Raw genomic sequence first — 64,320 nt, forward strand, 5'->3', positions numbered from 1 at the left:
TAGAGGTGGATCCTGTGTGGATTTGAGAGCCTCCTGATCTATAGTGAGTTCCAAAAAACCACGTTACAGCAATGAAACCTTGTCTCAAAAAAAAAAAAAAAAATAAGCTAAGATATAACTTTAATCTTAAGTGTCTCTTCCTTGCCCCTATTAGGGATGAGTGTATATGTGTTAAATATGTGAGAAATTGCTGAAAACTACTGCAAAAGTCAAGAAATCTTGTACAGTACATACCTGCATAAATGCTAGAAACAGCACGTGGGTATATCTTGATAAACAACACATATATTACATTTGCTGTCTGCGCCAGTAGAGGGTCAGTTAGAGTCAGTGACAATCCCTTGTAAAAACTCCGTGGAGATTTCCTAGTCTTCATAGCTTCCCCATGATACCTTCCATACCATTTCATAAACATAAGAACTGTCCTTTCCCAGGGTCACAGAGAGAAAACAGATAGTCATACTTCAACAGGCATAGACAGACTACGGCAGACAGATTACAGACAAGAAGCCAAGAAACTGCCAAGTTTCAGATGAGAAAGACACGGGGTGAAAAGTGCTAAACTTGGGCTCCCTGTTGGGCAAACTTCTCAGGAGGGAATCCTTTTGGGTTTTTTTTCTTAATGTGATACTGACAGATTTTGGTGCCTCTGGGGTAATCTCTGATGTATTTAATCTATAAAATGTAGGCATCTTTTAATGCTTAGGCAGGAGAGCTGACAAGTTAGATACAAAAACAAAACAAAAACAAAACAAAAACAAAACAAAAAAAAAACCTAGATACTAGTTTGCTTTGGTGTTTTTAGTTTAATACTTTACTTCAGTTAATACTCTTGAATATCAAAAGGAGTCTCAGAGGAACAGAACTCATACGGTGATTTATGAGATGGAAGGGATTTATTATGAAAAACATCTCACACAATTATTAAACTTAGGCAAGTCTAGAGTCTGCAGAGGTATGGTGTGCTAGAGACACAGGGGAGTCAGGGCTGGGCTTCCACTTCCAGCTAATGGGCTGGAGTCAGAACAACTGAAGATCTTCAGTGGGGAAGAGAAGCCATTACTGCTGGCTATTTTATGAGAGGGGAAGTTTCTCTTGCTCTGCTGAATCCAGGCTGTTTTTATTTGGGCCTCGGTTGATTGGTGAAGTCACGGCTAAACACATTCTCATACTCCCAAAACACCTACAACTATGGCTGGCTACAGCAGACCCATGCAAAGCTAACATGGTGAAGTAAAACTGTGATCATGCATGCCCTAATGGATGCTGCCTAATTTTACATGTGGGGAGAAGTCAGGCTAGGAGTAGCTGACTGAAATTCAGCCTTGTCTCTCCAGTTCCAGAAAACTGAGAATGTGGTAAAATGGCCGACTGTCACCTTGAAGAGGCCCAGGTCTCCATGCCTACCTATAAGCTCTCAAACATGTATCCAGTCAACTAGCCGCTGTAGAGGCCTACTGCTCATTCCATTGTTTGGAAATTAAAATACCATTTCCGAGGCAAAAGAATTGAAAGTTGTAAAAAATGTGTGCCAGGTTTTTCTGTGAGTACGGACCTTGGGGCCAGGCTCAGACAGCCCTCCTGGGCCACACCAGCAGCAGGATCCCAGGACCAGGAGCAGGAAGCGGGCTCGGGCTCAGGGCTCTCTCTCTCTCCTCCTCCTCCTCCCTCCCTCCCCTCCCTCCCTCCTCCTCCCTCCTCTCCTTTGAGACTTTCAGTGACCATGGGTGACTCAGGAGGGTGTTCCAAAGTCCCTTCTTGCTGCAAGCAGGAAGGAGGTGAAGCGCTCTTAGGATAACCCAGCAAGACTGAAAGCCATACTGCAAATGTCTCAGAGCTACACCATGCTTTCCCTCGCGTACTCCACGCAGAGAACTTGCTGGGTGTCCCTAACATCCTGGGTCAGGTTCCAACCCTCAGGGTGACTCCTTCAGGGTTCCCCCTACCCACCCAGGGCACCTGCCTCCCATCCCTGGACTCAGGCCTGGTGACACCCTGGTGGCCACCTGCCTGATCAAGAAAGTCAGGTCTGAAAAAAGCTTCCTCTCATGCAGGCAGGTAACCTGACCTGTTTCTTAGGCCTAGAAAGTCCCCAAGGAGTCTGTGGGTCCCCCCTGGAGAGAATTCCGAGGCAAAGAGGGAAGGGATGGATTAGGGTTCATGATACCCTAGCCTAAGCTGTGACTATAGAAAGGAATCAGGCCTCGCATTGACAAAGCTTTAAACCCAGGGCACCCTGGTTTCCGTCCCTTCTCTTGAGGCAGCCCTGTGGGAAAAGGGCAGAGTGAAGACCTCAGGTGGGACCCCGTCTGAGGCTCCTTGAAGTCTAACCCCTCTGAGCCTCACAGTAGGCTTCTCTGCCCACTGTTCAGTGCCCTCTGACGTCAGACAGGACTATTAAAAGTAATTATAATTAGCTTCTAGCTTTGAATAGAGTCACATTCCTGTAATCTGATTACTTGGTAGCAAAGGCGGGGATCAAGAATCCGAGGCCAGGGCTGTAGAGATGGCTTAGCGGTTAGGAGCACTGTCTTCTCTTCCATATGTTCTGAGTTCAAATCCCGGCAAACACATGGTGGCTCACAACCATCTGTAATGGGATCTGATGCCCAACAAATAAATAAATCTAAAAAACAAACAAAACAAACAAACAAACAAAAACAGAATCTGAGGCCAGTCTGGAACATAATGAATTCCAGACCAGCCAGGGACACACAGTGAGGCCACAAAGCAACAGCCCCCTCTTCAGTGGCACCAGCCCCATTTCAAGGGCTCAGACGGATGACAGAACCCCCCAAAGTCACAGAGAGTCCCAGAGGACCGTGCAAGCTTAGGACACTGGGTGCCTGGGTATCACAGCGCTTTTATTCCATTGGCTTTCTTTATGGCTTGAAGAAAGGGTAGGAACTTAGGTGGCCCTGTCATCTTGTCACACTTCAGCAGCAGGGAAGCACAAAGGGACGAGGGGAGAGATTGACACAAGTTTGCTAGAACTTCTCCAGATGCCACTCCTGGGGCCTTTCTCCCCAAACACAGCCACGTGGACGTAACACGAGGCACCCCTCCCTTCTCCCTCTCTCCTCAAACTTCAGACAAGGAAGAAATGTTTGGTGGGAGTGAGGAACCTGATTTTAGCTGAGGGGGAGCACCTTTGGGGAGACAAACTGGGTTTTGAGCCACTGGGTTGGCTATCAAATCTAATTATCCCATGGGGACACCACCACTTTGTTGGGTGCTCCAGCACCATTCGATTGCCGAGGACTTGGCGCGGCTGTGAGCTGAGCAGAACTCTCCTCTCTTCCCCTGCTCCCATGGGTGGTCCTGACCCTCAGAGGACCTAACAGTGGCTTCAGGCCAGCCCTGCCTTCCATCCTGTTCTACCTTGATGGGCATAGTACTCCTCAACAGGTTTCCCATGCTCTCCAGCCTGACCAGGCTGTTGCTGTGTGTGAGGACTCACAGAAAGCGGGTGGCCACGCATTCAGAATCCCTTCTGTGAGTGAGCCAGCGTGCCTGAAACCTCCTGTCATTTCAGATGCTGGAGGCAGGCAGAGTGTTTCAGTGTCGCTCCGAGTCTGGAAACTTAGGACCTCAGCCCCCCAGTCTCCTCATGTCCAGTGATAAAGCAGGGCACATCCATGGTAGGGAAAGAAAACTTCTGTGCAGGAAGCTCACAGAAACCTTTCTAGGGGATCAGGCTGATAATCCTGGGGAAAGTCACAGGGGAGAGAGAGGCTTCTGGGGAGCGACCTGGGAGCAGTGGGGCTGTTACCTGACTCAGCTTAGGTTGTCTGGATGCTGCCCAATCTCCTCTTGCTAATGTCCTCCACCTGCTCTTCCAGGTCCCGTGGGTCTCAGAGCACAGTGGTTCAGCTCACCAGAGCCAGCCACTGCCACTGGGCGCCCTTTTCATCCCAAGACCCCCTCCTTTTCCACATGCTCCCCAGCTCCCTGCGAAAGCGACAAGCGTCTGTGGGTCCAGGCACCACCGGAGGGTGTGCTGGCTGGCAGTAAGCTGTGTTCCAGACCATGGCCAGTCGTGCTAACCTGAGTCTGTGTTTCAGGGTAGCAACTGTGGGTGGACCTGTCCTCTTGTCAGGCTTCCCCAGCAGAGAAGCACAAGGGACAAATGAGATGTTGGCACAGGTAGAGAGTCCTCCATTGCCTCCTGGAGGACTCTGACACCTCCACGCCAAAAGGAAACAAAGTAGAAAGTCTCATGGTCTGTCTCCTTGGGTAAGTCTGGGATCACTGCCAGATATACGCAACCTGAACAGAGCAGTTTTCCCTTCAGTCCGACACTGACCAAGAAGACTTTAAACAATGTTCACTAGGTCCTTTTTTAGAAGGATTAAAGATAGCTGCTAAAAGGTTTTCTATTGTTAGCCAGTCAACTCCAGATATTTTTTTTAATTATAAAAGCTAAATGATGGTGAAGATGATGATGACGACGACGACGATGATGCCAGTGTTTAACAAGAGAACTGATTGGTGCCCTTTACACAAAACGAAAGCCACCATCATCCCCTGAGCTCTGTCCCAGAGGACATCTTACCTTCCCTGCCCCTGCACACATCCATCAAGTCTGTCTGCATGTCGCTTTCCTATCTCAGGAGGCTTTGCTCAGCAAGGCCTTCCCGCCACCGTGTGTCTTACTCTGTGAACTCACTATTAAGTAGGGCCAGTGACCACATGTCAGCCCTGCATGCTTCTGGGAACACACCCGGGCTGTCATAGCATAGACAGGATGTGGGTGACAGGATAAGCTCACCCCTAACACCCTGAACTTCCAGAACACAGGGACTGTATGCCAAACAAGCTCCCAACACCCACCAGCTCCTACTTGCTCCCAAATCCTCTCCATTCACTGTGTCTTTCCACAGCAGAATGTGGATGAATACACACCCAGCAGGACCCAAGAGGATGGGAACCAGCATGGACCCTCCAATGGGAACCATGAAAATGATAGAAGAACCTGCGTGTGCATGTTATCTGTGATGGTGAGTGCGCTGGGGAGTGTGTGTGTGTGTGTGTGTGTGTGTGTGTGAGAGAGAGAGAGAGAGAGAGAGAGAGAGAGAGAGAGAGAGAGGGAAACAGAGAAAGAACAGAGAAAGAGAGACAGAGACAGACAGACAGATGTTTCAGTAAAACCAAAAAAAAAGCAGAACGGTTCCTGTCGTGCCCTAGCTCCGAGGGATGGTTGGAACGAGCGCTAATTTATCTCCATTAGTATCTCCTGCAGCTCTGCTAGCCGAGCTCTCTGGTTCCAGCTACCCTGTAAAACTGTGGTTCTAGAAGTCCAGCAGCGGCTGACCTATCGAGGCCACCCGCCATGGACTCTCCCCACACTCCCGGCAACCGCCCCCTGGTAGTTAAAGTGTAAACTCCCAACAACCCAGAAAAATCAAGACTCAACAAACTGTAACCAACCATCAGATTTATATGTTAAATGCTCAGTCCACAATACATCCACACAATAAACTCACAACCAATTGATAAGGATATAAACCGCCCACCTAGATAAGATAAATTTGCCTTCAGAAACCCATCCCAGCTACCTTGGCGATTCAAGACCACCGTGATCTGGGTCATCCTTCTCCTTCTCCATCTTGATTCTCCTTCCTTCTTCTCTCCCAACTTACAAGTTTGTCCCCGCCTTATCTTTCTACTGTCCAATCATGGCCTTGACCTCACTGGTGCCAGTCCTCACCTGTATATAGACATCCACCTACAGACAGACAGAGAGACAGAGAGCGAGCACATGTGCTTTGGGGGTACAGCTGTTTTTTCCAGATCAATTCTGATGCAGAGTTTACAAGTGGAGCAGTGTGGAGGGGAATCCTGTATTCTTAGCTGATGTGAGAAGCATCCCTGGAATGCACCCCGGAATGGATCAAAAAGCCACCCCTCCCCACATTTACCCAGATCAAATGTGACTTATTCGAAATAGGTGTTTGGGGCCAGGTGCCTTCTACAGGCATGGAGAGACCGGCTACCTGCATCTTGCTTGGTTGAGCGGGTGGCCTGGTCAGTGTACACTTCAGTCCTGTCTGTATGGTCATGCTTTTCCCTGCCCTCTTATACCTAAATCTCCTTCTTTTTTGCCATAAAATGATGTCAGCCATGGTATTTAGGGTCCACCTGAATCCAGTGTGACTTTGTCTCAACACCTTCAAAACTGTACTTTTTTTTTTTTTTTTTTTTTTTTTTTGAAACAGGATTTCTCCCTGTAGCTCTGGCTGTCTTGGAACTCACTACGGAGACTAGGCACGCCTTGAACTCACAGAGATCCTCCTGCCTCTGACTCCTGAGGGCTGGAATTAAAGATCTACTATACTCAGTTCAGAAGATTCTCTTAGGGGGACAAAGTCAGAGAGCTCAAAACATGCCAGGAAGAAGGCAAGGACAGACCAGGCACAGAACCCACAGCGTGTGAGCCGTGCGGGCAGGCGCACTGGGTGTCTCGAGCAAGGGCAAAAGTGAGGCCTGGTTCCCAGCACGGCAGAATAACAAGAGTGGGCAAGCAGGGCTCAGCCTTAGCTGGGACTGGGTTGAAATGGGACTGTTGGTCCCAGAGCGGGGTGGGTGAGACTCTCCTAGGAGCTGCAGCCGCGGCTCCACAGTCAAGAGCACATGCTGATCTTACAAAGGACAGGCCGCCATTCCCCGCACCCACGGCAGCTTACAACCCCCACAACTCCAGCCTCTGGGAATTTGACACCCTCTTCTGGCCCCCAAAGGTACTAGGCACACATTCGAACAAAACACTCACACGTATAAAATAAATCAATCTTATAAAACAAACAAACAAACCTCTCAATAAACCAGGTGACACACACATGTAATCTCAGCTTTGGAAGGTTAGGGCAGGAAGAGCAGAAATCGCAGGACATCCTGGAATTTATATTAAATAATATTGAAGTTAATACCAAAGAGAGCTACATGAGCATGAGACCGGGTCAAATAGGTAAATCAATAAATGCATGGATGCATGACAGACAGATGGATGAACAGACAGACAAAAAACTTCCTATATTAAGTCAGTTTTACATGCAGGAAAAGTATTTGCTTTATTACATTGAGCAGATTTTCAAAATTCTAGGAAAAGCCAACACCCTAGGCCATAAAAATGAGTTACTGTGGGAAGAGAAGATGGAAATGAAGGCAGAGAGATGGTTGAAAATATCTGAGGATATATACACATGGCCTGCAAAAGCTTTGTAAATTTTGTAAGACATTTGAGACCTTGAGTTTGGAGACAAACGTGTACCTCTGACTGCAATACCACATAGAGCCACACGGTGGCGCGACGACTCCATTAGTTTTTCTTTACCCGGCTGGCTCAGTGGTTATTTTTGCTAGCTTTGTTCTCGTACTAGCTAGCAAATACCATAAACGCCTTATTTGTTTGTTTGTTTGTTTGTTTGTTCTTTGTTCGTTCGTTTTAAATTTCTATTTTGTGCCTCTAGCCCTATCTTTAGTCACTTTCACACATACATTGGGTGTCGCTGACCAGAGATGGTCAGAGACAACAATGCCACTTGAGGCAACAGAGGAAGAACCCTGAAAAGTGGGGAAGGCCTGGTACAGGCAGCCCCAGCTCCTCCAAAGGCTAAGGTAGGCACATCTCTCAAAGCTGTTCTAGCCCAGCCAGGGCAATATACCTGTCTCCTTGCCACTCTCTCTCGCAAAAAAGGGAGGGTTGGGGGGCAGGAGAACAGGAAGGAAAACCAACCCTATCCAGAGTGGTGGATGAAGTGCAGATACTGTATTTGAAACTATAGAAAAATTCAACGGTATGAAACTAAAATATACAACAACATTTGAAACAGAATATTTGTCAAATCCCAAACCACAGCCCATGTTAAGGGCCGTCCAAAAGAAAATTAAGTTCCTCCTTTGTTCAAAATACCCTGGCCTGCCCCTCCCCAGCCTTATTTAGTCCTTGAAAGTCTTTGAATGTAATATATAGTCCTTTTTTTTTTTTTAACCAGGTGGTGATGGTGGTGCACACTTATTTTTTTTTTAAAGATTTATTTATTTTATGTATGTGAGTACACTGTAGCTGTCTTCAGAAGAGGGCATCAGATCTCATTACAGATGGTTGTGAGCCACCATGTGGTTGCTGGGATTTGAACTCAGGACCTCTGGCTCTTAACCACTGAGCCATCTCTCCAGCCCTATACAGTCCTTCTTAATGGCATCTAATAACAGTACATATTTATAGAGCACACCATGATAATGCATGTATGCACCATGTAACGACAGAAACACGTCTAGCTCTCCCATCCCAGGGACCAGCTAATATTCTTTGTTCTGGGGGCCTGAGAATTCCTCTCTCCTAGTTGTTTCTGAAATGTGTGTTACATTGTTGTAAATTACCCTGGCCATGCTGAGCCATGGACACCAGAAATATCTCTAGCGTGCTGCCTACCTCCGCTACCCCCCCAACCTCTGTGTCACGCTCCATAGCTGTGACAAATCATTGACAAACAAATGGAAGACAGATTACTGGGGCCCAGGTTTCAGCTGGTGACCCACCGGCTCTCACTTTGGGCATCGGCTGATAGAAGCACCTGAAGTACATAGCGTAAGAGAATATTATTCAGCCCCATGAAAGAAAGGAATCTAGCCATGCGTGACAGTTGATTGGCTGGAGGGGCATTAAAGTGAAATAAAGACTAAAAACTAATATTGCACATTCCTGTATATTGAAGCTAAAAACAAAAACAAACAAACCACAAAAAACCTAGGTCAGGTCTCAAAGACCCGGAAACGGCCGTCAGTGCGGCCCACAGCTGTTACGGTTTGATCCGAAAGCTCCTGTGTGGAAGACTTGGCCGCAGACCGATGGGGAGTGATTGGCTCCTGAGGCTCTGACCCCATCAATGAACAAGCACATGGATAGGTTCATAGTTTGGTGGCCCTTTGGGGAGGCGGTGCAAACTGGAAGGTGGGGTCCAGCGGGAGGAAGTAGTCACTGATCGTGCACCCTGGGAGAATGTGTTGTCCGTGGCCCTTTCCTCCTGGTCCCTTTCCTGCCCACCCCGAGTGGGCAGCCTCCTCTGCACGATGGTTGATTCTGCATCCTGGCAATTGTGAGGAGTTCTGCAATGGAATGGAACTGGGAGCGCAGAGGCTGCTAACAGACTGACTTGACTTTGTTTGAAATGTTTGGTCTTGTGTTAGAGCCCTTCTTTTAAATTACATTTCATTTGTGTGTGTGTGTGTTGTGTGTGTGTGTGTGTGTGTGTGTGTGTGTGTGTGTGTGTGTGTGTGTGTGTACATGAGAAGGTTAGAAGGTTAGAGTCTTTCTTTTACCACATGGATCCTGGGAATTGAACTCTGGTCAGCAGGCTTGACAGCAAGTGTCTTTACCCACTGAGCCATCCCACCAACCCTCATATTGGCACCTTAATGTAATGAATACCTTTGAGTTTCATCCTTTCTTTTCTTCCTCATCCTCCTTGTTCTTCCTCCTCCTTTCCTCCTCCTTCTTTTTCTCTCGATTTTCTTTCTTTTTTCTTTCTTCCAAACAAGATCTCACTCTCCGTCCTGGAACTAGCAGGGATATCCGGGTTTGCTCTGCACGGTCTCCTGAACACAGAGCCCTCACCTTCCCAGGTTCTCTCCACTACCCAGCATCAAAGAGACCAGGGATCCTATTTTCAGGATCAGATAGTTTGAAACCAGATCCTTGCTTGCCTTGCACAGAGGGTTCTTTTTAAGGTGGGGGGTGTGGCTCCTAAGGGACATCATCCCCCAAAGGAATGATAGGGACAATGCCTAGAGAAGATCCAGCCTCATCAGACATCAAAAGGCTCCAAGTGCCTCTTCCTATTAACCAGAAAAGTCTAAAGGGCCTGATATAATGACTGATAATGTTGGTCACCATATTTAACCTTAAATTGAGATGACTGTCACAGAAAGTTAATGACAGTAAGTAGGCAGGCAGGCGTTGCCGCCAAAATCACTGACAGGTTGGTTTTTTTTTTTGAGAGAGTGTTGTTTCTGGTTTTGTTTTGTTTGTTTTGTTTTAAAATCACAGCCCAGTTTGCTACAACCTTCAAAGAACAGAACAGACTCAAGCAGTCGGGGTACACACACCAAAGGGGCTGAATTAGAACTAGAAATTAGACCTAGGAATTGATTAGAGTGATCCTACACATCGTGTACAGACTACGGTTTTGGGCTGGTGGGTGAGTCCTCAAGTCTTGAGTCAAACTGCCGCCAGAGGTCACATAGGCAGTGACAGCCATGAACCCTGCAGAAAAGTCCTAATTGCTAGAATCTTCCCACACACTTAGCTCTCAGGGCAAACATGTTTTTGAAAGAATGATTTTGTTTGTTTGTTTGTTTTGTTTTGCTTGCTTGCTTGATTTTGTTTATTCACTTTTACATCCCACTCTCAGTTCCCACTCTCCTCATGCAGAACCTGCCTGCCCGCCTGCCTGGGGATCCCGTTCCCCCTAAACAGGCTGCCTGTCTGGCCTCAGTGGGAAGGGCCGTGTCCTACAGCCATCTGATGTGCTGGGGAGGGGAGGAGGAGGGTGTAGTGGCTCAGGGTGTTGCATGAAAGGTAGCTCTCCCTTTCTCAAAGGAGAAGGGAGAATGGCAGGGGTTGGTCTGCATGAGGAGGTGCAGCAGCTTTGAAATGTCACAAGATGTTGCCTCAGTGACAATGGAGGCAGTACCAGTAAGCAGTCATCAGTGTGAATGGCATTTCACCGAATCCCCTAATCAAAGCGCACCGCTATCTGCTATATTGCTGGAACATTTTGATGTATCGTTTCACCTCGATAGAACTTCTTTGCATGCGTGGTCATAAATGCCCAAACCTCTCACACACAGCCCCAGACAAATATACTGTGCCCGGCAACCCCGGGCTACACTGGGTGTGGGAGCCAAGTCTTTCCAGGCCAAGCGTAAGCATTGAGATCCTGCCTCCGAAGGGAGAGGAAGGACGAGACAGGAAAGAGAAAAAGCAGATTTTTCTACTACAGTTATTTCTGAAAGAGATTAACTTGAAAGACGAGACATAGTGGCTCGCTTTAGCTATCTATTGTTGGTGAAACACCATTACCAGGCAATTGTTAAAAAGCATGAGCTGGGCCACGAATGGGCGCAAAGCCACGGTGGTGGGAACAGCTGCGATCCATCTTTACCCACAGAAGCAGGAGGTGGGGGAGTGCACTGGGGAAAAGGCGTGCGTCTTTGAAACCTTCACGCTGTCTGATGACACGCCTCCTCATCTTTCCAAACGCCTTCCACCAACTTCAGGGACCAGTAGTTTCGGACATAGGAGCCTATGGGGCCTCCCATTCAAACCACGCCATTTAATCCCAGCACTTGAGAGGCGGGGATGAGAAGTTCAGGATTCGTCCTCATTCTCTTTCTGTCTCTGTCTCTCTGTACTCTCTCTCTGTCTCTCTGGCTCCCTCTCTCTGTCTCTCTGTCTCTCTCTCCTCTGTCTCTCTCTCTCTGTCTCTGTCTCTCTCTCTCTCTCTCTCTCTCTCTCTCTCTCTCTCTCTGTCTCTCTCTCTGTCTCTCTCTCTACCTCTCTCTGTCTCTCTCTCTGTCTCCTCTCTCTCTCTCACGTGCGCTCAGTGTGTGTGTGTGTGTGTGTGTGTGTGTGTGTGTGTGTGTGTGTGTGTGTTCAAGGCCAGACTTGGCTTCGTCAGATTCGGGTAGAATAAACAAACAAATGGAACAACTGGATGGCTCAGTTCCACCCAAGCCGACAACCAGTTCAACTCCTGGAACCCATAAAGGGGAAAGAGCCCAGTCTCCACAGTATGCAGGCTGCCATTCACACATATGTCCTTTGTCTACATACACATATGATACAACAATAATAAATGTTTAAAGAAGAAATCACTTCTGAAAATAGATACAAATTTTTCACAGAAAAGTATATTAATGGCTTTAATATTGAAGTTATGGTTATCAGGTTCTAAAAAAAAGCATAAAGTTCAAAATCTGTAAATCCCCCAAGCAATGACTAATGTTTTACCTCAGCCAGGGTACATTTTTTACCTGTACATACTTTTACTCTACATAAAGTATAAAATGGCATATATCTGAAATACTCTATTTGCTTGGTTTGATTATTGTAATTTATAAATGGTTTTAAATCTGACTTGTGTAGGAAAGACACCGCCATGTTTTTTAAGTCTGTGGGAGAATAATGTCCTATAAAATCTGTGAGAATCCCAATCTGGTCAAAGATGTGTCATTGGCCAGTGGGACCGGCACAACACCAAGTTGAAGCCTGGCTGGGAAGAATCAGGATTCGGCTGGAGGGAAAGGAGCTGGGGAGGCCCTAGTTAGGTGTCCCCAGAGACCGTTGGTGGTCAGATCTGAAGGAAGAAGAGAGGCAGGTTGGAAGGTTTCAAATCCCAGTGGATCTCAGGAGGCAGTTAGGAGAGAGGATTAGTGAGGAAGTTTCAGACACCTGAGAAGTCCAAACCAATAGCGGGTAGCAGTATTTCTACTGGGCACGTTTGATCCTCCACAATGCTGTTGACCCGTGACTGGTTTAAGCACTTTTCAACTGAATGACACCCATTTCCCCCGTGGATCACATTACAAATAAACAGACAAAAAGAACACCTCTGAAGAGCTGGCTTTGGCATCACAGGGCACTAAAGAGAGAAAATTCCTCTCCTGAAAATCAACAATGGATCAAAACAGTGAACTCTGACAGACATGACCACTTGGTAACCTTCATGGCTTCCTCTGTCCTGAGGCCCAGGCAGATTCAGGAACAGAGGCAAAGCCTGGCCCATGCTGGGAACAGTGGCATGACATCCTCCTGGTCATCTCGGGGAAGGGAGCAGATTCTGGGTGCACATCAGTTAGCCTGCTCTTCTTCACCACTCTCAACACAATAGGATCCATGAGTCAGGCTTTAACAGTGAAAATCTGCACTCAGAATAAATGTGAACGTTACATCAAACCAAAAATCAGTTCATGTCTTAAAGCCTCTCAAGTCGGACCATGGGAAAGGCAGCTTCAGTGGTGAGCTCAAGCGCCCACCGTCAACATAGGAGAAAGTTAGCTCTCCATGGCAGCTGGCATGCATATTCCACTCAGGGTAGCGACCCTAAATGAAATCTCATTATAACTGTGGGAGAGCAGAAAGAGAGGAAGGAAACCCCCCAAAGCCAAGATGGGTGACAGAGGCTCTAAGGCAAGAGGTGTGAGTAACTTTTCCACCGCTCTTCTGTAGTGTCCCATGGGTGATCGGGTAAAAGCTTTAATAAAAAGTCAATGCTCAAAGCCCAGCTCAAAGTTAGATTCATATGTATCTACTCCTTGATTAGTCAGGCCCATGCTAGCAGGGAATTTCTGTTTTAAAGTGGGTGTGGTACCTTGCTAAATTACCCATGAGGGTCTCACCATCAGTTTGAGGCTAGCCGGACTATATAGTGAATAATATGGCAACCTGAGACATGAAAAGATCAAAGCTTTGTCTCCAGCCAGGCTTGCCCCCAAACACCAAGCCAGCTATGGTGGCTCACACACCTGGGAAGGGCCCCACTGAGTGAGGTCAGGTTCTCATCTCCTTTCACCCAATCGCATTCAAACACACCCATCAATATCACCCATCCTATACCTATACCTAGAAGTGTTAGCAGAGGCCCTGGGGAAATAAGTCCTTTTTCTTGATAAAAAAGTGGTTCTTCCTGACTCTGGCAACACCCCCACTATCATGGAAGGGCCTCAGGACAAACTAAACCTTGCATCTAAAAACCCTTTCCCACCGCTGGCTTATTAACACTCATTACTTTACATATCGAATGAGCTTGCCTGCCTGTATGCATGGGTGTACCACATGCATGCTCTGTGTGCTCTTAGGTCAGAAGGGGCACTCACTGGATCCCCTGGGACTGGAGCTACAGGTTGTCAGCTTTATAAGATGCTGGGAATCAAACCTGGGTCCTGTGTTCTTAACTTGGCTGAACCAGCTCTCAGCCCCAGGCGGCCCCTTCAAGAACAAAAGGCAGCTCAGTGTCATCCTCGGGGGCGTGTATATGGTGTAGAATATATAGAGCAGCCCCTGTTAACCAGAGATGAGTCACAGAAAAAATTCTAGACTCAAAAACCAAGGACTCAGCAGCAATTCTGGTCCATGAACCCCTAGGTTGCCACAAACATTTAACTCAAAATCATTTTAAATATATTTTAAGCTCGATAAAATAACATATATAGTCATTCAAAGCCAAGTATCTCTGCCTTATAGATCACCAATCAAATAAATGACTGTGGGCTTGCTACCTGGGAGATTTAGTAAATGCTATAAACTTAATAAAAGACGACTTCTTTCACACATTCGGATTCTACAGATATTTGTGATTACAGACAAGAAAGAGCCCAGCAAGCTACTTCTAAAACTTCAAAGCCCCAGAAGCAGAATGAAGCCTATGCATTTAAAAACTCCTAGTCCAGTTTCCACTTTGGACCCTGTGAAGCTTCTAAACGGAGTAAGAGTTCCTGGAACGGCCAGAACCAGCCAGCTCCTTCAAACTCAGGACGCCACTCAGAACAGTGTTGCAACTGCAATCCCCGAGCGCTGTCCCACCCCAACAATGGAATGTCAGAAAGCAGAAGGTGCCTGAGTTACGAACATCCCTGAGATATACCCAATTCCACCTCATACCCTGAAGATAGCCCAGTGAGGACAGCATGGTGCAGGTGAGAGACATTCCGGTCAGAGTCTGCCCCTTCCTACCTGTGACCCCCCCAGCCAGCCAATCAGAGTGTCGTGACTGGCCAGCATCAAGAAGAGCAAAGTGCTCTGAGAAACCAGTTAGCACCGGTATTATAAAAATAAAGGCTGGAGGTCCACATCCCAGGGAAGTAGCATCCCTCAGGAAGCACACATCCCCTGAAAACAGCAGAGAAATGGGGTCAGAGTCTTGGAGGTAACAACACACTGTAAGCGTCCAATAAGAAAAGCTTTTCCAAAAGCTTCACAGGAGCTCTACAATCAAAACCCTCAGAGCTGCCTCAGTGAGTGCAATGAGTCCTTGCTCTCACAGAGGTCAAATGGCAGGCCAGTAGGGGAGCTATGTGGAATTGTCACCCAGAAGGAGCCTCTGTGGGTCTGAGGCTGCTGCACTCTGGAAGAGCAGACATAATGTCAGTGTTTAATGTGTGCTTAAAGTGGACTGTAGCTCTTGGCGTAGAGGGTGTTACTGGCTTTGCCCTCTGAAGCCAAGGCTCCGTCTCTCAGCAGAGGTAGTGGAAGGATCCACAGGCACGTGGAGAAAGCTAAGAGGTGCAAGTGACAAGCCACCGGCCTTAGTCAAGCAGCCCCCCATGTGTGTTTTTGTTTTGTTTTGTTTTGTTTTTGTTTTTGCCTACTCGATTTTTGTTGAAGGACAGTTTCTCCAGCAAAATGAAAAGTTCTGGAACCTTCTATCACAGAATCAGGGGGCTGACTCCTGTGTAATGAGAGAGCCTGGAAATGGTGGGGGCTGTGGCAAGCCACCTTTTCCAGCAAGAAGCTTTGGGCTGCTCTGGGTCTCCCAAATAACTACTCTGTCGATGTCATCATGGATATAACACAGCAAGCCCATGTGCCCGTAAAGGTCGCTGAGGACGACCCACTCATGTCCCTGAGCCCTCCATTACCCACCCTGGGGACATCAGGCACAGCGGTCCAGTTAGATCACAAAAGAACAGAATTTTAAACACCCACACTACATCAGTTCTTCAAACCCCTTGGCCATCTTTGCTAGCAAACAAAGCCCGGAGCACACTCGAATAGAAGTAAGCAGAAAAGCCGGTCACTGCCTTGCCGTCACGTGATCTTGACTGGTGACTTCTTGTGGGCACACAGGAGGGACACATAGGGGACACCGATAAAAGCCCATTTCTCGCTGGGCCAGAATCTGATGACTGGACCTTGTTCGGGTATCTCTGAGGCAGCGTCGAAGTAAGCGAAGCACACGCAGCCCAGGTACGCAGCAAGGCAGATGAGGATGTGCCTGCAAGGGAGGGGAGGGGTGAGCGGGGTGCTGCAGTGCTTCTCTGGGGCCGCCCTCCTCCCCACTGTCCAGTGCAACGGGGAAGAATGAGACGGCCAGCGATGCCAGAAGGACTGTGATAAACCTTGAGCACTTGACACTGTCCTAGTAATCAAAACATTCCCATCTGAAATGGCACGGTAGCTCAGATCTATAACCCTAGCTCTCTAGGAGCCCAACTCAAGAGGAGTGTCACAAGTACAAGACTACACCGTGATTTCAAAGCCAGCCAGAGCCACAATTCAAAATAATAATAATAATAATAATAATAATAATAATAATAATAATAATCTGACTAGATAATTGGGCCAAATACCTTTGGGCCTTCTCAGTAAGTCTGAGGGCCAGGGATGAAAGTGAAAATGCCAATGTGAAGATGGTGAACCTAGGATTTGCTCCCACCTTCTCAAGAACCTTATACAGCTTACACTCTGCATTGGAAATTAGCCTGTATCAAAGTATGCTCAAGGGGCTGGAGATGGCTCAGTGGTTAAGAGCACTGACTGTTCTTCCAGAGGTCCTGAGTTCAAATCCCAGCAACCACATGGGGGCTCCAAACCATCTGTAAATGATCTTGATGCCTATTCTGGTGTCTGAGGACAGCTACAGTGTACTTATATACATAAAATAAATAAATCTTTTTTTAAGTATGCTGGAAGCTTTATGGGAAAATCCTTTCATTTTTTTAAAATCCTTTTATTTTTAAATTATCTTTACTTGTCTAAAGTTTCAGTTTTGACCTTTATCAGGAAATAAATTCTGGGGCTGGAGAGATGGCTCAGAGGTTAAGAGCACTGACTGCTCTTCCAGAGGTCCTGAGTTCAAATCCCAGCAACCACATGGTGGCTCACAACCATCTGTAATCAGATCTGGTGCGGTCTTCTGGCCTGCAGGCATACATGCAGGCAGAAAGCTATATGGTGTATACATAATAAATAAATATCTTCTTTAAAAAAGGAAATAAATCCTGGCAATGGTGCTGCATGCCTTTAATCCCAGCACTCAGGGAACAGGGGCAGGCAGCTCTCTGAGTTTGAGGTCAGATAATTCCAGGACAACTAAGGTTACACAGAAAACCTCTATCTTGAAAAACAAAACAAAACAAAATAAAAACCAACCGATCAATCAAACAAGAAGTCTTTTAAAGGGAGACAGATGCTTCCTTACACAATACTGAAACCTATTTCAAATGAATTAAAGATTTAAAATATGGACCTGTGAGATGTCACAGTAAAATGAAGTGATGGCCACCGCGTCTGATGGCCTGAGTTCAATCCCCAGAGCCCACATGGCATAAGGAAAGAACTAACTGATTGCCAAAATCTTCCTCTGACCTCCAGATAGGTACTGTGGCATGCACATGTCCATATATATATACATATATATGGGTAAAAATTAATAAATAAATATAAAGCTTGAATTACTTTAAAAATATTTAAAATATAATTTTAAAATGGTTTCCTTTATACGAATGTGTGTGTCCTGTGTGAGTCTCTGTGCAGTAATTGCAGAGGCCACCAGAGGGTGCAGGATCCCATGGAATGAATGTTAAGTGGTTGCGATCCACTCAGTCTGGGTGCTGGAACTGAACTACAGTCCTCTACAAGAACAGCACGTTGCTAGTAACTGCTGAGCCATCCCTCCAGCACCTACGCTTTGTAATATATATTCCAAAAACTATTTTTATAAACTTAGAGGGAAGAGGTTTGTCTAAGAATGGCACAGAAACCAGTCAAGAAAAACCAGACACGTGATAATTCAAAATGAATACAGCACAAAAAATATTCACCTGATTAAAAAAAAAAATAGGAAACTATTTGCCCAATGTGATAAAGACCTGAAACTTATAACACCCAGAATGTTGATCGTTATAAATGTTGTGTGAGCTTTGCTTTAAAACGGGGTTGGGTGAGGAACAGCAGGGAGTGTAGTAAAGACGAGGCCTGGCCTCCAAGGATAACCTCAGCTGCAGCTGACACACGTAGTGGCTGTATGCGTTGTTCTTTATGACCTAGAAACCTCTTCTCCTGGGTACAGTGGCACACCTTTAATTCCAGCACTAGGGAGGCAAAGGCAGTTGGATCTCTGTGAGTTTGAAACCAGCCTGGTCTACAATCAGGTACCAGGCTAACCAGAGCTACATCGCGAGACCCTGCCTCAAAATTACACCTATTAACTAATGAGCGGTTTACTCAAATTTGCATTACAAACAGCACACAGTCACTGTAGTCAGAAACATTAGAACGTCAGAAAGGACACTTTGAAAGGGGAAGCATGGCAAATTGCAAAGACTGCAATTAAATTAAACCTTAAAGCCACCATTCGGAATATGTTTTAAAAGATATCCGGTGGCACTGTCTTTAGAGACATAAAAACACAAACACATTTATCCCCATCAGGTTAGCAAAGCTTTAATTCCTGCTGCGTGTGTGAGCCCTCGGGCTGAGGCATCCTAACAGACGTCAGTCAAGGGCTGGAAGAGCTGGGCGAGAAGCAGCGGAACACTTGCTAGCGTTCAGGGTGACCAGCACTGCCAACACAAACAAAACAAAGTCTGCATGGTGGCACTTGCTGTAACTCCAGACTTGGGACTGCACAGTGAATGTGAGGCCAACCTGGGATACGTCAAACTCTCTCACACAGGAAATAAACTGGCTGGAAATAAAAGGCTGGGCATGGGTGTGCCTTTCATCTTAGCACTTGGAAGGCAAAGGCAGGCAGTTCTCTGTGGATCTGAGCCAACCTGGTGTGCACAGAGGGTTCTAGGCCAACTGGTACTACAGAGGGAGATTGTATTTTAAAACAAAACACAAACACACACACACACACACACACACACACACACACACACACACACACACACATTATAGTAAAGATAGATGGAAACAAGGTCTTTTAATCAGGCTGCCCTTGCTGTGATTGATCCCCTGCCTCGTACGCTCAGTTTCTGTAGTGCTTGGGATCAATTCCCTATGCTAGGCAGGCACTCTGCCAGCTAAATCACACCCCCAGTCCAAGGCCTTAGAGTCTTAGAAAAAACTGAAATGTGTTGCTATCTTGCAATTTATATTACAATTTAACCTATGAAGGTTAGAGTCAATGTGTGTGTTTTTACAGATTATTTACGAAAGTGAAACGTTAGAAATGACATAATATGAAGGTCAGGAGACAGTTAAGTAAAAACAAAAAAAAAAGCTCTCATTCTGCAAACATGAGGTCCTGAGTGCAAACGCCCAGTGGGAAGCCCAGTGTGCCTGTGACCCTCATACTATAGGACAGCAAGGCGGATCCTAAGAGCTTGCTAGAGAGTCAGCCTTGCTGAGAAGGAAGGTTCCCAGAGTTAATAAGAGACCCTATCTATCAGCTTAATATCTGTTACATCCTCTGTTGGGCTGGAGAGATGGCTCAGTGGTTAAGAGCTCTGACTGCTCTTCCAGAGGTCCTGAGCTCTATTCCCAGCAACCACATGGTGGCTCACAACCATCTGTAATGGGAGCCAATGCCCTCTTCTGGTGTGTCTGAGGACAGCTACAATGTACTCATATACAATTAATGAGTACATCTTTTAAGAGAGAGAGAGACCCTATCTCCAAGGCAAGAAAGCAGAGAGCAATAGAAGAAAATAAGGATGCCTGCAGTGACTTTCACATGCACGGCATGTTCATGCATAGCAGCACATTCACATGTATGCAACATACATCCACATTTATACACACAAAGCACCTGGTACTTATTAACAGACAGGCTGCCTAAGTGAGTTATAAAGCATCCATGCAACGAAGCATATATATAATAATATATATTATTAAAGAGCGATTAAAGGAGTGGGAGGGTTAGCAATGCAGCTGAGTTGGTACAGTGCTTACCTAGCATGCGTGAAGTCCTAGTGGGGCATTCAATCCCCAGTGGGCGTAAACCCAGAGTGACACAGTATACCTAGAATCTCCGTACTTAACAGATGGAGGTAGGAAGATCAAGAGTTCAAGGTCATTCTATGTATGCAATGAGGTCAAAGCTAGCCTGGGCTACATGAGATACTGCTGTCTTAAAGAGCACTGACTGCTCTTCCAGAGGTCCTGAGCTCTATTCCCAGCAACCACATGGTGGCTCACAACCATCTGTAATGGGACCTGATGCCCTCTTCTGTTGTGTCTGAGGACAGCTACAGTGTACTGATATGCATAAATGGGCATAAATGGGCATGATCTAACACAGAGTTAGTTAACAACATTTTAATACTGCAATAGAACATCGTCATCTACAAACATGTTGGGTCATATTCATAATTATCCTGTGTGGCATGTTGGCCACTCACTGGCAGGACATGCCTGACAGAAGTTTGGCTTAAGATAAGAACGAGTCTGTAGTGCACATAGAAAGGTGCCGTTGTAGTTTCCTAGTTTGTGGGTTCATGGCTGTAGATAGATGGAGAGGTAACGTTTTTTACTGTTGTTAGGGTTGTTTTGGTTTGGTTTCTTTTGGTTGAATCTTATGCTAAGCTTCTCACCTCAGCCTCTCAGGTGCTGGGGTGTCAGATGTGAGCCACCATACCTAGTTCACACTGGCACCTGCGGGTCTCCCTTGGATGCTGCTTCTACCAGAACATGAGACAACCATTTACCTTGCTCCTGCCACCTTTTGTACTTAGCGATCAGGAGAACAGACAGACACTGCTCTGTCCCAGCTTTAAGCTGCATGCAGTTCCTAGGAAGAAAAGCTACTCCCCAACCCCTGTCTCCAGTTCTGCTAGAGTTTGAGGCCAAGGGCTGCAGGCTGAGCAGACCCCTGAGCCACAGCTCCCCACCCCCCTCCCTTGCTTCCTCCCCTTCCTGGGCCTGGATTCTGTCTGTGATTTTGTAACCTCCACTTTCTTTCCTTTGAACTTTAGAGCCATTCCCAGGCTTCCCAAAACAGAGATGCTCTATTCCCTCACGATCAAGCAGTGTGAGTGGTGCCCAACAGCAGACTTCAGTCCCCTAGGCTTTATCTGTAGCTGTAAAAGGAACAGGTATGACTGTCCCTAGGTGACCTGGAGAGTCCAAGCTTTCACCTGGCCTCGAGCGCTCTAAGGCGTGGTTCCGCTGAGAACCAGCCTGTCCTCACATCACATAGGCTCCCCTTCCCCCACTACCCTTCCCTTCCCCACCACCCTTCCAGACCCGGGAGCTCAGGTTGCCGATTTGGTTTTCAGGCTCCTTGTACAATCAAGGAGCTGCCAACCCGCTGTGCAGCATAACAATTAGGTCTTCTGGCTAAACCAGCTCCCAGGAGCCATTCTCATACTCCACCTTACTTCTTGTTTCTAAAATGTGTGACTTAGGGGAGGGAGGGAAAGAAGGATCAGCTCTGGGCCCCTCCCCTGCACCTGCCTTCACTCCTGGCAGGAGCACTTGGCCAGCAGCGAGCACCCCAGGGCGGGAGCTTACCACACGCAGTGCAGGTAGGGAAAGTGAAAGGAGGACAGCAGCTCACAGAAGGCTCGGTCGCTGATCCAGCAGAAGAGAGCCAGAGTCCACCAGAGGCCAGAGAAGAGGCCCAGCTTAAACACACGCACATTGTCACACCTGCGGAGGAGAGCGAGAGAAAAAGTTAGGCCTGGTCTCCACGGGGTTTGCTGGCCACCTCCCCGGGTCTCCAAAACGTCCCAGCTGACGGCTTTGGCCTCATACTGAAGACAGCCTCATAGGTGTAAATATGACATGTATGCACGTGACTCCAAAACCCTTTCCACACAGCCCTGGCTCCAGATGCATAGAACCACCTACCCTACCATCCGAGCTACCCTGATGTTCAATGCAGATGCCAAAACGTGGACGTTCAACTAGTTTTTCCTCCTGCCTACAGACGCCATATCCAATTTCTTAGCTTTTCTTTCAGAATCCATCCCAAACCTGCCCTCTGGTCATGTGGGCCCAGGTCCCCTTCACCTCCTCCTCCCTCATACACTCTCCCCTTTGACCTTGTAGTCAACTGGCAACGCTCTACGCCAAGGCTTGTGTGTGTGTGTGTGTGTGTGTGTGTGTGTGTGTGTGAGAGAGAGAGAGAGAGAGAGAGAGAGAGAGAGAGAGAGAGAGAGAGGAAGGAGGAGGAGGAAGGAGGAGAGGGGACAGGGAGAAACACAGCATTCAGAGTGACCACAAGACCCCATGTGTGGGCTAACCCCCCCCCCTTTTTTTTTCCATTTTCTCTATATACTTTGGTCCCCACTACCTTTGCTCAAACTATGGTAGATCTATTCTGTACCTCAAACACCCCAGGCCTTAGCATGAATAGGCCCTACAGCCTTCCTACTTGCTTTGCCTCTGACTGGAGTGTTCTGCCCTCACATAGCCGTGTGGTTCATCGGTCTTCAAGTGTCTGCCAAGCATCACTCAGGAAGCCTGTGTTGGTTAGAATGAGACCGGCTCACTGAATGAACACTTAGTCCCCAGTTGGTGGTGCTGTTTGGGGAGTTTAGAAGGTATGGCCCTGTTAGAGGAAGTATGTCACTGGAGAGTTTAAAGATTAATGTCATTTTAAGTTTGCTCTCCCTGCCTCCTGTGATCTCTGACCTTGCCAACAAGCTTCCTACCATAATGATGATGGACTCTTATGCTTTAGAACTGTAAGCCTCAGGGCTGGAGAGATGGCTCAGCGGTTAAGAGCACTGACTGCTCTTCCAGAGGTCCTGAGTTCAATTCCCAGCAACCACATGGTGGCTCACAACCATTTGTAATGAGGTCTGATGCCCTCTTCTGGCCTGTAAGTGCACATGCAGGCAGAAAGCTGCATGATGTCTACATAATAAATAGATATTTAAAAAAAAAAAAAAAAAAAAAGCTGTAAGCCTCAACATACCCTTCCTTCCGTAAGTTGCCTTGGCTTTCCACACACTGACAGTATGACCCTATTGCTAAGGACAACACATACATGACTCACATACAGACAAGTCAAGCTGGTGCCTACCTAGAGCCTCACTCCCATGACTAATATTCATGGTACCGAATGCTAGAGAGATAAACACCAACCCAATTATAAACCCTTCAATTGCTGAGTCTGCCTTGGCCTTGGTAGGGACAGAATGACCTGGTAGGAACCGGGCCAGCAGACATGAGCCTCCCGAAGTGTCAGATGACTGCTGTGGGCATAAGGTTTGTTTGTATAATAATGCAAATATTTTCACGTCCCTTCAAGGAATGTCCTCTCTGTTAATAGTAATGACTCTGTGATAATCAGAGACATGAGTCAGGGAGGCGAGGTGTGGCTAATGTCTCAGCAAAAATGGTAAATGCTGGGACCTTCAGGACAGCCCAGGACAGGCTGTGGAAAGAACTCTAAAAACCATGGGCTCAAAAATATATAATTTATCAACTGCGCAAAACTGTAAGAAAAGGCTGCAATATGAACTGTCTGAGGGGCTTCACAGATGTAAAGGAACAGAGGCAGCTGCCCTGTGAGCCAGCTTGTCAGAAAGATAAAAGGACGGAGGTAAAGAGATTCAGGGAGTGGTGACCAGAAGGGCTGCCCAATTGGAGTCCAGAACAGCCCAGATAGAACACAGTAAATAGTAATACCGCGGGGTTATCCATCGGAAGGTAGAGTCTAACAGCATGGCGGGCAGGCAGCTGCACAGCTATCGGGCTGTTAAGGGTTTATTGTGAATATAAAGGCTGTGAGTGAGTCCTTCGTCTGGGAACTCAATAACCAAAGGCAGGCTACAAACTCCAGCCGGGGTTCTGACAGTTTCTACAACATAACGCAGAGCAGAACACAGCAGTCTAGAAAGCCACCTCAGGTGAACATAGGCTGCCAGCTCAGACCCACGATTTGACTTCAAGTGTTTCTTTACACCGCTCCCAGACAGCCCTTCCTCAGAACTCCTCTCCAACTCGAGGCTGGCTAGCCCTCGGCAGGAATCTACATGAATGAGCTGTCTGTAAGATATGCTGGTGTAATTGTTAGCAATCAGGTACATCCAGGTGAAGGACCTTAGGGGCTTGCACCAGCCTTACACCGACCTGCCTTAGGTCAAGGATAGGCCAGGTTCCAGCTTCCCGCCTTGGGTATAGGCTAGGTCAAGTTCCATTCTCCACCCACAGGAACATTCTTGAGTAGAAAATTCTCAGGATATATTGACTGATGCTTGCTAGCCAACAGATTTAAAAGTCAATATACTTAACCAATAAGTTTGAACTGCAACCTTGCTGATGTAACCTGTGCCCCTAAAATGTATAAAAATTGCTTGTAATAGCCATTCTGGGTCGCCTTCTAGTCACTTGCCTTGAGGGACTGATTGAGGATTGACCCTAATACACCAGAAAATAAACCTCTTGCTTTTGCATCGATCTGCGTCTCAGTGTCTCGATCGTGGGTATCTTGAAGTAAGTACCACTGACAGAGGGGTTGGGATCTTACACAGGGACAACCAAAAGGGACTCCAAGACAATAGTTTTTTTTTTTTTTTTTTTTTTGTTTTTTTGTTTTTTTTTTTTCTTTTTTTCGGAGCTGGGGACCAAACCCAGGGCCTTGTGCTTCCTAGGTAAGCGCTCTACCACTGAGCTAAATCCCCAGCCCCCAAGACAATGTTAACAATCAGGTATCTTCACAGCCAACTCCTAGAGACCCGGTGACAATAGGACACCTCACCACTAGCTGCCCAGAGGTAACACATTATTGCCCGTCACATGTCCTCTTGCACAAGTACATGTGCCAAGGCCCTGATTAAAAGTCATGTTTTCCCTTCCCCCATCCCTCCTTCCTTCCTCCCTCTCCCTTCTCCTGCCTCCCCTGGCAGCCTCTGTACCTCTTCCTCTTAATAAACCTCCTACATGAGATCTGATGCTCAGTGTGACTTTGTCTAACTCACCACCCAGTTCCATCAGTAATAGTGGCATGAGGAATGTGGAGTAACCACCCAGTATCTGACCCACCCCATGAGATGGAGCCCACAGCCAACACTGCTTAGATAGCCAAGAACCTGAGACTACATTGCCCAAGGACCTAGGGGAAAACCAAATACTACTTTTCTGCTAAAGGAACGAAGCAATAAAATGACTCCTAGCTGCTATACTCATAGACTCCATGCCCTGCTTAGCCATCATCAGAGAAGCTCCCTCATGAAGCAAGGCAAAGACTCCCAGGTACAAAGACCCACAGGCAGATGACAGGCAGAGATTGGGAGACCCTGGAACACTCAGCCCTAAGAAGGATGTCTCTATCCAATCTCTCCCCTCAGGGTGCAGGGAACTAACCCTGGAAGAGCAGACAGAAAGTATGAGAGCCAGAACACGACCAGAGCACATCTGAGCTCACAGAGGCTGTGGCAGCAGCACGTACAGGGCCCACCCCAGAGGCTGTGGCAGCAGCACGTACAGGGCCCACCCCAGACGGGGTCCTAGAGCTGAAGTAAACACACACCCCCATCCCTAACCCAAAAGCTATCTCCAATTGATAGCCACTTCCATTGAGTTGTATTGAGGTTTTGGCTTGTAGCTTTGTTTGTTGTTGTTGTTGTTGTTATTGTTGTTGCTGTTGCTTGTTTGAGAAAGAACTTAAAGTTAGGTGAGTGGGGGTGAGGAGAGGATCTGGAAACATTGAGGAGGAAAAGAACACAATCAAAACAATAAACTTAAATTTAAAAATAGTTTTAAAGATAAGAAAAAAAACTAAAAAAGAAAGAAAGAACAGAAAAATTAGTCTTTCTCCAAGGGAGTCTCACTGGGGGACACAAACTACTCTTAAGGGTGAGTCCCATGCCCATATAGATGACAATATAAAACAAACCCAAACACATCTTTGCAGGTCCTTTGTCACATAGTGCTAAGTTGGGGCATTTCTTCCTTACGGATCCTTTGTATACGCCATATAGCGTCCAGCTTGGGGCTTGCCTAGGAGTCCGTGAGAACATGTGTGAGTCTCTGCATCTCTGAGTTTCTTGTGCCTTTTCTTTGGCTCTTTTTCTTGTTTGGCTGTTTTGTCATATTCCAATTTCTTTGTTTTTCACTTATCTTATTGGTTTTTAAATTTTATATATTTTATATTTTTTAAATTTTATGTACTAAAATAACATTCCTTAGATATCTGTTTTATAACAAGAAACAGAAAGGATGTGGATCTGGCTGGGAGGGGACCTGGGAGGAGCGAAGGGAGGGGAACTGTAATCAGAATATACTGTAGAAAACAACCGTCTATTCTCAATAAGGAATAAGGTAAGTTGCTAGTGTGTGGTGGTTTATCACAGCAACAAAAAGATAATGCAGAGCCCTTTCCGGAGCACAATTTTTTAATAATTCAAAAGGCACAATGTTACTGTGAGCTGTGTAAAGTTTATCCCTATCCTTACATCTTGCTGCGATCTTGACTAACACTTATGTTAAGAATCACTTTTCTACCCACACACCTATGGGCACTTGATTTTTGACAAAGGAGCCAAATCCATCCAATGGAAAAAAAGATAGCATTTTCAGCAAATGGTGCTGGTTCAACTGGAGGTCAACCTGTAGAAGAATGCAGATCGATCCATGCTTATCACCCTGTACAAAGCTTAAGTCCAAGTGGATCAATGACCTCCACATCAAACCAGATACACTCAAACTAATAGAAGAAAAAGTGAGGAAGCATCGCGAACACATGGGCACTGGAGAAAATTTCCTGAACAAAACACCAATGGCTGATGCTCTAAGATCAAGAATCAACAAATGGGATCTCATAAAACTGCAAAGCTTCTGTAAGGCAAAGGACACTGTGGTTAGGACAAAATGGCAACCAACAGATTGGGAAAAGATCTTTACCAATCCTACAACAGATAGAGGCCTTATATCCAAAATATACAAAGAACTCAAGAAGTTAGACCACAGGGAGACAAATAACCCTATTAAAAAATGGGGTTCAGAGCTAAACAAACAATTCACAGCTGAGGAATGCCGAATGGCCGAGAAACACCTAAAGAAATGTTCAACATCTTTAGTCATAAGGGAAATGCAAATCAAAACAACCCTGAGATTTCACCTCACACCAGTGAGGATGGCTAAGATCAAAAACTCAGGTGACAGCAAATGCTGGTGAGGATGTGGAGAAAGAGGAACACTCCTCCATTGTTGGTGGGGTTGCAGACTGGTACAACCATTCTGGAAATCAGTCTGGAGGTTCCTCAGAAAATTGGACATTGCACTACCTGAGGACCCAGCTATACCTCTCTTGGGCATATACTCAAAAGATGCCCCAACATATAACAAAGACACGTACTCCACTATGTTCATAGCAGCCTTATTTATAATAGCCAGAAGCTGGAAAGAACCCAGATGCCCTTCAACAGAGGAATGGATACAGAAAATGTGGTACATCTACACAATGGAATATTACTCAGCTATCAAAAACAATGACTTTATGAAATTCATAGGCAAATGGAGGGAACTGGAAAATATCATCTTGTGTGAGGTAACCCAATCACAGAAAAACACACATGGTATGCACTCATTGATAAGTGGCTATTAGCCCAAATGCTTGAATTACCCTAGATGCACAGAACACATGAAACTCAAGACAGATGATCAAAATGTGAATGCTTCACTCCTTCTTTAAAAGGGGAACAAGAATACCCTTGGCAGGGAATAGGGAGGCAAAGATTAAAACAGAGGCAGAAGGAACACCCATTCAGAGCCTGCCCCACATGTGGCCCATACATATACAGCCACCCAATTAGACAAGATGGATGAAGCAAAGAAGTGCAGGCTGACAGGAACCGGATGTAGATCTCTCCTGAGAGACACAGTCAGAATTCAGCAAATACATAGGCGAATGCCAGCAGCAAACCACTGAACTGAGAATAGGACCCCCGTTGAAGGAATCAGAGAAAGAACTGGAAGAGCTTGAAGGGGCTCGAGACCCCATATGTACAACAATGCCAAGCAACCAGAGCTTCCAGGGACTAAACCACTACCTAAAGACTATACACGGACTGACCCTGGACTCTGACCTCATAGGTAGCAAANNNTATCCTAGTAAGATNNNCAGTGGAAGGGGAAGCCCTGGGTCCTGCTAAGACTGAACCCCCAGTGAACATGATTGTTGGGGGGAGGGCAGTAATGGGGGGAGGATGGGGAGGGGAACACCCATATAGAAGGGGAAGGGGAAGGGTTAGGGGGATGTTGGCCTGGAAACCGGGAAAGGGAATAACAATCGAAATGTAAATAAGAGATACTCAAGTTAATAAAAAAAAATTATTCCTATTGAAAATTAAAAAAAGAAGTTACAATTAAAAAAAAAGAATCACTTTTCTAAATTTGTGTAAACAATCCTCATCATTTATTCTCTGCCTTCTCAATAAAAGCTGGAAAAGCCAATGACCAAGTAATAGAGAGAATAGGGCGGGACTTGGCCAGCCAGGGGAGGAGGCGGAGGAAGAGAGAAGTCTCCATGGGAAGAGGTCTGGAGAGACATCAAGGCAGGGCACACCTGATGCCCAGTGGGCCAGAACAATACAACAATGCAAATATCTCAGGGATTTTGGCTGGGAAGGAGCCAGATTAGATCATAGGATTAGAATAGAATTATAATCCTAGTTATTTTACTGTAAATTGAATATAAATCTTGGTCTTTCTGTGTCTTTACTGGGGAACTAGCTAGGATTTTTTTTTATTAAAGCTGCTGTATTAGCTACGGATTACATTTATATTAAAATTACCATTACAGAGATCCTCCTGCCTCTGCCTCCTGAGTGCCGGGATCAAAGGTGTGTGCTACCTGACCCACTCCTCCTCTAATGTAACCTGTCGCATCTTCTGTTGGCTGCTCTCCCATCGACACTTAAGCTGTTCTCCAGAGTCCTCGGCGCTAGAACAGCACTGGGCGTAGTTTCATTCGCTGAATGTTCTTAACCCACATTGAAGAATGTTCTCCTGAAACAAGTCCTACGTGTAGTGGGTTGGCCTGGGGCTGCTTGTGTTCTGATGCTAATATTGGGCCCCCAAAACTTGGAGAAGTCCTAAGTGACCCTGCCCCCAAGTTATTTCTGATTGGTAAATAAAGATGACATATAGGTGAGCTTTAGGATTCCCGGGCTTGGGGTCGGAGAACCACAAGAAGAAAGAAGAAGGTGCAGGAGGAGGAAGGGGAAGCTGCCTGCCATGGGTTAGAAGTCAAGAAAGCATGGCCCAAGGGGTGGCCAACTGGAGTTAAGAGCAGCCCAGATGAAACACAGTAAGTAATAACTCAGGGTTACTGATAGAAAGTGGATTCTAATAACATAGAGGGTAGGAATCTGCCCGGCTCTTATGCTATTTAAGGTTTATTGTAAATATGAAGGCCGTGTGTGTCTTTTATCCAGAAACTAAATGGCAAAGGCTGGGTAGAACCCCGAGATGGGATTAAATAATTTCCACAACACTACTGGTTGCCCAAAACCTGCAACAGTTTTTGCCTTGATACAGAACTGGTCCTAGAGTGGAGGGCGGCATCCATGCCTGGGGAAAATTCCCATGAACCCACTGACAGCTGGGAGCTAAACAGGTTCAAACCTCTCTTCCGGGACCGTTTTCCTCAGTAGACTGCTCCTGAGTCAGTTATGGTCTTGCAGGGGGCTACTCATCCAAGGAAAGGCTTCACACATATATTTACTGAGCAAACGGACAGACGTCAAAGGCCCAGTGTGCCTCGAACATTCCCACTGCCTCGTAGAAACATAAGCAAAAGACTAAAATGGAGTGACAGCAAGCTCTGCTTAAAAACAAAACACCAAAAATGTTCTCTTACAGGAAGATTGAAGGCCACTTTGAAAAGTCCTTCTGAAAGAACAAATAGAGGTCCAAGACACATAAAAACCAGTAACTTCATCTGACCCCCGTTTCCTCCCTTTTGCGGTAACAAAAACATCAGGACCAAAATCAGTTTGGGGAGGGAAGGGTTAGCGAACCTTATAACCCAGGTCACAAGCTACCATAGAGGGAAACCAAGGCAGGAACTCAAAGCAAAACTCTGGAGGCAGAAACTAAACAGAGACTGTAGAGGAAGCTTGTTTTTTATGGCTTGTCCCTTCCTAGGGCTGGCATTGCTCAAAGTAGGCTGGGCCCTCCCGAGTCAATCAATCAAGAAAATGGCCCCAGAGACTTGCCTACAGGCCAATGTGATGGAAGCATTTTCCACGGGTTTCTGTCTTCTCCCATGATTCCAGTTGGTGTCAACTTGACAAAAAAACGTACTAACAAACCATCACTGTAACAAGATACCTGAGACAAGTGTCTGAAAAGAGAAAGAGGAATACTGACTCATGGTTTAAGAGGTTTCAGGCCATGGCCACCTGATCTTGGCTCATCAGGGCAGGGAGAATGAGGCCAGGCAAAGCTGCTTACTTCATGATTGCCAAGAAGCAAAGAGAGAACAGATAGAGTCCCAAAATACACGGTGGCTCACAATGGTCTGTAACTCCAGTTCCAGGGGATCTAACACCCTCTTCTGGTCTCTGAGGGCATCAGGCTTGTAAGTACATGCATGTGGCACACAGGCATATATGCAGGCAAAATACACAGAGAGAGGGAGAGAGACAGAGACAGAGAGACAGAGACAGAGAGACAGAGAAAGAGCATGTGCATAAGGCAGGTGTGGTAGTACAAGCTTTTAATCCCAGCATTTGGAAGGCAAAGGCAGATTGATCGTTATAAGTTCAAGCCCAGCCTGCTCTAAATAGTAAGTTCTAGTAAGCCAGGGTTACCTACTGAGACCCTATCAAAACAGAACAAAAACCACTCTAGTCCTGTGAGTAAACCAAAGCTCTCAAAGAGTGTCTAGCCTGAGCCCACCCTCTCCTCCTCAGGCCTGGATTCCAAAACTTCCTGAACCGCACCCTCTGAACGGGCTATCTGTTCATATTGCATCCTCTAGGTGAACAATGTGGTTCTTCTTCACAGCAACTCTGCAAGCTGAAACAGTGTATTATTTGTGCGAGCATTTTTTGCTTCATGTCTGGAGGTGAATGGCAGTTAAGAACTATACCTGTCTGTTCACCAATGCCTACTACCTAACCTGGCCCAGAGCAGGGGATCAATGATTCTTGCTGATGAATCAATAAATAAAGCACAGGCTGGACTCTGTGGTTTGGATAGACTTGCATTGTGTTTGTTCAATGTTGTTTGTTTCTGTTGCTGTTGAAATACATCATGGAGTCCAAGCTGGCTTCAAAGCCAGTGTGTAGCCTCCCATTCTTACCTCCCAAGTACTCACAGGTAATCTCAAAGATTAAAGACTAGGCTATATAATAAAGTGTGACCAAGGGTCCGGAGAAGGAAGAAACTGGAGGGAAGGGAGAATAAGGAAGGGAATCTTAAAAAGGGGGAGTGGGGATAAGTCAGATGTGGTGATGTAAGCCTTTGATCCCAGCACTTAGGAGACAGAGGCAGTACCTCTGAGTTCAAGTCTGCCCTGGTCTACAAAGCCAGTTCTAGGACAGCCAGGACTACATCATTACTTTTATAAAAAGTTTCCTTGAACACCCAATCCAATTAAATTTAGAAATTTTGGCTGAAGGAACACAGAGCAATATGGCTGAGATGTAGTGGAAGGAGTGTCAGTGAAACCAGAGTGCCAGTCAGGGTCACTGGGGGTTGGCGGAGCCGAGGGAAGTCAGTGGAGAGCCAGGAGCCCAGGGCAGTGCCTGTGTCTCCCTCTGTGCATCCCTGAGGATGCAGGTCCTACTCAGGATGCTTGCTTGGGTCAGCTCAGGACTGCCCAGAACCTGGCTCCATGGAGTTCCAGTCTCATTGTCAGGGCTCTCATCAGAACATCAATGTGAGGTCAAGTTTCAGAAGGAAACAAGCAGTGTACAACTGATTTATGCAACAGGACCAGACTTCCTTGTTACAAACCCCTGAGAGCAGCACCCACTATTTCTTCTCTTACCGATCCTTTATTGGTTGGGGGTGGGAGTGCTTTGTTTTGCATTTGAAACAGAGCCTCACTCTGTAGCCCTGCTGGTTGTCCTGAAATTCCCTATACAGACCAAGCTGACCTTGAACTCACAAAGATTTTCCTGTCTTTGCCTCCCTGGTGTTGGGATTAAAGGCATGTACTATCATACCCAGCCCCCTTGATTGTATTCTTAAGGTACTTTTAAGAATAAAATAGCCATCTGGCCTCAGTGGGAGATGATGTACCTAGTCCTGCAGTGACTTGAGGTACCAGGGTGGGTTGGTACCCAGAGGGGACCTCCCCTTCTCAGAGATGAAGGGGGGCGGGGTGGGGTGTGGGGCAGGCCATCTGAAAGGGGGCCTGGGAGGAAAGATGAGAGCTGCAATTAGGATGTAAAGTGAATAAATTAATTAGTTAATGGGGAAAATGAACAAAATAATCATTCTTAGAATCAGAATGATTCTAAGATATGTTTTAGAATATCATTTTAAAATGTTCAGGTGTGGGGGCTCAGCAGTTAAGAGTATTGACTGCTCTTGCAGAGGTCCTGAGTTCAATTCCCAGCAACCACATGGTGGCTCACAACTATCTCTAATAGGATCCGATGTCCTCTCCCGGTGTTATCTGAAGATAGCTAGCTACAGTACAGTGTGCTCACATACATTAAATAAATAAACAAACAAATCTTTTAAAAAACATTTAGGTGTATCTACTTTATGAGTATGAGCATTTTGCCTACGTGTATATATGTGCACCTGTGCATGCCTCAGTGAGCAAAGACTCCTAAAGACATGTTGGGGCTCAAAATACAGCCCTCTGTCAGAGCTGAGCCTCTCCGGCCGCCAGGAAATGTTGAGGTTTGTTTGTTTGTCTTTAGAGATTTGTTTATTTAAGTACACTGTTACTCCTCAGATGCACCAGAAGAGGGCATCAGATCCCGTTATAGATGGTGGTGAACCACCATGTGGTTGCTGGGATTTGAACTCAGGACCTCTGCAAGAGCAGTCAGTGCTCTTAACCACTGAGCCATCTCACCAGTCTGGGAAAACTTGTTGTTTTTAAAGTATTTTAAATGCAAGAGAGTCTCTTAGCAACGTGATTTAAATATCCCCAAGTTCAGCACATCAGGTCATGACCCTGAATCAGAATAAACTTTCGTTTTCTCCTGGTGAGAGAAGGTTCAGAACTGACACTGAAACTCTAAAGGCCAGACATGCTTCAGGAAGGAAGGCTAGAGACAAGCAGAGCGATAAAACACACTCCTTCCTCTTTGTCCCCTAGGCAGAGCCAGGCACAATGAGACAGGCTGGCTTGGCATGACATCATGCCATGTGAAAACAAACAGGGAAGATACTGGAAGGAAGACACAGAGCGCCAAGGGCATCCTTTTTCTGGGAACCTTTCCTTTCCTTTTCCTTACTGGGATTTGGGCGATAACTGAGTTACAGCAGGGAACGGAAAGACCTGAGCCCTGTCCACGCAGTGTCCCTCTGTCCCTCTGTGTCAGCAGAAGTCAAACCACACAAATTACTTTCTAATCATGGTGGCAGTGAGTGCTGTAAAGAAGGGCGATAGGACCATATATAAATGACTGAGACCCAAACTAGAGGACCAGCAACAGTTATCAGTTGGAGGAGTGGGGGAGGGGGCTGAACAACCACAACACGTTCAACTTATGGGGGCAGCAGAGATGTGTGTGTGAAAGACTTTGAATTTATGGGACTTGTCATGCCAACAAGGAGAACAACGACTGAGACCAGAGGAGATGTTCTGGGAGAGATTGCTTCTGACTCGGACATCTGGACTTAGCACACCTGGAAACACTCCAGAGAAAACTAGGGATAAAAAAGACAGGTGAGGAACCTGGCTTTGTCAACCTGAACTCTCAATGCCTATGACTGCTATAGGAGTCAGGTAAGCAGCTAAGTAGATTAGGTACTGGAGATAAGAAAGACGGCATAAACCCGGTGTGGTGGCAAACACCTTCAATCCCAGGAGGCAGAGGAAGGCCTACAGAGCAAGTTCCAGGACACACGATGGCTCACAACCAACTTTAACTCCAGTTGCAAGGAATCTGATACCTTCTTCTGGTCTCCTAAGTATCGGCATACGAATGGTATATAGACATACATCCAGACAAAGCACCCATACACATAAAATATTGTTGTTGTTTTTTTATTTTTAAAAAGTCACTCATGGGCACCCATTGCACACTTCTAATCCCAGCCCTAAGGAAGAGTGGGAAGGTCAGTGTGAGTGAGCCTGGCCAGCCTCAGCGACATAGCACGAACAGATTCCAAAAAGTCGAGACATCCAGTGTTCATAGTCAGAGAAGTATGAATTCAGATACACTTTTAAAGTAACCACAACGGAAACAAAGCTTTCGGTTTTGCACAGTGACAGCAGTGATTATATGTATTTTGTAGCTAGAAGATCAACACACACAACCTAAAAGAAAATATTTGAGGATTTTTTCATTTTTATTTTGTGTGTGTGAATTTTGCTTGAATGTATGTGTTGTGTGCCTGCCTGGTACTTGCTGAGGTCAGAAGAGGGTGATGGATACTTGAGAGCCATCATTCAGATGCTGGGAACAAGACCAAGTACCCCTGGAAGGGCAACAAGTGCTCTTAACCTCAGAGCCGTGTCTCCAGGTCCCACAAAATGTTTCTGGAAGGCTGGAGAGATGCTTTATAGGTGAAGAACACTTACTGCTCTTCTAGAGGACCCAGATCTGGTCTGAGCACACATGTGAGGCGGCTTACAACTCCAGTCCAGAGGATCACACTACTCTTCTGACCTCTGTGGACTCCTATATGCTCATGGTGTGATACGGTCAGGCACATACATATACCACGAAATAAAATATACAGATTTAAAAATATATTTTAGGGGCTGGAGAGATGGCTCAGCGGTTAAGAGCACTAACTGCTCTTCCAGAGGTCCTGAGTTCAAATCCCAGCAACCACATGGTGGGTCACAACCATCTGCAATGGGATCTGATGCCCTCTTCTGGTGTGTCTGAAGACAGTGACAATGTACTCATATACACAAAATAAATAAATCTTTAAAAGAATATATTTTAGGGGGATGAGGAGATGGGATGGGGGTTCCAGAGAGGAAACCAGGAAAGGGGATAACATTTAAAATGTAAATAAAAATATCCAATAAAAAGTATTTTAAAAATATAAAAATCGGGGTTGGGGATTTAGCTCAGTGGTAGAGCGCTTGCCTAGCAAGCGCAAGGCCCTGGGTTCGGTCCCCAGCTCCAAAAAAAAAAGAAGAAGAAAAAAAGAAAAAAAAGAAAAAAATCAATCTTTTTTAAAAATGTATTTCCGCAGTTGAGCCTGAAGCCTCCATCTACAGCTTCCCAGAAGAAAATGGTTACCCGGGCAACAAAAGACAGGAAGAATGGTACCCACCTCTTCAGCTCTGCAATGAGCAGCGCAGTGCACGGAACCCCCAGAATCATCAGAGAGATATTGTTGATGGCAGGCTTGACAAACGCCAGGCATGTTGTAACTGCAGACAGGACACACACCACTGCCTTGAACCTGCCCCTAGTCAGTGGAAGTAAAGAAAATCCATTAACAAAGGCAATCATGCTTGTTAGTTTAACATGCTCACCCAACCTCATGCTGAGGATTCGAACCCAAGGCCTTGAGCACTCTCCCAATGCTTGTCACTATTGGTGAGGTGCAGCCAGCACTATTTGTACAAACTGAGGAGGACCTCAACACCAATGGTTCCCAACCTTCCCAATGCTTCAACCCTTTAATACAGTTACTCACGGTGTGGTGACGCCTGACCATAAAATTATTTCGTTGCTACTCTATAACTGTAACTTTGCTACCGTAATGAATCATAATATAAATATATCTGATATGCAGGATATTGGATATGTGACTGGGTCGTGACTTTTAGGTTGAGAACCACTGTTCTACACTAAGTACTGTTAGGTCACAGATGAGCCAGATCTAAAAGCCATCCTCTCTGCTTCTAGGAGCTGATTGCTGGGAAATCAAAGACTTTGAAAACATTTAGCTGGGAAAATGGTTAAGCCACAATCAACCTAAGTCTCTAGGGAGGCAATGATTTCCCTGCTCTTGTCTTTCTGTGTTTTATCAGATCTTGTGCAGGATTTGATAACCCCTTTCTGTATAAACCAGACACAGTAGCATAGGACTATAATCCCAGAACTTGGAAGGTAAAGGCAGGAGGACCAGGAGTTCAAGACCAGCCTCAACTACTTAACATCTGTCTCAGAATAAAAATTTGTTTTTCTGGAAAGGCCCTGAAGCAGTTTAGATTTTGCAGATCCTAAGTTCTTTGCTGCAGCGACTCAACTCTGCCTTTATAAAGATAAGTTCAGGAACATGCATGCCTATGTGCTCATAAAATGTCACAGAATCCATCTAGCACCAAGTAGTTCTGCCAGGTCAATATGTATGGCTTTTATGATACACAAGAGACCAATAATAAAGAATAAACATTACTACTTTAAAAGAAAAAAATTCCTGTGTGCCCAGCCTGCACAACTAAAGTTTTTGTGAAAAAAAAATCAAATAAGATATTTCCTGGCAACATGTAGGTCTAGCATGAACTGGAAGTTTGTCTTGACAAGATTTTAACTTGATAGATGATTGGCACTCTCCTCACAGCCTTCGGGGGAGTGGAGCCAGCCAGAAGCAGCGACGTGATCCTGAGCACACTTCTTCCTCTCTCCAGGGACCCTGTTTCCTGATCTATAGAGCAAAAAGGCCCTGGCCTAGCCACTCTCAGAGGCCTTATCCAGGGCTTAAATTAAGGAGCACATGATTTTCCTGTACTTTCTGTTATTTGTCACTAGCAGAATTTGTTTTGGCCAAGAGCCCCGGAACAGGTCACAGTTAGGAAAGGGATTGGAATGAAGTTCTATTATAAAGAACTCAAAGAGCATTGACCCTTCCAAATACAGATTTATCTTCGAAAGAGGAAAGACATTTATCATCAAGGCACAGGAAATCATTGATCAAGCTGCCAACCTTCTGACTGGAATGAGCAGGCTTTGTAGCCCTGAACCAGAGGGGAATGGCTGTATGTGAAAGGAAGCCAGCAGCAAATGACCAGGAGACTCTTTTCAGCTACCGGAAGCAAGGCTGCCTGTCCAGCCTGAGGACAGCTCGACCAGCACCAGGCACATGGCCTCTGAGGCAACTCTCCCTGCAAGCTCCTGACGCACCAAGGCTAGCTAGTAGGGTATTTTGCTGGTCCCTTTCTGATCCCTCTCCTCTTTTCTCTTTGTCACAGCACAAGCCCATGTGTTTCCCTAGCCTCTCACCACACAGCATGCTTGTATGTTGCTTTTCCCTTTGCACTTCATCGTAAGTGCTTCTTTACTATGAAATATTATATTCTCTCTCTCTCTCTCTCTCTCTCTCACACACACACACACACACACACACACACACCACACACACACACACACACACACACACACACACACACACACACACACACACCACACACACACACACATCACACAGACATACACACACACCACACACACACACACACACACACACCACACACACACACACATACACACACACCACACACACACACACCACACACACACACACACACACACACACACACACACACACACACACACACACACACACACACACACACACACACACACACACACACACACACACACACACACACATACACACACACACACACACACACACACACACACACACACCACACACACACACACCACACACACACACACCACACACACACACACACACACACACACACACCACACACACACACACACACACACACACACACACACACACACACACACACACACACACACACACACACACACACACACCCTTCATAGAGATAAAGCTGAGTTAGTATAGTGCTTCCCTAGCATGCACAAAGCCCCAGGGTCCGTCCCTTACGCCTCAAAACCTGGGTGTGGCTGTGCACATTTGTGATCCTAGTACATGAAGGGAGGAGGCAGGAGGATTAGAGAGCCAAAGTCAGCCTCAGCTAGCAAGCTTGCAGTCAGCCTGGACACATGAAACCTTAGTTCAAAAAGAAAGAAAAGATGGATGGATGGATGGATGGATGGATGGATGGATGGATGGATGGATGGATGGATGAAGATAGAAAAGAAAAGAAAGAAAGGGGGAGAGAGGAAGGGGAGGAGGGAAAGGAGGAAAATAAAATTTCGAGGTATAGCACCTTGCATACGCAGTGGAATGGAAGCTTCAAGCACAGGTTACAAAGAGGAATACAGTAATTAAAAGCATAGATATTTCAGATGGACAGGCAGACTCATAAATCCACTGTCCAATGGCTGTAAGACTTTCATAAGAAGCTTAACTCTTCTAGACATCCCCACTAGAACTGAACCACTAATGCCTGTGACACTCTTAAGAGCACAACAGCACTTAATACAGAGTCCCAGGAGCCAATAAGAAAAAAATACTATGTTAATAACATCACTATTGTTTAGCAATAACCTGAGCATTTCAGAGGCTGAGGCAGGAGGATTGCTTTGAGTTGAGGCTAACTCCACTCAGAATGCGACTATGTCTCAAAATGAAATAGAGCAAAGTAAATAAGACAGAAAAGAAAACGTTATTGCTGATCATATCTTCTGAGGGAGAGCAGGCTGGACAGCCACTGTAATTCCCCCAAGGCATACTCCTGCCAAACAGTACAAAGGCTCATGCTTTAGGAGGCAGGCGCAGACACCTCCCCACACTGGGTAGAGGGAGTGGAGGAATGTGCTGGACAGCGAGGACATCCTGTGCACGCATACAATTTTGCAACCAGTCGAAGTAAACAGAGGTCACACGGCCAGCAGAAAGCCAGCCAGCCAGCCCAGCATACTCGAGCAAGAGTCACCAGAGGCCTTAGGTATTAGAGAGTTATTTCCAGGATTGAGAGGGCCCTGACGGTATGGGTGATGACAGGTGGTCCCTACAGCCCACAGAGTCCCGTGTGAGAGCTCACAGTGACTGAATTCTTAGTACCCCCTCCTTCAACACAAATCCAGAAATCCAACTTCCTGGCCATTAATAATAAAGAAGCTGCAACTGTTACCATTTTTAAAAGGGAGGTTTAGGGGGTTGGGGATTTAGCTCAGTGGTAGAGCGCTTGCCTAGAAAGCGCAAGGCCCTGGGTTCGGTCCTCAGCTCCAGGGGTTGGGGGTGGGGAAGAGGTTTAACTGATCCTGTCGACTTGATGTCACCTTTCTTCCTGTAAAGTGAGACAGAGTTTATGAATGATAAAACCATATCTGTAAATTTTGAGATGTCCCTTTAGATGGTTGGGTCTCAGTAGTTTCAACCACCAGAAAGCAAACAGCTACTTAAAGCAGCCAGCCCTTGCTAGCTATGGTGCTCCAGCACTTGGCCTGGGAAGGGCCTCAGGGAGCTCGCCCAGGGAGCACCAAGGGCCAGACAGTTTAAGCTTCTAGCCTTCCATGTGCTCAGACAGGCAGGGCCTAGCCTGCTCCCTGGCCACTTAAGATACTAAAATGAAGTGGACTCCAAAATGAAGGCTGGCTGTAGGTTCTGCAAAAATGAATCATATCAGTACATGTGAGGGTTATTTGGGAAGCATATTCCATTAGCCTATAGTAACCACCACCACCCCTGTTTGCTTACTTTGTCTGAAAATAAAAATCTAAAATTGTGAGTAGTTGAGTGTATATTCTGAAGAGTCCTAGGATTTCTAAGTAAAATGAGACTGAGTCTTCTCCTAACTTATCATATCGGTATAATGAACATTAACTTTCTTTTTTTTTTTTTTGATTCTTTTTTTTTTGGAGCTGGGGACCGAACCGGCCCTTGCCCTTAAGCCTAGGAGCTAAATCCCCAGCCCCTCATTAACCTATAGTGTTATCTTTTTTATTCTGTTTAGTTTTTGTCAAATAGACTCATCTGAGAAGAGGGGAACCTTAGCTGAGAAGGTAAACCCATCCAACTGGTCGGTAGCCATCTTTGGAAGCATTTTCTTGATTAATGATTGATGGGATGCTGGGCAGGGGATGCGGGGAGGTCTAAGTTAGGTAGTTTACTAAACTACCTGGGGAGCAGGCCAGTAAGCAGCATTTCACCACAGTCTCTGTTCAGCCTGGAGTTCCTGCTCTGACTTCCTTTCATGATAGAATACAAGCATAACTGGGGGGAGGGGAGAGCCTTTCCCCAAGTTGCTTTTAGTTATGGTGTTTATCACAACACCAGAAACCTAATTAGGGCATCTTGTAAATGTATGTCCAGATTTCTGTTTTGTAGAAGCTTCTAGCACTTACTAAGTCCTCATTCTCTGAGAAGCAAGAATCTATATATACCTTTTAATTTCATCTTCTCTTCAAAAACAATTGTTTTTTGTAGTGCTAGAACTTGAACTCAAAGCATTAGGCATGCTACAAAAGGGCTCTGTAATAAACTATACTCACACTCAGCTCTCATTTTTCTCTGATCTCCTTAGATAGGGGTGTGTGTGTGTGTGTGTGAACACACACGAGTTCTTGCACAAATGTGCCTGTGCCTTGGTTTGTGTATGAACTGTATATCTTCTTGCCTCGAGTGCTGGGATTACTGATAAAAATTCTCAAGGCTGGCCTGCTGCAGAACAGTCATCCTAAGAAGCCTCCATGAATGCCTGACATTCTTGCCTCCAGTCACTGGGAGGCTGAAGACGGGCAGATAAGGATGAGCCTCTTGCTTGCTCTCCCTTGCTCTCCCTTGCTGTGTGTTCTTCAAGTTTTCCCTTGCTTTGTCCGTGTATCTCAGAAACCCAAGGCAGAGCTGTTCCACTGTATGCCACATGGAGCCATGAGAGCTGAGGGACAGCACTGCCTATGTTGCTCAGTGTGGTGCAAAGTGTGTGCCCCGGGGGAGTTCACAGGAAATAGCAAGCCAGGTTGGTCATCCAGGTCCTAAACACCAACAGCAGGAAAACAACCGCACGGTCAGGAGACAGGACATGTGGTTCTCAGCCTCCAGATGACTCTCTCCACACCCAGGCTCACTCACATGTCACAAGCTCCCTAGGGTGATACTTCACAGGGCTGTGATGGACAGTCCCATGTAGGTCCCTCACACCGTTTTCATTGTTAAGTTAATAGGCTTCAATCACCAACATCAGTACCCCATATCCCTTTCTCCTGTTTAAACATTCCCCGCTTCTACTCTGTGAAATGAAGAAAGAAAAATGGTATCTATAATTACTAGAATAAAAAACTGCTTCATGGAATTTCAAACCAGGACTACAGGATGCCACAAATAGAGAAAATCCTAATTATCATTTCTTCAATTTCTCACTCGGATCCCAACCAAGCTCTGAAAGAAGAGTTCGTAAGGAAAAGTGGTTCCTCGGTGCAGAAACTAACACGCACCAGAATGTGTAAGGAAAGGCTGAAATTCTGAGAGTGTGTATATTGACGATGTAAGCATTGTCAAGATAAGGACCACAATGCCTCAGACTCATAGGAATGGCAAAGCCTTCTCATGGTCTGTGTGTGGATATTGACAGTATGTGCGGAAAAAATTCACAGAGGCTTCCTCCTCTCTATAATTATAGCCTGAGACTGATCCTGTGCAAGGACCTCCTGCCAAGATTAACTAAACCTGCCTCCTGCTTTAGCTGTATAAAATATTCCTGTCTTCTGCTTCAGCTGTATACAGTAACTCTGGCTCCTGCTTCATTCAGCTGTATACAGTAACTCTGGCTCCTGCTTCAGATGTATGCAGTAATCCTGCCAACTTCTTCAGCTGGATACAATAACCCTGCCTCCTGCTTCAGCTGTATAGAGTAACCATGACTTATCTATTCGGATGTATACAGTAACCCTGCCTCCTGCTTCAGATGTATACAGTAACCCTGTCTCATCTATTCAGATGTATACAGTAACCCTGCCTCCTGCTTCAGATGTATACAGTAACCCTGCCTCCTGCTTCAGATGTATACAGTAACTCTGTCTCATCTATTCAGATGTATACAGTAACCCTGGCTCCTGCTTAAGGTATACAGTAACTCTGCCTCCTACTTCAGCTGTATACGGTAACCTTGACTTATCTATTTACCTGTATAATAGTAACCCTGCCTCCTGTTTCAGCTGTATACAGTAATCTGACTCATCTATTCAGATGTAGACAGGAAAGGCACTCAATTTCCAAGTTGCTACTACTATTGGTGTACTCCATCAGACCCATGATCACTGGATCCCAGCTTTTCTGTCTATCATTTCCTTACACCCTTATTGCACCCATTAGGTCAACCCCTAAGCCTTGCAGAGTGCAACATCAGAGGTGACTGACTGATAGGCACCTCAGGAGCTGGTGGGTAAAACTAGAAGTCATCACCTACAAAACCACCTTGTGACCTTGCCTCATGCCCTTGATCCCTAACCCTGCACTTAGGTGGCTTCTCCTGAGATGAATCAAGTTTTAACCCCATGGTTACCATAGCAACATGGACACATTGTAAAGCACATTCCTGGGGTTGGGCATGTAGTTAAGTGACAGAGCATATGTAAGGACCAGAGTTCAATTCCCAGTAACAGACAGACAGACAGAGACAGAGACAGAAAGAAGACAGGAAAGAAAGAAGAAATGAGGAGATCTTAGAGTATACTTTTCTCTTATATTTAGAAGGCAAAATAAAGGTCTACCAATTTGCTTTCTCTTCTTTTTTATAAATAACATAGATCTCTTAAGGATAATTCTAAATCTAGATGATACTCAGAAATAATGCTATTCAAGTCCTATTTCGAAGGATAAAGATTAATTCAATTAAAGAGTATTTTCTCCCTATTCCAATTAAAGATTAATCTTTCATACTAAAATCAACAGTGCTCCTTGTATGTAAATTACATCAACTAGTTCAGATTAATGATAAGCATAGATATCTCTGGGCCTGGCACAGTGGTTCAAGCCTTTCATTCCAGCCCTCAAGAAACTCTGTGGGTTCAAATGAGCCTGGTCTACAAAGTGAGTTCCAGGCCAGCCAAGACCCTGTCTGAGGGTCGGGAGTTGGGGGAGCTAATGGCAGCCAATGGTTGTTGTCACCAGAGTATCAAATGTTTGTACATATATGAAAACACAAATCGAGCAAGCCAGTGGTACATGCTTGTAAGTCACACACATTAGGAAGGGGGGGGGAGGAAGATTCTGCACGAGCGTCAGCTCAGCTACCTAATTAGTTCTGGTCTAGGCCAGGACTGCATGAGACCCTGAGTCAAAAACAAACAAAACCAAACCAGGAGGGCTGGAGAGATGCTCAGTGGTCGGTCACGCGTGCATATTGCTCTTACAAAGGATCCAAATTCAGTACCCAGCACCCACATCAGGAAGTTCACAATGGAACTATAGTTCTGGGGAAGCTGACATCTTCTTGACTCCACAAGCTGCATGCACACATGTACACTCCCACATACAAACATACACGTTATTAAAAATAAAGTAAATCCTTTCTAAAAGGACAATATCTGTCTGCTCTCCCCGAGAACCCAGTTCTATTCCCAGCACTCATGTAGTACCTCACAGCCATCTGTGACTCCAGTTTCAGAGGACCAATGCCCTCTGCTGGCCTGTGAGGGCAATGCATGCTCATGGTACACAGACATGCACATAGGCAAAAACACCCGTACACATAAAGTAAAAATAAATACAACTTTAATTATTTTTAAATAAAAACAAATATCTGTTCATTTTATACATGTATATAAATCTCTACGTGATTGATCCTAAAAGTGGGATATCATACACACACTCAATTGTACCATGTGTTTTTTGTAGCTAGTATTTTCTACAAATATCCCTCGCATTCAGGCTTCAGAAAAAAAAATCAAATTTTTTTCTATATTTACTTTATCTTTAATTACATGTATTGGTGTGTGTACATGTGTGCAGGTGCTCACGGAGGCCAGAGATGTTGGACCCCTAGGGATGGAGTTACAGGCAATTGTGAACAGCCTGATAGGGACTGGTCTGCACTGGACGATATGCTAGCAGGAAAGCAGGAAACCAAAGGACTTTGAAACACCATCTGACCACCTGTACTGGCTGGTTTAGTGTGTCAACTTGACACAAGCCGGAGTTATCACAGAAAAAGGAGCCTCAGTTGTGGAAATGCCCTCATGAGATCCAGCTGTAAGGCATTTTCTCAATTATCGATCGAGGGGGGAGGACCCAGCCCATTATGGGTGGTGCTGTCCCTGGGCTGGTGGTCTTGGGTTCTATAAGACAGAAGCTGAGCAAGCCAGGGGAAGCAAGCCAGTAAGGAACATCCCTCCGTGTCCTCTGCATCAGCTCCTGCTTCCTGACCTGCTTGAGTTCTAGTCCTGACTTCCTTTGGTGATGAATGGCAACGTGGAAGTGTGAGCTGAATAAACCAAGCTGCTCCTTGGTCATGATGTTTGTGCAGGAATAAAAACCCTGACTAAGACACCACCCAAGGGCTGGAGAGATGGCTCAGTGGTTAAGAGCACCGACTGCTCTTCCAGAGGTCCTGAGTTCAAATCCCAGTAACCACGTGGTGGCTCACGACCATCCGTAATGAGATCTGATGCCCTCTTCTGGTGTGTCTGAAGACAGCTACAATGTACTGATATATAATAAATAAATAAATCTTAAAAGAAAAAGAAAAGAAATACTATCCAAAAACTTCTCTTCCACTGGAAGTGTTTTCACACAAATCAGATCTGAGTTTTTGTCCCTACCATGATATAAGTTCCTTCTCCAAGCATTTCTTCTTTTATCTGTCAGCTCAGCAGTCTTGTCAGATCATTAAACCGGTAGACTGTATGAGGAGCTCGGCAGCAGCCAAGCTCAGTCAGGCGTGACCTGCTTGATGAGTGCGCTACACTGGCCACTTGACAGTGTGTTACACTGAGAGCCACGTCTAGCAAACAGCTGTAGCAACAGCTTACCTGTCATTCCGGAAGATCTTTGGTAAATACCTCCTGGGAAACCACATGGCCAAAGCACACATCAGAACCCAAAGAATGGCAAGTTCATCAAGCATCTGACCCAGGAAACTAAGAGTTGCATGGAAGTAGACAGATCCGATTCCTAGAAATAATCACAACCAAACAAGATTAATGCACAACAGACTCACTGCTTCAGGACAGCCCTTCTCTAGGAGCTATCGGAATCACCAGATCATTCTCAAGAAAGAAAAAAGAAATGAAGGAAGGCAGGAAGGCAGGAAGGCAGCAGGCAGCACAGACTCACAGGGCCCAGGCATGCTGACCTAGAGACTAAAAGAAGGGTTTCAAGTTGGGCTCAAACATCAGCACATCACCACAGTAAGAATTCCACAGCAAAGCACACTCTGTTTCCATCCTCTGAACCTTCACGATAACAGGCAGTAAATAAAACTCGACACTATCTCTCTGTTAAGAATTCCCAAACTGCTGGAGAGGAAATGGAAATCACACAAGTATTTCACAGAACAATGAGGGACCAAACGTCTAAATATTTTTCTTTAAGTCCTCTGGAGCCACATCGCATCAGACTTCAATTGTTTCAGAAGTTCTTCAGAAGTTCTCAGAAAGCCACGCTAACACTGGCACGTCACCAGTGGCTGCCCCACAGATGCCGAGATGTGATAGTTACAGGCAAGCTTGCTACCAAGCCGGCACTCAAGAGTTCTTTTGGTGTCAAGGGATCAATGGCTAAGACGTCAGAGCTAACTTTGGTTTACAAAACATTGTGTTCGGAGTGGACAGGAAACATGGGGTCCCACTTCCTCCCTTTCAGTCCCGTTCCCACGTGACTCCACTTACCCACTACAACTAGGAGAGTCCATATTAAATAGATGCCGCTGTTGAAGCACGTGGCGTACTGGCGGAACAAGCACATGCAGATGGGCGGTAAAATGAAAAACAGGACGTTGCTGATCTGGAGGAGAGAGAAACATGAAAGATGAGTATTAAGTAAAAGCATAAAGAAGTAAAGCTGCTTGTTCCGGGTGTGTCCTTGGCAAACCAGGGTGAATGTGGCCTTGTATCTTGTGCAAGTTCTGCACTTTTTAATTGCAGACACAGAGCACGCGCAGGACCGGGACTGGGACTGGGGGAGGGGGAAGGGGGGATGACCCGGATAACACCGGGACTTAGAACATCTTAAAGACCAGGAACAAACGGTCTCCTTGCTGCCCCTTTTGATCGTAGGAGCAATTGTTACTGGATTCTTTTTTTTTTTTTTTTTTTTTTTTTTTTGGAGCTGGGGACCGAACCCAGGGCCCTTTAAGCTTGCTAGGCAAGCGCTCTACCACTGAGCTAAATCCCCTACCCCCTCGTAGGAGCAATTGTAAAAGCACCATTGAGGCTAGAGGTGTATCTCAGTGATAGAGCCCTGGTCTAGCATCAGCCCCTGGGGTCAGCCCACCGGGGAAGGGGGGGCGGTGCTGGGGAGGAGGGTACATTCATACTACTCTTCTGAATCAACAACTGTTGCTTTCCACACGGGGAAAGTGCTTTTGCTACCCTGTCAGTTTCCTTGTCCAACTTCTTTCCGGCTTTAAAATCATTTTGCCAGGCAGGGTGATGCCAGCACTCAGACTGAGGCAGGAGGATCAAGAGTTCCAGGATAGATTCAACCACATAAGGAACCTGGGCAAGAGGTGAAACTCTGCCACTACCCTCATCCCCCACCCGACCCCCATGTTCCAAAAACAGGGGAAAAAATTGTATTTTAACTTGCAAATTTTCTTTGTACTTAAACCTATTATGTCTCCAAGAAGCACTCAACTCTTTAAAAAGTAATGTTTTATCTAATGATCTGAATACGATCTGACTATGTAATCACTATTTAAATATTATTAGCTTAGGAAGATAGCTTGTGCCTATATCCCAACTAAAGGACTATGAATTTGATTAGTTGAATTTAGGCAACCAAAAATAAATGAATGAATAAATAGATAAATAAATAAGCCATGGGATAGAGAGATGGCTAAGCAATTAGGAGCACAGGATACTCTTCCAGACCTGGGTTTGATTCCCAGAACCCGTGATAAGGTTCACAACTTTAACTCCAGTTCCAAGAGTTACAGTGCCCTCTTCTGGCATCCACAGGCAGTGCACTGCCATACATGTGGGCAAAATACCATTACATATAAAATAAGAATAAATATATTTTTAAAAATACAGTAAATCAATGAAAGAAACACATTACAAATATTTAAAGTAAAATATTTTATTATATTTAAATATAAAATATAATTAATATAAAATATTTTACAATATTTTTCCTTTATCATGAAATAGTATACATTAGGTTCGGAGTAAGCCTTTTAAACCCAATGTAAATTTCACACATAGAGCAAGTCTCAGTTTTTAGCCGCATCTCCTGTGTTCGGAAGCCATACTGTAAAACACAGTTCCACCTCACTCTAAGTTTTAAGGGCTGGGACTATATTCAGTTGTGGGATGTGTGTCTTGCATTTGTGAGGCCCTGGCTTCAATCCACAGAATCACCACCACAAATAGTAAAATAAAATAAATGAATAAATAAAAAAGGAAGGGAGCAGGAGGCTGGAAAGACAGACAGAAAGGGCGGGAGACAGCAGCATAGGGGCCGTGCCCGCCACAGATGACAAATCTGCTGGCTCCTCACCCTGCATTTCCAGAACTGTAGATATCTGGGTTTAGGTTATTACAGGAGCAGAGGCAGATCGGGCACCAGGTGGTGTGGTAATTTTCCTTTCAGGAGTGTGCTTTTGAGGCATTTCTTCCTCTTGTTTCGCACTCCTACCAACAGTGTACAAGGGTTCTAATCCTTGCCCAATTGTACTATACTCAATGGCTCATTTTAAAGTAAGGCCATCCTAGGAGCGATGCATCGGTAGGGACGTGCAGCTCTCTAAGCCTCCTCTCCAGTTGCTGGAGGAGGAGCTCTGGGTCCAGGCCTGTGCATGCAGAATGTAAAGATAACATCTAAGCCTAAGACGGGCTTTAATACTGGAGGTGAGGTGGGAGGCACAGAAAGACTTCAAAAGGCAAAGTAAGTGACTCGGCAGCTAAGAACTCGTGTTGCTCCAGCATAGACCAGGTTTGCGGCGCCCACATCAGGGGGCTCCTGCAGCAACCTGTAACTCCAGCTTCAAAGTATACCAGGCCTCTAACCTCAGAAGGCAACACACACACACACACACACACACACACACACACACACACTCACTCACTCACTTTAAAATAATAATAATAAGGCTAGAGAGATGGCTCAGTGGTTAAGAGCACTTGCTGCTTTTACAGAGGATCTTGGTTCAGTTCCCAGCAACCACATGACAGCTCACAGTCACCTACAACTCCTGTTCCAGGCAAGCCGACATCCTCTTCTGGATACCTCAAGCAGTAGACATGCATGTGGTGCACATATATACATGGAGACAAAACACTCACACACATGAACAGAACAAATAAATCTTCAACAACAACAACAACAATAATAATAATAAATATTGTAAAAGTAAAAAGAGCCAAGCCAGGTTACTCAGAAGGAAGGAAGAAAGATCACGAGTGGTCCTCGATTCAACAGCTAGCCGGGGCAACTTAGTGAGACCCCCATCTCAAAATTAACAAAATCAAAAGAGCAAGTCTGGAAAGATGCTCCATGGATAAAGACACCCTCCACTAAGCCTGACTCACAGTCAGGATTCAATTCCTGGGACCTATCAGGTAGAAGGGGAGAACCAACTCCCTTAATTTGTCCTCTGACCTCTACATACATGGTACAGCAGGCAAACACTAAGGCACATACATTTGCTAAATAAATTAAGCAAATGAAAAACAAACAAAAAGTGGGCTGGGGCTTTAGCTCAATAATAAAACACTCCTCCAGCAGGTGTGGGCCCCAGGATCAATCCTTTTTTTCTTTTCTTTTTTGGAGCTGGGGACCGAACCCAGGGCCTTGCGCTTGCTAGGCAAGTGCTCTACCACTGAGCTAAATCCCCAACTCCCCCAGGATCAATCCTTAATTGAAAAGGGACTGTCAGAAAAATTCAGGGATGAGTAGACAGAGTAAGGGTCTTAGGGTTTCTTTTGCTGTGGTAAAGACCATGACCAAAGCAATTTGGGGAGGAAAGGCTTTGTTTCCTCTGAGACTTCCAAGAAACTGTCCATCTCTGAAGTTAGGGTATGAACACAAGAGGAGAGGAGCTGATACACAGGCCAGAAGAGTCTGCTCACCCATTACTTGCTTTCTTATATCACCCAGGATCACCAGCCCAAGGAGTGGACCCCGCCCACAATGGGCTGGGCACTCCCACAGCAATCACTAATTAAGGAAGTGCTCTACAGAATCCCCTACAAGCCAATCTCACAGGAACGTTTTCCCAATGTTCCCAGTGAGAGCCCCACTTGCCAAGTAACTCTAGCTTCTACCAAGTTGATGTAAAACAAGAAGACAGTACAGTAATTTAAAGATGGAACGCAAAACCAAGAGCAGGAGGGCTTCCAAAAAGAAAGGTGTCACTCCTCCTGTTGGCTAATGTAGAAATGTGGATTAAATGATAGCTCTAAGGAGCCATGTGGGCCCCTGGACCCAGATGAAGAGAGCAAGGCAGAAGGGTTTTCCCCAGACCTCAGAGACCACGCTGGTAACATAAAAATGTCACAGCAGGGGCTAAGGAGATGGCTCAGTCAGTGACATGTTTGCCACACAAGCATGAGGACTTAAGTTCGGAGAGAGCCAGCACTCCAGTACCCATGCACAAAGCTACATTTGATGCTGGGGAACATAGAGAGGGGATTTTCCAGGCTTGCTTGCAGGAGATGTGCGAGCTCCAGGTTCTACAGACAATAAAGTAGAAAGGGATTAATAAGGACAGCTCCCAATGTCAAACTCTGGCCTCCACACGCAGGTACACTGTTGTGCATGCACATATGCCACACACACGTGGGAGAAGGAAAAATATTTTAGCAAACCCCAGAACTCAGCCACCCCTTGGAAGCGACACAGGTTTTGGCAGGGGAAGAAATAAGAGGATAACCAAATCATAGAACAGAATCTTGATGTGTGATTGACAACCTTGAGTGAATTAATGGTCTCAGAGGTCCCAGGCTGGGAAACAGAAACATTCTCATTTATAAGAAGTAATTGAGGGCTGGAAGAGATGGTGCCGTAGTTAAGAGCACTGGATGATGCTCTTCCAGAGAACCTGAGTTCAATCCCCTGCTGCCTGCTCACAACCACCTGAAATTCCTCCTCCAAGGGACCTAACACCCTCCCTGACATCCATGAGCAGAAGACATGCATGTCATGTCAGCTATAGTGCAGGCAAATATCCATACACATAATTTTTATGAATAAAAAATAACTTTAAAAAACATGCTTAAAAAGGAAAAGAAGTGAGGGCTGGGGATATAGCTCAATGGTATAGCACTTGCTTTGCATGCACAGGGTCCTGGGTTCAAAACCCAGCACCTGAAAAAAGAAATAGACTAAGATAGAACAAGGCAGATCATCTCTGTTCATGCTGTGAGCACAGCCATTTAAAGAGCCAGCGACCCTTCAAGGTTAGGCTGGAAAGTCTTTCAAAACCATCACTTACTTTAAGGGGATATGAAGACCCAGAAAGACTCCAAAGCAGCAGGCTCCTCCCACTGCCCCACCCAGGGTTCACCTCCAACTGGGCCATTCACATAAGTTACCTAAGAACTGTGGACGCCACCACACTGTGCTCGAATGTCCCATCCCAGGATTTCAACATGAGTTTCATACTGGTAGGGGAAAGTAAGTGGCATGGGAGATGCTGAAGGGGGAGCAAAGTGAGAGAAGAAATAGAAAAGGAATTGGAGCTTAATCATTCTCCTTCATGTTCATGGGCAAGCACTTCCTCTAAGGAACATCCTAAGAGTTAAAAACTCCTTTCTCCCCTTCTCCCCAGAGATAAATCCTGGGGAGATGAAATCCTGGGATGCAAATCTTCTATCCTTTTTCTTTGCATTTATATGAATAAAAAACAATACCCCATACTGCGATGCCATCACTCTGGTAACCCTTCCTCTTAGCGCACAAGGATTCAGCTCAGTGCTATACATTACTGCAGAGAGCAGGGGGCTTTCACTGTTTGTTTGTTTGCTTCTTTGTTATTAGCTATTTTTCGGGGAAAAGAACACCAACTTAAAAGTCTCCTTTAGAATGCTGGGAAATATAATGCACTTGGGGATGTGCTTGCTTGTTTGTGGCAGGATCTCAGGCAGCTCAGGCTGGCCTTAAACTCACTGAGTAGCCAAGGATGACAGTAAACCCCTGCTCTCTCACGTTCACCTACCAAGCACCGCAATTACAGGTGCGCTACGACATGCCCAGCTCTATTATGCATCTTGACCTTTACTCCAGTGTATCTGTGTCGCCTGAAGGCCTATTAATATCCCTTGCTTCTGCCAAGTACAACTATGACTGACGAGCTGTGCATTATGTGGCTCTGTAGATTCATATTACCATAGGCAAGGAACACTCCTGACACACATAATGTGTCTATGTGATACTCATGAAGGCATGGGTTCATTTACCTCACCTGCATTATTATTTACTATTTTATTTGTTAAGCTTTTGAGAAGGGTCTCATAGTATAGCTTGGGCTAGTCACAAACCATAGCAATCTCCTGTTTCAGCCTTTTCAATGCTAGAATTAAAGGTATTTCCCACAATTCCACAATATTTCTAAGTCTACATATAAGCGCCATTCCATGCTCTATTTTGATATATGCTCCACACTAGCACCAAAATCACATTTGTTAAACTTCTGGACAGCCTATCTGCCAAGGCTTGCTGGTTACGACTATTCCCTTTGAAGACATCAATATATGAAAAGGAAAAGCCCAAACTAGAGGGCGACCGTTCTCAAAACAAAAAGAGGAAGGAATACCAAAATAAATACGGAAAGACAAATGAGTTATGGCTAAAGGCAGACTCTGTGGCTCCATCTCTACTGAGAAGCTCTCCTTCAAAATGATTGGAGTCTCTAAAGTTGTAGGACAGTTCAGCCAAAGGGAGCTTGTTTCAAGTTCATTGCTGAATTATCCCTTAAAGATTTGATTTGCTTTCTGTCTACAGACATTTTTTTAAACTAAGGGAAAAAACCACAACTTCAAAATGCATTAATTGTTTCCCTTAAGAGTTTTAAGAGTTCCTTATTCTGTGGATTCCTATCCAGCATTTGTTTCAAAATCATCTCGAGAACACTCTGTGCTTTCTTCCTGATGCATTAGAATGAGCCTTTCCCATGGAATGCGGAGTCTGGACAAAGGCATGGGCAGGAAGCTTGCTGAGCAGAGCTTCAGGAGCGCCTAGGATGCTAAGTGTACTGTCTGTACCTTCCCACTGTGTGCATGATTCCTAGTCCTCCACTGAACTGTCCTACTCCTGCCTGTGAGGTAGCCAAATATCCTGGTTTGCCAGGAACTCAGTGGATCTCCCAGGGGACAGGACTTCCAGTTGTAAAACTTTTTAAAAAATTGGACAGGAGAGATGCTTGCTGTCATACCCAAGGACCTGAATTCTATGGCTAAACCCAAATGGTAAAAGGAGAGAATTGACTCCCACAAGCTGGACTTTGACTTCCACATGTACACAATCACAGACACATAGACACACACAGAACAAACAAACAAACAAACAAACAAGGACGGACATATAGCTCAGTGGTTAGGAGGGCTGATTGCTCTCGTAGAGGACTCAGGTCAGCTTCCCCACACAGCAGCTCACAACCCTCTGTAACTCCGATTCCAGGGGGATCTGATGCCCCTCTTCCAGTCTCCATGGTCACTGCACATACATGGTGTACACACATAGAAGCAAACATCCAGACACACAAAATAAAACGTGAAGAAACTAAAATAAGCAGACAGAAATGATTTTTAAAAACAATTAAAAATTTCAAGCAAAATACTTAGGGTAAGTTTACTCAGATGCCTGCTTCCAAAGCCCCCTCCCAGCCCCACACTGCACACCTCAATGCAGTTTACTAACAACAGCTCAGCAGTCGGTGTCTGCCACGACTGTGAACCCCAATGCCCAGTGACTGTTTCCAGATCTGGTTTCTGTGACAGGCACACACGGCCAATGCTCAGGCAGGCCTCCAACCAGGCATATCCTGCCCATCAGATAGGGGAACCCAGACTTGGACGGAGAAAGAAAGCTCGGCTTTCCTTTCTTGCAATAGTTGAGTAGAGAGGGGGAGATAAGAGGCCATGGGCTGATTTTATGCATGTATTTCATTTTTTCTATACCTATTAATGTCTGCTTTCCAAGTCACTGGTCAGCAACAAGGCGAGCCTTCAAAGGCCAGACCCAGGGATCACAAAGCAGACTCCACTTTTCTCCAAAGCAGCCTATGTGGTCTGAGCCCCCAAGGGAACCAGACATGTTGGCTCACAACCGGAAGCCCAGTACTTGGGATGCTGAGGCAGGATTTCTGTGAGTCCAAAGCCAGTCTGGTTACAAAGTGAGTTCTAGGCCACATTGGGCTATAACATGAAACTCTGTCTTAAAAAGCAAGAAAACCAACATCATTCAACCCAGCAAAGGCTCTATGTAGAAACAAAACAAAACAAAACAAAAAAAAAACCAGTATCCTAAAGGTACAAGTGAAGGGCAAGAGTAAGTTCTTTTGGTTTTTTTGAAACAATGTAGCCCTGCCTGTTCTGCAATTTGTTATTTAGACCAGGCTAGTCCAGACCTAACACAGGAGGTCTTTGCCTCCTGAGTGTTAGGATTGAAGGTGTATGCTACCACACTAGGTTTAGGTGATGACACCTGGAAAGAGAGATGTTTGTACTTGTTGGAAGACAGGGGTGATAAGAAGGACTGGGGCCCGGGAGAGAGAGTAGAAGGAAGCTGTGTTCTCTCTTTCGTGAGCCAGGTGGCTGTAGTAATCAGCATTTACAGTGAATATTTTCAAGCCAGGCATGACCACCCACCCATACCTGTAATTCCAGCACTTGGGGAGGAAAGGCAAGAGAACCAGGTAGTTAATTCCATCCTTGGCTACATAGGGAGTTTGAACTCAATGTGAGCTACATGAGATCTTGCTGGTTTTTTAAAAACCAAAAATTAAGTAAATAAATAATAAATAAAGTGAATGCATTGATCTGAGCAGGTGTCAGATGCCTGCAATCCAAGAATTTTAGAGGCAGAGCAGGAGGATCACTGAAGTTTTAGGTCGGGTATGTTTTATATTAGCAGGTTCTAGGCCAGTCAGGAGTACTGACTGGTAAAACTCTGAAATAAAGACAGAAACAAAAACCCAGTGAGTAGTCCCTCAACACAACAATCCTCCAGCGAGAATTTGTAAAGCAACGTCGACGTGAGCCAGGTAGTAGCTCAGAAGTAGAATGCTTGTCTCACATGCACATAAGACCTTAGGTTTGATTCTTGTTGATGAAAAAAACAGTATTTCCAGATGTGTGGACTTTCTCTGTATCCCTCTTCAAAAGCCAGATGAAAACTGTAAAGCATCCAGAAACATCCCCAAATGTTCATTAAGAAAGAGTTAACTAGCTAAGTGAACCATGGCCAATCTGTTATACGGAGCGTGGTCCACACACTGTGAATTGCTCTATGCACACGTGTCCATTGCTCTGTGCAGCCGTATGACCACTGGGAGCACAGAGGTCTTTGCCCTCACAGGTAAGCACTAGACAGTCCAGGAATGTTAAACATGTAGGCATATCTCTTCAATGGAAGAGATGTAAAACCTGTTTTCCACCCAGAACGCTAGGAATGGGGTGGCTAGTAGCCTAGCCTGTCTGTGTGCCCGGGGACTCCCTGAGATTCCTGCAGCCAGGGCCAGAGGGAGCTAATAGCCCAGATGACCTATGAGATAATCTATTCCACAAGACCAAGACCATACCACGTCCTCCCCTAGGTCCTTAAGATAAGACCTGTATCCTAGCTATAGAACCTACCTTCATGGAAGTATAGTGACTTGTACTCTGAGAAGAGTTTCTGTGTAATTGTCTCATTGTGCACATGGGATTGTGTTACAGGAAATTTTTTAGGAACTGCACTGTACTTAAATATGCCAAAAATAAACTGCCCAGTGTCAGACTCTACAAGCTTGTGCCAAAACCAGCTAGAATCACGTTCAACCAGATTTCCTTCTTGCCTCATGTGTGCCATTACTCTGCTAGCAACGCAGTGGTGTTTGCAGAGACCCCCACAAATGGCCACCTCCACGAAGTGCTTAGAAGATAGGTGATGTACAAACAGTTCATTTCGTGTGATTTCAGTTGAGTTGGAAAACAATTTTGAGTGTGTGCAAAATGCAATATTCCTATTTGGCATGTAAATACAAACCTGTGTATAGGGAATTGAACCCAGGCTTCATGCATGCCAGGCAAGTACTCTACCTCTGACTTACATCGCTGGTCATTCCATGTGCTTTATACATGCCCAGGAAATGTCAGAGATGCAGAAGAACAATTCATTACTTTATAACTTCCGTATTCTAGCCTACCATGGTCATACTATTACTTTTCTATCCAAAGTGCTTCACACAAACTGGGTTTTTGTCTGTTTGGTTTGGTATTTGGTTTTTCAAGACAGGGTTTCTTTGTGCAGCTCTGGCTGGCCTGCAACTTGCTTTATGGACCAGACTGGCCTTGAACTCAGAGATCTGCCTATCTGCCTCCAGAATCCTGGGATTGAAGGCACACACCACCATCCGACTGACACAAACTGGTTTTTAATTAAGCAGATGTGTGTTATTCTGAAAATAATTCTGAAAATAAGACGTTTCCAGTATAAGTATTTTAAGTTAAGCACTGATTGAACAATATATATTAAGCACACAAATATTGGGTGCTTACATTTACAAGAGAACTCTTGGCAGGGTCAAAAAGGCTAAGTTCTAACTCCATCAGTCATTTGCTTGACTTCGGCAAGCAATATAAACCGAGCAGGCCCTTGCTGCCCTCCTTTATCTAAGGCATCCACGGCAAACGACGGTAAAGCACCCAATGGCGCCACAGCACAGCAAGCAGCTAAGGGTAGTGCAGTCTCAGTAGCCACCTGTTATCCCGAAAGACTCATTAAGAAGATTCTAGATTCCCTCCCCCAGTGCTCTCCTGCTTTTGTCAATTGTTTTATTTTTTTCTCAACTCCTTTAACTTTGTTTCTCAAAATTGATAATAATTACCAGTTTCTTACGAAGTAGATAATTAAGCCAGGCATAGTAGCACACACTGAAACCCCAGTGTTCTGAGTCTTGGGGCCTTTGAGGACAGTTATCAGCTACATACTATGGGCCTACAAAAGTGAGTTCCGGTCCAGCCTGGGAGATAGGGAGTCCCTGTCTTAAATGAGATGAGCGAGGTGGCACATGCCTTCAATCTTAGCACTCTGGAGGCAAAGGCAGGCAGATCTCTGTGAGTTTGGGGCCAGCCTGGTCTACGTAGTGAGTGAGATCCAGGCCTGCCAGAACTACGTGGTGAGACCCTGTCTCAAAACAAACTGACATTGAATAATGACGCCTGCTGTCTGTTATGAGGACCTTAGGAGATGTGTATCATCAATAACTCATTGTTCTTCTCTGTGCATGAGAGAGAAAGGCCCAGGAAAACCCTGTAGTCGTATCAGCAGATCAGCAGAGCTACAGTGAGAAGAAACAGGTTCTGGGCGCTTACACTCACAGGCCAGCCCGGCCGGCTATTTCTCTGTGACTCTCCTCCACATTCCAGAGAAAACGTGGTGGCTTATTCATCACAAAGAAAAAGTTTGCCAGGTAGATGGGCTAGCTTAAGCAACCACAAACAGCTCTTTTGCACAACAGAGTTTTGTACTCACTGTACACAGTTCCAGTGGGATTAGACTGAAACGAACAAGAGGCAGCCAGATGCACAGACTGCTTGAGAAGCTGAGATAGGACCTCAAGTTTAATCTCAGCCTGGGCTATACAGAAAGACCCTTGTCAGAAAAGAGTCAGACTGAGAGGAGTGGGGAGGGGGAGGGGGAGGGGCAAAGAGGAGGGAAGAAGGAAGGGAAGGGATGTCAATTTTTCCTCTCCTCCAGCCCTGAGGGCTTTTCAAGACTGGCTCAGAGCAGCTATGTTTGAGCTTTGGGGGACTTTATGAGGGGCTGGCCCTGGCTGGGAGCTCTCACACCCCGCAGGAGACTGCCGTGTGGGTGTGAAAGATCCTGCCACCACCCGGTCATTCCTTTGGCTCTGATGAAATCTTGAATGTTTCTCAGAGGTTCTCCACTTATTACTGCTGGTGTTTCTCCTCCACTACCCCAGCTGCCCTGCTCCAGCTTCTTCCTTTGGTGCCTGTAAATACCAGGGAGCAGCATACCCCACCAAGTTGGATAATAGGAAAAGTGTGGCCACTTCTGATAGCTAGATCTTTCCCTATGTCTCTGGATGTCAAACGTCCCGTCTGTTGAGCAACTAATCTGGCCACGTAAAAAGAAATGAGGGTGCTATATGTACAACAATGCCAAGCAATCAGAGCTTCAGGACTAAGCCACTACCTAAAGACTCTACATGGACTGACCCTGGACTCTGACCTCATAGGTAGCAATGAATATCCTAGTAAGAGCACCAGTGGAAGGGAAAGCCCTGGGTCCTGCTAAGACTGAACCCCAGTGAACTAGACTGTTGGGGGGGCGGCAATGGGGGAGGGGTGGGGAGGGAACACCCATAAGGAAGGGGAGGGGGAGGGGATGTTTGCCCGGAAACCGGAAAGGGAATAACACTCGAAATGTATATAAGAAGTACTCAAGTTAATAAAAAAAAAAAAAAAGAAAAAAAGAAAAGAAATGAGGGTGCTGATGTGGAGGACCAGCATGCATTTTAAGCACTGAGGTGAGGTACGGCAGAGAACTCTGGGTTGTAGTCGCAGGCGTACCAGCACATGGGCATGACAGCTCACTTCTCAGTAGCCTAATCTTTTCGCCACGAGAACACTAGAGCAATACAAAAAAAAGAGGGGAGTTGGGGGATCAAAAGTAAAGGACAGGGGAATAAAAGGGACTAGTGGTCTGTCCAGGCAATAATGCCTGATTCTTGCTGAAGACATTCTTTCCAGAAATCCGAAAAGGAGGGAAAAATCCTAAATAGCAATCTCAAACTCACAATGACTCAAACCAGGAGTTCCTGTTTTCTGTGTCTGAACAGAAGAAAAAAGATAAGCCAGAAAAATGACCATGCAAAGTCACATTGGGTACCAAGTCCTGAGTGATGGGTTCAAGGGAAAAGCAGAAACGTTTCCTCTCCTAGGGACAACTCTTCCCTCTCATACAGACCCAAATCCCAGGAATTATGTAAATTTCCTCTTGTCCGTATCTAGGGACCTAGACAAGTCCAGAAAACCCACCGTTTATCACTCCCAAATTTCACTGTCACCACCAGGAGCTGGCTCAAAACTGGACTCTAAAAGCAACGAGAAAAAGAACTCATAGTAGTTAACTTGCTGCTGGACAAAAAATAATTCGATCTGCATTGCTATAGTTTAGTGAAGAGGGCATGCTGACTTGTGGGAGTGGGCCCAGTCCCTGGACATGTCCAGGGCTCTCCTTTCCCCCGGGCGCCCAAAGCAGGTATTCAGCGCTAAAACGCACAATGAGATCCAGGTGCGTCACACCACAAAGATCCTGGGCAGGAGGAAGGGAGCTGCCCCTGTGGGCTCACGTCCCCAAATGACCCAAACTGGAAGAATGGGTTGATGCGGACCCTTAGCTCCCGGACCACGGGAACCAAACGAAACAATAGAGCCATAAAGAAGAAAAATGACAGGAAGGGCTAGAGGAGCCCTGGAAAGGGACCGGAGAGGGATGCAGAAAATAGAGCTGGAAGAAGCGCCCGGAGAAGGGGGCGTGGAGTGACTGCCTCGGACCTCCACGGTCACCCACCGCCTGCTTCCAGGCGCCACAGCCACGGGGACAGCTCCCTCCCTCCGCCCGCCTGCCCTGCCGCTCCCGCGTCCCGCACCGTGTTGTAGAACTCGGCGATGGCAGGCACGATGGTGTAGTTGTCCTCGCACCAATCCACCTCCGAGCTGCCAGCCCGCAGCTGGTCCCACCAGTGCGGGGCGCCCATGGCCGCTCTGGAGCATCGGAGCAGCTTCTCCGCAGCGGCAAGCGGCCCGAGCGGCTGCTGGGCACACTGTGCGTCTGCGGCTTTATGCGGTGCCGGGCAGCCTCCGGATACGGCACCTCCCCTCCGGCCTCCCAAGCCGGGCTGCGCCCGCCCGCCACCGCCGGGCCAGACGTGCCCCAGCCCCGCCCCCGGGAGTCCCGGAGCACGACGGCCACGCCCACCCGGGGCGGGACCTGACAGACCAGGTTCGGAAGGGTAGGGCCGGGACCTGGGTGGAAGCCTGGAAGCTAGGACCGTAGCCACTAGCTCTCCGGTTCTACTGTGGTTGGTGGCAAAGGCCTTCAGAGTCGCTCTTGTCCGCGCGCGTCCAGGTTGCGTAAAGAACGCCAGAGCAGCCGTACCCCTTGTAAAAAAAAAAATGTAAAATATGGTAAACCGCACGGAGACCCGGACCCCTTTGGACTTCATAGGAGTTCGCAGCAATTTGCTTCTCTGCGCCTGGGACACCAGTACTCATCATGCTTAAGGAAGGTTCTCATTCCTCCTGAAGGCAGGACAGCTTTACCAGACCCAACTCACTGCTGGCTAGGGTAAAAAGATCCTCAGGGCTGTGGCAACAGGTTCTCTGGACCCGCCAAGCATCCTGGGTCACCCACACCAGGAGAGTGTTTCTGTAGTACTGAGTGTTTAGTGGTTTATGGGTAATCCACAGAAGATGCAGTGTAACAGGTAAGAACACACAACTGCAGGGCATAATACATACATAGTACTTTATAGTGCATATAGCATTATGTGTTGGGCACTATTGGGAGTGCCCATATGTCCCTCATTAGGCGTCCCCAGTGGGCATCCCAGACAGTGGGTTCTATTAACGGCCCCCTTTCTACCAGTGTGAATGTTAAAGCTAGAAATCAAGTTCAGGCCAGATGACCTATCTGCTCATAATGGTTTTGCATCTGTAATTACCCCATAGTTTCTAAATGTAAGCCAGCTTTCTTGCAGTGCAGGTAAGATCTTGGAGAAAAGCACTTTATTCTTTTTGGTGGCAACTCAGGGCCTCCTTCATGGAAAGTCCCAGGTAAGGATGGTTGGGGAGAACACCCTGGGCAGGCATCTACACTGGTCATCTACACAGCCAGGCAGGCCTGCCTTCTCTCCGGGCTGGAGTGCCTGTAAGCAGTGTATCTGAGTCTCTCTTCCACAGACACCCACACAGCCATTGTCTTCATAGCTGCTTCTGTCAGCCTCCACCTCCTGTTCAGGAAACCCAGCTTTAATTCTTCCAGGCCAAACCACTCCTGTGTCTTCGTTACCCTAGCTTCTGTCTCCTCTTCCTTCTCTAGCGCCAGTTCTACTGGCTGACCCCTGAAACCCAAGGAGAACCTGGACAGTGACCTCCTTCTAGGGTCAGTCAGTTACAGACTAGCAGGGGTGAGCAGGCCAGAGCCACAAAAGAAAACTGCACTGCAATGCCCCCCTCACTGTTGTATGTCGAACACCAACCATCCAGCAAGAGAACCGCTTTCTCATGTGATCACATTTTTCTCCTCCCAGTAGCTTAGGCAAAAATAAACTGGATGTTAGAAGCACACGCTTGTAATCCCGGAAAGAAAAACTATCCACATCTATCCAACCTGGCATAAAACAGTTACTGTGTGTGTGGCAATTTTCTCAATCTGTGCTCCAGGTGGTCAAAACGTTTCCTGTTAATACTGTAACATTATCTACCACTTGCAGTATTTTTGTTTTTAATTTTTTTTTTTTGAATCAGGCTCATCATGTAGGCCAGGCTGGCCCCCAGAGTGCTGGAATGGATAGGCACACACTACCACATCCAGATACTTTGTCACTTAAAAAGAAAAATGGTGTGCATTTTGCAGCTTTCCCATGGCTACAGTGTGATGTATGGACACCTAATAGAATGTGCTCACACACTCATGAGCATTAAATGCCTAGCATTGTAAAAATGTTAATGATAGGTAGATGGGTATAAAGGCAGATGATAGACCCATATAAATAAAGGTTATGCAGGGTCCTCAATGCTTTTTAAAAGACTGAGTATTGCGAGAGGTGTCTGTATGATGTACACACACATGGAGAATGCCCAGCAAGTCTGTTCACGCAGAGGCTAAAAACTCTCTCTCAGGTATAGTCTCTATCACTCTGCCTTCACCATTAAGACAGGGTCTCTCCCTGAACTTGGGGTTTGCATTCCCTGGACTAGGCTGGTGGCCAGCAGACCACAGCACTGATCCTGCTTCCTGTCTTCTTGGAGCTGGGTGACAGTCATGCATCAGACACATGACCGTTCTTATAGCCGTGTCTTACTGGAGCTCTGGGATCTGAATTCTATTTTTCCTAATTGCCTGGCAGGAACAGGAACTCTTAACCACTGATTCATCTCTTTCCAGCCCCTAGTGTCCTCAATATTTTTAATTTTTATGTGCATGGGTGTTTTGTTTGCCTACATGTTGGCCTCTCCACTACATGTGTGCAGTGCCCATGGAGGCACAGAGAGGGCATTGGGCTCCCTGGAACTGGAGTTATAGATGGTTATGAGCTGCCGTGTGGTTGCTAGAAATTGAACCCAAATCCTCTGGAAGAGCAGCCAGTGCTCTTAACCACTGAGCCATCTCTCCAGCCCTCCACTGGAGCATGTACTGTCAGAAACAATTCAGGTCTTAAATCAAAGTCCTCTACTGTGAGAGGGAACAAGCTCTTTTACCTTCTTGGTTCTTATGTAGGCTCTTTGGCTAGATTTAGGATTCCAATCAATACAAAAGCTGGTTGGTTGACAAGAGAAAAACATAAAAGTTTCATTAATTTCACATGTGCCCAGGGGTCTTCACAAGGATAAAGCCTGAAGAAATAAATGCTCAAAGAATGATATTTGTGTATTAAACTAGAGCAATATTTTTTAAAAACAAGATCTTGGGTTGGGGATTTAGCTCAGTGGTAGAGCGCTTGCCCAGCAAGCACAAGGCCCTGGGTTCAGTCCCCAGTTCCAAAAAAAAGAAAGAAAAAAAAACAAGGTCTGGTGGCCTTAAACTTAGAGATCTGCCTCTAGTACAGGAATTAAAGGCATAAGCCACTATGCCCTCCCAAGAGCAATAACTTTATGTAGTGAGTGGACAATGAAGCTAGGGCCATGGTTCTCAACCTGTTTGTCGCAACCCCTTTGAAAGTTAATGACCCTTTCACAGAGGTCACCTAAGACCATCTGCTTATCAGATATTTACATTGAGACTCACAATAGTAGCAAAATTACAGATGTGAAGTAGCAATGAAAATAATTTTATGGTTGGGGAATCACCACAATATGAGGAACTGTGTTAAAGGTCACAGCATTAGGAGGGTTGAGAACCACCGTTTTACGGGCTGCTACTAAGAAAAATATGAGACAAAAGGACAAAGGTCCTAATAGAAGGCTCAGCTTGAACAAACACTTTGAGTTCATGTTACCAGACTCTAGTCTGGTAGAAATTGCTCTGAGCAATTTTCTCGTCTCGGCATGCATAGGACAGCCTTCTCCCATCAAAACGCCTTTAGTCAATCTTTTATTTCTGTGGTGCTCGGGATAGAATCTAGGACCCCAAATGTGCTAGACACACGCTTATACATGCCTAGCTATCCCTCAAAGAATTCTTATGGCTTGATACATGTAGGGGAAAGGTTGAATGGCTCTTTATGAAAGTACACGGCACCGTAAGTGATTTCAGGTTGAAATAACCAACCTACCAGCCCAGCGTTTTCTGCCTTAATGCTTTCATTTCCTTAATGCCTTCTTACCCCACACTGTGTGAGCCACTAGCTGTGGGTGAGTGGCAGAGAGCACTGAAATTAAAGACTCCTCCAGTGAGTCCAGTGTTGGTCTGCTGATTACCATTAACTTTTTCTGATCAAAAACCACTTCCCCAATAACTATAATCTCATTGAATGTCAGTAGCTATTGTCAGGTTAGTGATTCTGAGATCGAGCTCTACTAATTGTGTGTGTGTGTGTGTGTGTGTGTGTGTGTGTGTGTGTTGGGGGGCATGGCAACAGAACAAAGCCTGGCTCAGTTCTATGGTGAGATTGCTTATTGTACCTGTATTGTACCTGACTTAGGGTTTTACTGCAGTGAACAGACACTATGACCAAGGCAACTCTCATAAGGATAACATTTAATTGGGCCTGGCTTACAGGTTCAGAGGTTCAGTCCATTAACATCAAGTCGGGAACATGGCAGCATCCAGGCAGGCATGGTGCAGGAGGAGCTGAGAGTTCTATCTTCATCTGAAGGCCGCTAACAGAATACTTGCTTTCCAAATTCCAAGTCCCAAAATATATACTCTTACAAAGGCATGGTCAGGCCTATCACAGCAGTTCCCCAGTCCCTGGTACCTACCAACTTCTGTATTAGTCAGGGTTCTCCAGAGTCACACAACTTATGGATAGTCTTTACATATTAAGGGGATTTGCTGTGGCGACAACTGCAGCTGTGGATGGGAAGTCTAAGAATCTAGCAGTTGCTCAGTCCCACGAGGCTGGTTGTTTGAGCTGGGCTTCTGTAGAACTGGGTTCCAGCAGATGTGCTGGCAAGTAAATGTAAGCAGGTGACAAGAGGGGATCTTCTTCCAATGTCCTTATGTAGGTCTCCAGCAGAAGGTGTGGCCCACGTTAAAGGTATGTGCCACCCCACCTGGATCTGGGATTTGCTTTGTCCCAGGCTGACCTTGAACTTGGAGTTCTCCCTGCCTCAGTCTCCTGGGATTAAAGGCATGTACTACCTTGCCTGGTCACTGTGCCTCAAGATTTCCATACCAAGATCCAGGTCAGAAACTTGTGTCTTCCAGCCTCTGGATCACAGGTGAGTCCCCCAATTCTGGATTGTAGTTCATTCCAGATACAGTCAGGTTGACAACCAGGCATAGCCAGTACGTTACCTTTGGTCTAAATGTGAGTCACTGATACAGAGCTATGAGAGCAGGTTCTGGAGCTGACACCGTACAAGCCAAACACACCCATGGCATCTTGCATTTTGACTTAGTGTGCATCGGTATTTACCTAAGCAAATATCTGATGGGAAGTCTCCAGCTCAGCTCGTTCCACGAGTAGAATTTATCAAACCGCAGAATCTTTACTGGGAAAAGCAAAAACTGTAGGCACCTGAGCCAATGAAGCAAGAAGTGCCTGATTGAGGGTGAAATTCTTTGCATTTCCCTGCTTGGCCAGAGTTCTCCTCCGATTGCTTGGTGTAGGCTGGTGATTCCTTCTCAGGATAAGCTGCAGCAGCAGCCCCAGCTGCGAGTGTTTCAAACATGCAACTGTCTAACGCCCACTACGAATACACAGGAGATCCCCTAGT

At 45.9% G+C, this 64,320-nt stretch overlaps 1 protein-coding gene and 1 long non-coding RNA gene across 2 annotated transcripts; one reads left to right on the top strand and one right to left on the bottom strand.

The window, feature by feature from the left end:
• Positions 1-15,325: 15,325 nt before the first annotated feature.
• Positions 15,326-59,076, bottom strand: Acer2 (alkaline ceramidase 2). Its single transcript, XM_032902196.1, has 6 exons — positions 58,866-59,076; positions 45,718-45,832; positions 44,860-45,001; positions 35,333-35,470; positions 21,461-21,598; positions 15,326-15,995 (listed from the first exon to the last, which is right to left on the bottom strand). The coding sequence occupies exons 1-6, from the start codon at positions 58,971-58,973 to the stop codon at positions 15,809-15,811; spliced, it is 828 nt and encodes a 275-aa protein (XP_032758087.1). The 5' UTR covers positions 58,974-59,076; the 3' UTR covers positions 15,326-15,808.
• LOC116900463 lies at positions 58,582-60,562 on the top strand. The gene is made up of 2 exons (XR_004387931.1): positions 58,582-59,702; positions 60,317-60,562. It is a non-coding gene; the product is annotated as an uncharacterized LOC116900463 (long non-coding RNA).
• Positions 60,563-64,320: the final 3,758 nt, after the last annotated feature.

Source organism: Rattus rattus, chromosome 1, assembly GCF_011064425.1.
Source record: "Rattus rattus isolate New Zealand chromosome 1, Rrattus_CSIRO_v1, whole genome shotgun sequence".
Lineage (NCBI taxonomy): Eukaryota > Metazoa > Chordata > Mammalia > Rodentia > Muridae > Rattus > Rattus rattus.

Excerpts from the sequence above, each read along its gene's own strand:
- Acer2 (XM_032902196.1), bottom strand. The coding sequence starts at position 58,973 with ATGGGCGCCCCGCACTGGTGGGACCAGCTGCGGGCTGGCAGCTCGGAG. Across the intron at positions 35,471-44,859 it reads AAGATCTTCCGGAATGACAG|GGGCAGGTTCAAGGCAGTGG; the intron begins GTAAGCTGTTGC and ends TCCACTGACTAG. Across the intron at positions 15,996-21,460 it reads CCCTACCTGCACTGCGTGTG|GCACATCCTCATCTGCCTTG; the intron begins GTAAGCTCCCGC and ends CCTCCCTTGCAG.